Source organism: Heterodontus francisci, chromosome 1 (assembly GCF_036365525.1).
Source record: "Heterodontus francisci isolate sHetFra1 chromosome 1, sHetFra1.hap1, whole genome shotgun sequence".
NCBI lineage: Eukaryota > Metazoa > Chordata > Chondrichthyes > Heterodontiformes > Heterodontidae > Heterodontus > Heterodontus francisci.
This window is the reverse complement of record NC_090371.1, coordinates 270,213,810-270,285,898: the sequence shown is the minus strand read 5'-3', so window position 1 is coordinate 270,285,898 and position 72,089 is coordinate 270,213,810.

Here is a 72,089-nt window from a genome sequence, read left to right as displayed (position 1 = left end):
TCCCTGAAAAACTAAGATCAACATTTACACGAGATTTGTGAAAAATTAAAAACTTTTTGGCCAAATGTCATGGGTCAACTTTTACACGAGACAGACTTCTACTCCAGTATATATGGTACAACAGTTCAAAAGTAATTCATTGGCTGTAAAGGGCTTTAGGATCTCCCAAGGTCTTGAAAGGTGCTATATAAATGCAAGTTCTTTCTTTCTTTGAAACCTGTGGAATAACCATATTATTTCGGTCCTTGAGTTAGACAAAAATAATCTGACTTTGTGTATATAAAAGATAAAGATCCTGTAGGAACTTTCAGAAGGCAGTTGGACATGTCTTCTGATATACAAGTTACAGATGGTGTAAGCATGCAGCTCTTGGTTCTCCCCAACTCCTTTCCCTCACCACAACTCTACCCTTGTGCCTTTCTCTTTCCAGATGCCACCTGGTCAAGCACAGGTGTAGGAGTATGAGGTGCAAAAGGAGCAGGACTCTGGTGACGAAGAAACACTGTCACTCGATCTCACACTTGCAACTATCAGCTCAGATACTGGCACTGCGTGAACTTTAGAGGGCGGTATGGAGGCAGGATCTGCAGGTGGTGAGTCATCAGGCAGAAGTGGCCAGGGCAGGGGGAAAGGGTGCTGTAAGATTCTACTCTAATCTAAAGAGATAGCAGGCAGTAAAGAAAACCAGGAATCCTATTGGTTTATTATGTACAAATAAAATGCTTTCAAGTTGTCACCAAAGCGATCCTTGTTCCACGATGGAAAGTGATGGGATTTGCAACAGTCAGCACCACTTAAGTGTTAGCATTCATCAGGTTAGAATATTTTCAGCAAGCACTGCACTGTCAAAGAAAATTCCATTGGCATGTCTCACCAAGAGCACGGTCTAAATCACACACTCAGCAGATCTGTGATGCTGGTGATGTAATTTTTAAATAGCTTATTATTCAGAGAGCTAATTCCTTATTTAAATAATCTATAACAATTTTGTTAAAATATATTAAAAATAGTTTGCTTTCAACCTTCAATTTTCCTTTGATTATAATCATTTTCAGGGCCGTTTTCCCAATCCAATTGCTGTCAGTGTAATGCTTACTCTCTCGACCATTGTTCAATCTCGCTCTATAATCCGAGGCCAGACCGTTTATGCAATAATTAAGACCTTCCAGGTTTCGTGTATAGGCAGGAGTTCACAGTGGGATAGGGGAGGGGGGAGCGGGGGTTGACAGGGAAACACGGCAAAAGGTAACCCCTAAAGGGCTGCTGCAAGGATTTAAAGGAAGCACAGAATCAGACGGGTGTAAAATAGACTTCAAACCATTCCTCACCAAGTCGCTTAGGGTAAATTTGGGGATATGAAGTCGAAAGCTCAGCTGAGGGTCAAGATTGCAAAAAGTCTGGTTGATCCTGATACAATGGCCGGAGAAGGGAATGAAGTCAATGATAATGAGCGAGTTGTCTTATTAGGAAAGGTTGGACAGACTGGACTTGATTTCACTGGAGTTTAGAAGAGTGAGGGGAGACTTGAATGAAGTATATAAGGTCCTGCACGGTCTTGACAAGGTGGATGTAGAAAGGATGTTTCCTCTTGTGGGTGAGTCCAGAACTACAGGGCACTGTTTTAAAATTAGGGTCACTCTTTTAAGACAGAGATGAGGAGAAATTTTTTCTCTCAGAGGGTTGTGTGACTTTGGAACTCTCTGCCTCAGAAGGTGGTGGAGGCGGGGTGATTGAATATTTTAAAGGTGGTGGTAGATAGATTCTTGTTAGGCAAGAATCATGGGTTATTGGGGGTAGATGGGAGTGTGGAATTCGAGACAGAAACAGATCAGCCATGATCTTATTGAATGGCAGAGCAGGCTAGAGGGGTCGAATGGCCTACTTCTGCTCCTAATTCGCATGTTTGCAACTTTGTGCTTATGGCCGAAAATGATACCTTCTGTCCTTTCAATGTTGATCTGCAGAAAGTTATGACTCAGCCAAAACTGGATGTCAGACAAGTAGTTTGACAGCACAGATGGCAATCAAGGACCAAGAGAGTTGGTGGAGGGGTAGAGCTGGGTGACATCATTGTACACATGGAAACTGATCCTATGACTAGATGATGCTGAACTGGAGGCACATGGGAAATACAGCACTGTGGAAACACTAGTCAACCATGTAATGCTTTTTTTCCCTTTGTTCTTGGGATGTGAGCATCGCTGGCAAGGCCAGTATTTACTGCCCATCCCTAATTTCCCTTGAGAAGGTGGTGGTGAGCTGCCTTCTTGAACCACTGCAGTCCATGTGATATAGGTACTCCCACAGTTCTGTTAGGGAGGGACTTCCAAGTTTTTGACCCAGCGGCAGTGAAGGAACAGTGATATAGTTCCAAATCAGGATGGTGTGTGACTTGGAGGGGAATTTCAAGGTGATGGTGTTCCCATGTATCTACTGCCCTTGTACTTCTAGGTGGTAGAGGTCGTGGGTTTGGAAGGTGCTGTCAAAGGCACCTTGGGGAGTTGCTGCAGTGCATCTTGTAGATGGTACAAACTGCAGCAACGGTGCACCAGTGGTGGAGGGAGTGAATGTTGAAGGTGGTGGATGGGGTGCAGATCAAGCGGGTTGCTTTGTCCTGGATGGTGTCAAGCTTCCTGAGTATTGTCGAAGCTGTACTCCTTCAGGCAAGTGGAGAGTATTCCATTACACTCCTGACTTGTACCCTGTAGATGATGGACAGGCTTTGGGGAGTCAGGAGATGAGAGTTACCCCCCACAGAATTCCCAGCCTCTGACCTGCTCTTGTAGCCATGGTATTTATATGGCTAGTCCAGTTAAGTTTCTGGTCAATGGTAACCCCTAGAATGTTGATGGTGGGGGATTCAATGATGGTAATGCTGTTGAATGTTAAGGGGAGATGTTTAGATACTCTCTTGTTGGAGATGGTTATTGCCTGGCACTTTTGTGACTCCTGTTGTGAGTCAATAGGAAAGCAAATTAAAGTGCTGGTCCCACCGACCAACAGCTCAGTCATTGTGCAGTGCATTGTCTGATGCTACAGATGGTCCCTGCAGTAGCCTGGATGGAAGTGCAGAGTTAATGATTGAAGGCTTTGGTTAACTTGACTGCCACTGGCTGACACTATATTGCAGGTTGGCTGCAGATGTACTTGTTACTTGTAACACAGCCTTATACCTGGCACTTTAATCACCTAAGAACCTGCAAAGCCAGTTCCCTAGATCCTTGAGTGTGACCAGGCTTGCAGATATGGTCAGTGGCATAATACCAGTTGTGGGCAGTCAGGTTCTGGTGCCCACTGATCTCCCTGGCATGACTTTATTCATCTTTTTACTTCACTATAAAATACTGTACTTGAAGCACTTCAAAACCTTCAATAAGTTGACTTTAACTTGCCAACTCTCACAGTACTGAGTCTCTTGCACATCAACCCCTTGTCATTCTTTGATCTCACGTCAATATTTGTACCAGAAGGTTTTCTTTTTTATGTTTCCTTTATTTTCTCCTGACATTTTGCAAATGCTTTTATCATGGGTGAAAGTATCTGAGCTGGTACATGGGAGTGAGAAAGCACATGAAATAGGGACTGACATTCAGGGGGTTAGGCAGAGGAACATAGAGCAGGATTGTGCTCCAGGGACCCATGCGTGACCTAGCCCTCATCACCCTGTTCCTCACCATCAGCATCATTGTCACAATCAACGAGGAAGAACTTTACGCCAGGCTGCTCCTCTGCATCATCTATTTAACTTCTGCCACCCTGGCTGTGGTTGATTTGCAGGAAGAAAGGGGAAGAAAAGAATGAATCAATAAAGAAAGAAAGAAAGAATGAAAGAACTTGCATTTCTATAGCGCCTTTTGCATCAGAATATCCCAAAACACTTCACTGTGAATTAAGTACTTTGGAAGGATATAGGAAGGAGGCTGGAAACTACACGTGGAGCAGTCAGACCTGATAGCACAGGGGGAGGTGAAAACTGCCAAATCTGATTAGACATAATCCTGGAGGTTCAATCACATGATATTCAGTCACACGACATCCAGTGTGTGTCTGCATAAACATATTTCCCAGTCAATGCATTTTATTGGATTACCTTATAGGTGATAGTGCTGGTGATAGGCCTGTGATGCTGTTAGATTGCCAGGTCCAGAGCACTTATGCAAACAGACACAAAGACACTCACAAATAAATAGATCCTTAGGTTTTGAAATCACACAAGCTTGGCACACTAGACATAGGCCCATAATTGCCAACACATTATTAGGATAAATAAAACTGGTGAACAGATTGTAAATTCACTGAAATTCTTTTTTAATTTTTTTAAAATGGAAAAATATAAGTCAGCAGATCTCAGCAAGTTGGAGTCATACCTAGCGCACAGGAAGATGGTTGTGGTTGTTGGAGGTTAATCATCTCAGCTCCAGGACATCACTGCAGGAGTTCCTCAGGGTAGTGTCCTAGGCCCAACCATCTTCAGCTGCTTCATCAATGACCTTCCCTCCAAACATAAGGTCAGCAGTGAGGATGTTTGCTGATGATTGCACAATGTTCATCACCATTCACGATAAAGGCCTCTTGGGTATACAATTTAAACCCGAACTGGGCCCGACCTGACCATATCTAACCCGAACCCGACCCGGGCCCGAGTCCTTTGGTTGTTTCCCCGCGCCCGACCCAACCTGACTCGACTACCGGAAATTAATGACGCTTACTCTTACTCTTCCTTCGCTTTCCCTCCCTGACCAAAAGATAGCAGTGCCACTGTGTCCGACCTGGCCCGACCCCACCCGAGCCTGAATGCCAGACCCGAAGAGCGACCTGACCCAACCCGAACCTGACACATGTCGTCGGGTCCCGTCGGGTTCTGGTCGGGTAGCCATGTTCTAATTCGTGACTCCTCAGATACTGAAGCTGTCCGTGTAGAAATGCAGCAAGACCTGGACAATATCCAGGTTTGGGCTGATAAGTGGCAAGTAACATTCGTGCCAGGCCAGTGCCAGGCAATGACCATCTCCAACAAGAGAGAATCTAACCATCTCCCCTTGATATTCAACCGCATTACGATCACTGAATCCCCCACTATCAACATTCTGGGGGTTACCATTGACCAGAAACTGAACTGGAGTAGCCATATAAATACTGTGACTACAAGAGCAGGTCAGAGGCTAGGAATCCTGCGGTGAGTAACTCACCTCCTGACTCCCCAAAGCCTGTCCACCATCTACAAGGCACAAGTCAGGAGTGTGATGGAATACTCTCCACTTGCCTGGATGGGTGCAGCTCCAACAACACTCAAGAAGCTCGTCACCATCCAGGACAAAGCAGCCCGCTTGATTGTCACCCCATCTACAAGCATTCACTTCCTCCACCACCAATGCACAGTGGCAGCAGTGTGTATCATGTACAAGATGCACTGCAGCAATGCACGAAGGCTCCTTCGACAGCACCTTCCAATTCCATGGCCTCTACCAACTATAAGGACAAGGGCTGCAGATGCCTGGGAACACCACCACCTGCACGTTCCCCTCCAAGCCACACACCATCCTGACTTGGAACTATATCGCTGTTCCTTCACTGTCATTGGGTCAAAATGCTGAAACTCCCTTCCTTACAGTACCCTGGGTGTACCTACTCCACATGGACTGCAGCGGTTCAACAAGATAGCTCACCACCACCTTCTCAAGGGCAAAAAAGGATGGGAAATAAATGCTGGCCTTGCCAGCAATGCCCACATCCCTTGAATGAATAAAAAAAATTCACTTCACAGTTTTTTTTTAAACGCTTCCTATGTATAATTAATTGTATGTTGAGACTTCTCCTGCACAAATCCCTTTCCCATTGGTCTTTCCAAGGGACAGGCACAATCAAGAACATGAAAGTATTTTTCTCACTGGTCATGAGCAGCTATGCCCAGGAGATTGACTGTCCATTCCAGAGGTCTGCCAACCCGGTCTGCAGCACACCCTGGGAATGCAGCGGGAAGGCCCGAGAACATCCTGAGGCTCTTGCTGGGAATGCAATGGTAGGATAGAAACTTTGCCTGGAGTGGAGGTTGCAGCAGGAAGTTGGGCCTGGGGGCCTGGAGTTGGAAGTAGTCATGGGGGTGGAGGGGAGGAATCTGGGAACAGTCCAGAGGAGGAGGCCCAGGAACCATGGGGAGTGGTAAGGTAGGGGTTTGGGGCCTGGAAGCTGGCATGGAGGTCAAAGGATTGGAAACAATAAGGGTTTTACTAACCTTTGGGGGATGGGACACTGGAGCACTTGGAAGACATGAGGCCTGTGGGTAAAGGTATCCCAGGAAGTCTACATAGAGGGCAGGCAGGCTGGCTGGGAAGAAGAGAACTCAGGCTTCACAGAAACTCACATTCAATTGGTCCTCATCATCCACTTCAGTGGTTATGGTGGGCCAATGGGATGGCTCCAAGTGGGCAGAATGAATGTACAACTTGATTTTTTTCACGTGCATGGATGTCAACGTCGACTGATAGTTCTACAATTGCTGCATGTCTTGTGGTGTCTAAGATATGAGAGCAGGAATTTATGCTGAGCAGAAATAAAGCCTTCGCTACACGTCTGGGAAGAAGCTTTTCACATCTGCTCCTAATGCAGTTTTGTCAGCTTTGTTTCTGACAGTGAAATGTTTTAACTGACAAGTACAAATTATTGCAAATTTATCAAAATCAGTGCACTGATAGTATTGAACATTGTGAAAGAAGCACAAATGAAAACATTGAGTCAGCAAATATTTAATGAAATGAAGAATTACATCATTTCTTATGTCAGGTTTTTCTTCGTGATATTATGGACCATTCATCATCAACATCTCTTAAAATTCGGTATTTCTGTGATCTCCACTGACTTTCTGCTCAATTTCCACTGTTTTTGGTTTCTGCCAGGTAATTTGACATTTTCAGCTGTTTTCAGGGATTGTACTGATGTTTTAGTGCTTGTTGAGTTGTGTTGGAACCATCAGCTTCCATTTTATGTCTGCGATTTATTCTCATTTTCCAATCCTAATTTTAAAAGTTGCTCCTACAACACATTATTTGGAAAAAAATCAATGACTGGGGAATAATTTACAGACTCTAATAGTCTTTTCCCAGCCATTATTTTTCAAAATGCAGCATTTAACTTTTCTGCTGGCAGCAGTTAAAGTCAGGTTGGAAAATCTATTTGTGTTTCCAACCTTCATTTAAGTGCTGGAAACAGAGAAGAAAAATATTGTATCAGGAAAATAATGGCGAGGAAAGCGCGATTAGAGTTTGTAAATTGTTCCCAGGCATTGATTTTCTCAAACAATTCTTTTTAATCTTCATTGCAGCAGCTTTTAAATTCAAATCTATCAGAAAAGGCAAGGAGGAAGAGAGGACACTTAAAAAAGGCAGCAAGAGAAGCTCGATGTTGTATACTAAAATTCACTTGTTAATTCATGTTTTAAGCATGAAATAGTCACTTTGCTGCAATATTTGCATTGCAAAATTTCAATTTTTGTGATGCTAAAGAACGATTTTAAGTTGCCAGGAGTAGATTTACACCAGATTTCACAGTTAATCTCAGCCATCAACTTTACTTCTAGCAAAGTGCATGTGTGGAACTAACAGGAAATACCTGTACACTGCCTCAGGATTTACAAATCATATTAATACTTTAAATGGACACATGTCTCTAAGATATAATCACACATTGCAATCTAGTCTCACAACAGCTAACTCCTCTTTTAAGAATAGAACACCTTCGTTACCATATTATGTATTGGCAATTCCCCATGCTATTGCTCATTGGTACTACCCAAGAGGACTCAGAATGGGGTTATAGTACACAAATTAAACATTTAAAATATGAACTGGTGGTCCAGCTGCAGGGCTGGCATTTCACTGGGCACTGAGACCACGCATGCACCAAAGCCTGAAAGGTCACATCATACGTCAGGGTGGGGCAAGAGATGGGAAGTGCATCCTATTCCCTTCAAAACAGATGCTTGGCTGCCACACGGGTATTCGCGTGGTATTTGGCTGCTGTTTATAATGTTCTTTAGCATAGCACATTAGTGTAATAGTGCACTAGCACACCATTACACCAGCATCGTTAGCACACCATTATTCGAGCATGCCAGCATTCCAAAACACAAGCATTCCAACACACTAGCATTCCAACACACCAGCATTCCAGCACACCAGCATTCTAGCCCATCAACATTTTAACATGCCAACATTCTTTCACACCAACAATCTAGCACACCACCATTCCGGCACTCCAGCATTTTAGCTAACCAGCATCTTGAACACTAACATTCCAGCACACCAGCATTCTAAATACTAGCACACAAATATTCTGGAACACCAGCATTGAAGAATGCCAACATTCAACACATCGTTATTCCAATACACCAACATTCTAGCACACCAGCATGCTGGAACACCAGCATTGGAGAATGCCAACATTTTAGCACTACCAGCACTCCAGCATTCTGGCACAGCAACATTCTGGCTGCTCAACATTCTAGCTAGCCATTATTCCCAGACACCAGCATTCTAGAACACACTTATTCTAGCATTGTTCCATTATTCCGGCATTCTAGCAAACTAATATTCTAGCAAACCAACATTCTAGTAGACCAACATTGTAGAACGCCTCCATTCTAGCACACAAACGTTCAGCACATCAACTGTCTAGCACACCAGCATTCTAGCATTCACTTAATTCAGAACACACTTATTCCTGCACACCAGAATCTAGCACAGCAATGTTTTAGTACAGCAATATTCTAGTACACCAGCATTCAGCACACAAGCATGCCAGTACATTAACATACTAGCACACCTGCCCTTTAGCACATAGTCCACAGCATCATGGAGGCATTATGGCAAGTGTTGCCAACCCTCCAGGATTGACCTGGAGTCTCAAGGAATTGAAGATTTATCTCCCGGATGCTGTTGCAAGCAATCCATGACAATAGCAGGGGCATTAAACAGGATTGTTTTGTCTAATTTTCTTTTAACACTTTTGCTAATTAACTATAAAAAATATTGGAGATGGAATAAAAGCTCTTTGACCAGTAGCCATGTAATCGAGTAATTAAACAATCTATTCACTTATCAATTGACAGTGAAGCTGATGGGCAGCAAAGATTTACATGGTGGGCAACCGATGATGGGATCCTGGCAGTGGGGCTGTTGGAGGTGGGTGGTCGTGTGGTGAAACTTCCAGGAACATATGCAACCAAAGTTGGCAACCTCGATCATGACGTGAAATGACGTGTCTCTTTGGCCATATACCACCTGTTCAATAACTGAGTTGACATGAGGAGTCTTCGTGCCCACAAGGTCGCTATCTTCAACACCTTGTGCTGATGTACATTGAAGACAATCAGCATTCAATTCATCCTTGCCTTGGTTGAGCTTTTCCAGTAGGTCAGTGGGTAAATGCAGCTTAAGACATCATACCCATGTTAGAACAGAAGGTGCCAAGTTCCAAGTTTAGGGTGAAGAAGAAAGATTATTTGATGGGGGAATTCGTGAGAAGGGGGTCATAAGTTAAAAATTATCATGTTAGGAGACCTTTCTTTAAGCAGTGAGTTCCGATTACATGGAATGCTTTGCTATAGAGTGTAATTAAGGCAGAGGCAACTGTAGAATTGTCCTGTAAGGAAAGATTGAGTAAGCTAAAATGAAAGTACCAACAGTTGAGAAGAATGAAAAATGATCTCATTGAAACATTCTTAAGGGATTTGACAGGGTAGATATTCAGAAGATATTTCCCTTGGCTGGGGAGTGTACAACTAGGGATCACAATCTCAGAATAAGGGGTCAGTAAATTAGGACTGAGATGAGGAGAAATTTCTTCACTCAAACAGTTGTGAATCTTTGGAATTCTCTACCCCATAAAGCTGTGGATGCTCAGTTGTTGTTAATATTCGAGACAGAGGTCAATCGATTTGTGGGTACTAAGGGAATCAAGGAATATACGGATAGTGTCGGAAGGTGGAGTTGAGGTAGAAGATCAACCATGATCTTATTGAATGGTGGAGCAAGCTCGAAGGACCAAATGGCCTACTCTTGCTCCTGTTTCTTCTGTTCTTATGTATCTCAAGGGAACCCTGCTCCCCATTGAAACCCGGAACCCTGTTCAGCTGGTGCCATCTCAGTACAAGGGAAGTGAGGAAAATGTTACCTCTTACATGCATGCCACATACCAGCTTCTTAATCACCTGCTCAGCCCATGTATCAGTAATTTACAAGGAAACTAATTTATTTTCAATGACATTGGAGAATATAAGTATCAACTACTTCAGTCATTTGGAAGGAAGAACTATTAAATAGGTTGGAGACTGGGAGTATAACCAATCAGATGTTACAGGCTCTCATTATTTGCTGCACCAAACTGGAGAGAGCAGAATTTAAAATGAGTTGTTGGTTTCTGAGAGTTTCAGTTAAAGGCTTGCTTATTTAGGGTTTACCGCTAAAATAAGATTATAATTGACAAATAAGCTGCTAAAGTGTATGTTCTAGAAACTTTTATTTTCCTCCAAAGTGATTTTCTGGGACATGTCTGGCTGTTGGCTTATTTGAAGGTTTAATTTCTTCAGTACTGGTTGTGAATGCATTGACCGACTTTATTTGACAATTCCTGTCTGATACTTGTGGAATTACCGAGGTTTGGAAACAAAATAGGGAATGGGGTTGAAGTGGTTTAAGCCAAAAAATTATACCAAGATTCACATGCAGGATTACAGTAAGCACAAAAATACCAATGTGTCAAAAATCAAGATACTGGGGGATAGAGGAGTCTATGCCCCACAGAATAAGCTTCAAGCCTTCAGCACTCAGATCCTTAAGTAATTTCTGAATCATCATTGCTGGTAACTGTGTGTACCGCAATAAAAGTAATATAATTCTGGGTATACTTGCAGCATAGATTAAGTCGAACCTGTATCCCACTACACTCTCAGCATAACTCCCTGTCTTCATGTGTCATTGGTATAGGCTAGGAATTTCCTAAACATTTCACCCGCTCTGCTGCCATAACTTACCCAGACAATCCCAATTACATTTATAAACAGGGTTTCCATCACACTTAGAGCAAAATTACGGCAGTGAAGAAAGAACAGCTCCGAGGAAATCCAGAACTGTTTCGAAGCTGCCTTCCAGCTTTTTCTATAAAAACTAAAAGCAAAATACTGCAGATGCTGGAAATCTGAAATATAAACAAGAAATGCTGGAAATACTCAGCAGGTCTGGCAGCATCTGTGGAGAGAGAAGTAGAGTTAACGTTTCTGGTCAGTAACCTTTCATCAGAACTTTTGCTAGTTTTCTGGGTTGGCACATATGCTGTTGCAAACCTAGCACTTGTCACCTGCTTGTTATATGTGTGCCCTGCAGGCTTGCTGATGTGACTGATTTCTACAGGAAAAGCCATGCCTGATCTACTTGTGGTTTGAAGGCCATCATTGGGTGGAATAGTACAACTCTGCCACTGCTGCTCTCGTGAAATCAACTGGTAACAACAGGTTTCCTCTGACATGCCCAGGTATATTGACAGGATTTGTACGCACAGGTCATGGGCTAGTCATAGAGTATGGTCAAAATGTCTCAAGCTTCGTTCTTAGGCCTGCAATAGTTGGCACCACACAAACTCCTCTTTCTCACCTCAGTTGTGCAGTGTGTTGGGCTTCTCTAGAAGAATCCCCATCTATGTCTCTGTGTATTGCATCGCTTCAAAAACAGCAGCAACTGACATTAAACTTGAGGAGTGTAAATTTAGTGTGAAAACCCAAATTTACTCTGAAGTGAAGCAAAGTGATATTTCCTCCTCTAGAGAATCTCACTGCATGTTATTTTGGAGTCAGGTTGAAGTCTGAAATTGAATTCAGCCTGCATTTGCACTATAACTGCATCAGTACAATAGTAGTGTAAATATTCTCCTGATTTTTTTTAAGTTAAAGCAGGGTGTATATTTTCAGAGCATTATGTGCATTGTTTATTGTTTTATCTGAAACATTTCTTTGCAGTGTTTATTCACCATTTGATAGTCCTTTGATAGCAGTTGATTAATAAAGTTTACTTTGTTTTCCTTTTTAAACTGCCATGTGTTCCAAATGTTACTTTCCTTGAGAAAAAAACAATCAGCTTCAGAGCATAATTAGCTACAGAGATGCAAATTCCGTTTCAGATCAAATTATACAACAACTTGCATTTATATAGTGCCTTTAACATAGTAAGACATGCCAAGGTACTTCACAAGAGCATTATCAATCAAAATTTGACATCGAGCCTCAAGAGGAGACATCAGGACAGATAACCAAAAGCTTGGTCAAAGAGTTAAGTTTTAAGGAACATCTTAAAGTCAGAGAGGTGGAGAGGTGGTGAGACCAAGGGAGGGAATTCCAGAGCTTAGGGCCGATGCAACTGAAAGCATGGCCACCAGTGGCAGAGCGATTAAAATCAGGGCTGTGCAAGAGGCTAGAATTGGAAAAGCACAGAGATCTTGAAGACTTGTAGAGGTGGAAGAGGTTATAGAGATAGGGAGGAACGAGGCCATGGAGGGATCTGAAAACAGGCATGAGAACTATCATATATATATTCAGTCTGTATTACCCAAATTTGTATTTTGTGCCTTCTTATTACATAGAACAAGAATCCTCTGAGCAAATTTGCGTTGCAAAATGACATTTGAGGTTGACCCCCATAATACAGAGAGGGCCAGTGTCATGCTAAGCCTCCAGGGTCTGTATATCACTAAAGTAGTTAATGCATTGCCTCCTCTAGGGATATGCTACATATTGTCATAAAATAAAAGGCAGAGGAATTAGTTAATGCATGTGAAATGTGTCGTTATGATACCGCATGCTCAAAACTGCATCATGATTTACAGCGTGCAATTTATTTTAAATGCTTCCATTTAATAGAGAGATGACTGCACCTTCAATACGTTGATTTAAACGGATTCTGCATTTGACAGTTTGACACTTTAACACTCGGGTGTAAAAGAGGAAGTGCAGACATCCCAAAGAGCCTTCATCTAACTTTATCCTTTTTATAGATCATTTACTTTACTATAATTCTCCTCACATGGCACGAATAGATGTCCCGTACAGCAAAGAATCAATTGTAAAAAGTGAAATTAGTCATTCTAAATCATTTGGTTGTGGTCGAAAGGAGCTCTTCTAAAAATCATTAAACAATCATGTATTCTTATTGATTTATTCAAAATACATTGAAGGAAAGCAGATTAAAAACAAGGCAAAAGGAAGCTAATGCAAATTAAATGGATGAAAGATGGTCTGGGAGCTCCCTGGGTAGGTTTTGCACTAATGAGAGGAAAATTATATGTACACCATTAAGAGAATAAAAGGGTCTATCACAGGTCTTTCATTTGACATATTTATGTATTTAAACTACATATTTGTGCAGTAAATTAAGATTATTAATAAAACATATCATTTATGTTGCTGTGATATACCTGTACAAACATTACTGTGTACTTTATTACTAGATAATCTCATCTGATCACACAGGGAAAAAAACAGCTTCCAAATGCAGATAACACAACCACATTCTTTCGTCAGTGCAAGAAAGTGGTGGGTCAGCCAGGCTTGGTTGGAGGATCTGCTCACCTCATCCAAACTGGGCAAAATTGTCCACTCTAATGTAAACATCTCAACTACTACAGGATGTTTATGTTTAAATAAAAGTAATTAATGGTCCCAAACTGCATACACCATGATGTTATTTAGTTAAAAATCTGGGGATATGAATGGATAATTAAGGTGAGCCATTAAACCTTTCTGCCTGTGGTACCAACACACTCGGAACAAAAATCCAATTGTTACTCCCACCATTGCCTAGAACTTTTAGCCACCTAATCTGGGCTTGATGTAGTCAATTTGGCAATTACCATGGACAAGATTTGACAGGCGCATGTCTCCAGCATTAGTATAAAAGATTAAATCTGTATTTTTCCAGGGGCAAGGGTGGGGAATGTTATTGCAAATGTTCTGTATTTTACATAATTGCACCATAAGACCAGCTGTTGAGGCAATTACAGCTTTAGTGTCAGTCAGAACAAAATCAAATGTAAGAAAACTGATCTATGCGATTGTCAATGAACTGTGGGCTCCCTTGATGACCCACTGGTTAGTACTGTCTTTGGTGCGATACTGAGCCACATGTCACCGGACTGAAATTAGGAAACACTACTAAACACAAAGGGCTGAATTTTATGATCCTTCCGGCATCAGGGATTGTGGTGGGGTGTCCAGAAAATTCTTCCAGGAGAGGCCCACCACGACATCCGCGCCAAGAAGGCCCCGCCGCATTTTACTGGTGACGGGAGGCCTCAGTGCAGACCCCCCAACCCCGGCCGCACGGCGGCGGAGCCTTCATTTAAATATTAAAATGAATTAAAATAAATGCAAAATAACTCACCTTGACCCATTGGTTGTCCCATGCCGATATTCCGGCCGCCAGCGGAACTCCCATGCCTTTGGAACTCCGTTCGGATTTTCGAGGCGGGACACTGGTGGGGAGGGAGGAGGAGTGAAAATTTCGGTGGGGGGGTGGGAATGGGGAAAACTGCTCTGATTGGGTGTGGGGATGGTGAGAAGGGGGTGAGGATCAAAGGTGCGGAAGTTGGGGGGGGGTGAAAGTTCGTAATTTTACAAATTGGAGGCTGAGTTATTTTATTAATTGATGGGGTGGGGGGGGGAGGGGTGTTGGAAAGGGGATGGAAAGTATCTCTGAAATTTTACTTGTCATTTCTGGGCGTCGGCACCTTTAAAAATTTGATTGTAACTGAAGGGCTTGAAGCCCTTTAAAAATGGCGCCAGCGCCTGCGTGATAGCGCTGGACGCCGTTGCCAGTGACGGAGCAGCCTGCCCCCCCCCCCACGTCATCAGGGGCGGCCACTCCGCCCCCTCCATTTAAATGAGACCCCCCCGCGAAATATCGCGGAGGCTCAGCAACGGCGCATCCGCGCCCGAAGACCGTCGAGCTCAGAGAGTGCCGCTGCAATTTACGACACGCTGATAAATTTCAGCCCAAAGGGTGGTAGAAGCTTCAAATGCTCTTCCGCAAATAGCAACTGATGCGAGATCAATTGTTAATTTAAAAAATGAGATTGATAGGTTTTGTTAACCAAAGGTATTAAGGGATTTGGGACAAAGGCGGGTATATGGAGTTAGGTCGCAGATCAGCCATGATCACATTGAATGGTGGAACAGGCTCGAGGGGTTAAATGCCTACTCCTGCTCCTATGCTTCTATGCCCTAGGAAGGATCCAGTTTCAACCCCTGGAATATGTTGAGTTAGTTGATTTTTTTTCCCAAAAATATACTTTATTCATAAAAATCAGTACAAAATGCATTACAAAACAGTTCAAAAGAGCACCAAGTTAACATTCCATAAAGTGAAAAGGAAATCAGTTTTCTTCGATACAGGAGTGAGTTGCCTCACAACCATTCCATTCTACATGCCATGTACATTTTACAGCAAACCCATATTTGGTGTATACAGCCCGAGGGGTTTCCCATGGGTCCAGCCCCTCAGTTCACTTTGGTGGGAGGACCTTAATTAGTTGATCTGATCTGGCATGGAATTGGGCCAGACAGAACAGGATGTGCCCAGGTTTCAATCCTTGCTCTATCTTGATCCCTGCCATGGTGTTATTATTCTTAGATTAGCAAGTGGAAACATCAGACATGGCTTCTCTTTTAATTACTTCCTTGATGGAAAATCCTCAACTTATACAGATTTAAGTGAGGACAGAATGAAATTCAACAACACTATCTCCCATGGTTCAATTGCCTATTGATACTCACTGGATATATTCATAAATAGTGGCCATTTGGGTGAGGCCACCAGCACCATGGAGCTCCCCTCAGTTTCAGTCAACGCTTGGGAGGGGAGAAAATGGGGAAGTGGCAGAAGGAATAACCCACTGCATAATCCCAGAGGCCTCTGACTAATATTACAATCAGGTCCTGATGACATTATCGAACCCGCTTTGCATGTTTAAAGAAAGAAACCCACTTCCTTCCTGTATGTATCCCACTCTCGACTTGCTCAAAAGATCTGGTTAAGATCAAGACACAATGGAGGGCAGCAGGTTCTGAGTGGGGAAATAATTGGCCTCATTTCAACTAACTCCCTGTCCACTTTCTGTCAGTCAGGAGGAGTTAAAATTGGGGCCATTGTGTTAATACATGTATCTTTGTGGTTTGCCAAATCCCTCTTATTGTGATACTTGGCTTCTGTGTCAACACCATTCTGTGAGCCAACTGGCCTAGGTACCAGAGTAAACTAACCTCCCGAAAGGGGTCGGGGAATAAATGGAAATGAAAAAAAAATTCAACAAACTACCGTGACACTGATAAATTGTGTTTGTCGCAGTCAAGATAAGTTGAGTTTAATAAATCTTACAAAAAATTCACTCTTGCATTCAATCCAGAACACCAAAATGACACAAAATGATTTCAGAGGAACGCCCAAGTGCCAAGTTGTCCACTTAGGATATTGTTTAATTATTAAGTAGTTTCAAGAGGGACAAAAGTGAGATAATATTAAATCAAAGCTTTAGAGCCTAGTTCTGACTAAGAGTCACTCCTCAACATTAAACTATATTTTACTTTTAATTAGTTGATTTTGCATTTCAAGCAACTTAAGTTTTCAAAGTGTGAGGCTGGGAAATAGACTGTTGCTGATGCTTAATATGTTTAGATGGTATACCTCTCGGCATTATTTTAAGGGAGGTATTAATCCTTTTAATTTAAACAGGGCAAATTAAACCTCTATTAAAATAATTGATGGAGGATTAACACAAAAAACACATTAAGCATCTATCTGTTATTACCGGCAGAGCCTATTTTGTTCCTTTGACCTGGTCTAAAAAAGTTTCTTTTCTTCCTGGAAATAAAAATCATCACACGCTGGAATCATTAGGAAGACCCAGAGTTTTTTTTTTATATTCATTCATGGGATGTGTGCGTCACTGGCCAGGCCAGCACTTATTGCCCATCCCTAAGAGGGTATTTAGGAGTCATAGAGTCGTACAGCACAGAAACAGGCCCTCCAGCCCATTGCTGTAGGTCCGGAGTCACATGTAGGCCAGACAAGGTAAGGACAGCAGATTTCCTTCCCTAAAGGATATTAGTGAACCAGATGGATGTTTACAACAATCGACAAGGTTTCATGGCCATCATTAGACTAGCTTTTAATTCCAGATTTATTAATTGAATTCAAATTCCACCTTCTGCTGTGGTGGGATTTGAACCCATACCCCCTAGAGCAATACCCTGGGTCTCTGGATTATTAGTCCAGTGACAATAACACTACGCCATCGCCTCCCCTAAGTTTCACCCTCCCCAAAGATAAATCAAACTCCTGTACACTAACAGCCTGCAATCTGGGCTTTGCAACCTTTTCCACTGGTGGCAGTACTGGGAGAATTGAAGGTGAAGTATAATGAGAATGTCTCAAAGCTGCAGAAATGAAAACTCACATGGGTTTCAAGTATGAGAAGTCTGTCAACCTTACCCCAATTTCTTAAGTTGCATGTCTCACCTTACTGATGGACTGCAGGTTAATGGAAACAAATTGCAAATTCAGCATTTTGCTGCTGGCGTTTGTGGCTTTTTTCAGTAAATCCCGTTTTTATAACTACAGATTTTCATCAAGAGTTTTGAAAATCACAAATACACTGAAATACCTAAAAGTTACAACACAAAAACAAGTCATTTAGACCAATCATTCTGAGTTGGCCTTTACCCTCCACACAAGCAAATCACATTCACCCACCCTGTTTCAATATCCCTTTAACCATTTTTCCTTCAGTCACCTATCCAATCTAATCATAACATAATTCTGCCTCAACTATTAACCCTGAAAGTCAATTCCACAGCCTCATTGTGTGTAGAGGTTTCTCCTGCCCTCTGTTCTAAATCTCTTACATTTAATCTTATATCTATGGACACTTATTCCAGACCCCTCAATTTCTGGGAACACTCTGCTTCTATCTACTCTGTCCCATCCTTTCATAAGTTTAAACACTGCTATCATAACCCCATTATCTGTGTAGTCCAAACAAATACAGACCCAATTTTTTGAGTCTTTCTTTGTTTTTGTATTTCCTCACACCAGGCAGCATCCTAGTGAATCTGTGCTGTGCCTGCTCTAAATCCTCAATATCTTTCCTATAGTGTGGAACCTAATACTGCACAGTACTGGAGCTGAGGTCTTATTGATTTTTATAGAGGCTCATCATTACCTCTTGGCTTTTATATTCTGTATATCTCTTGTGATAAAACCTAGAATTCCATTAACTTTTGTTTTTGCATCTTTATCAAACTGAGGTGCTGCACTTAATGTCCTGTGAGTCGGTACCCCAAATTGCTCAGCAATTCGGCAGCACCAAACCACTTGCATTCAGAGTGTAATTACTGTTTTCTTTTAAAAACCAGAATGCATCACCTCGCACTTACTGGCATTGAATTCAATCTGCCGCTTTGTAGCCCATTCTCCCATTTTATCAATATTCCTCTCCAGCTTCCTTTAATCTTCTGAAGAATTAATTGTACCACTTATTTTGGTGTCATCTGAAATTTCAGCACCACTTCCTTTAGGTCTTTACCCAAATCAGTGATATACACAGTGAACTAAAGTGGCATAAAAACTGAAACCTGTGGGAAACCACTACCCACTTCCAACTACTCTGAGAAGCTGCCCTTAACTCCTACTCTCTGTTTTCTGCCTTCCAGCTAATTTTTAATTCAGTTTGCTAACATCCCCCTATTCCAATCCTCTTAGTCTTCTCTAGTAATTTCCCATGTGATACTTTGTCAAAGCTTTCCAAAGACCATCTACAAATGGATCTGGGAAAGTTATTTGCGGAGAACACACAAGAGCCAGGAGACATATTAACAACTAAAGACCTGGTGAGATATTGGTGAGCTATTAAGGGGTAATTACACTTAAGCGATATTAATTTATGACATACACTGCAAGTTAGTGCAGCAAGTATAAATTCAGAAAGCAGAAATAGACAGATTTTTAATTCAACAAAGTGGAGAGACACAGCTTTGGAAACAAAACCAGATGAGAGTGAAATGGTTTTTGACCCTGTACCTGAAATTACAGCGCTGTCTGAAACAGCCTTTCTTATCCCAACTTTATTTTGGAAGGAAGAATGAGGAAAAATAGTATCAATTTAAATGGTACAATTTTAAACAGGATGCAGGAACAGAGAGACATGGAGGGTCACATATGCAAATCTTTGAATGTGGCCAGACACGTTGATGAGGCTGTTTAAAAAGCATAGCAGTAGAAAGTCATCTTCAGGTGGTGGCGCAAAGCCTGAATATCAGATACTGCATAAAACAGGTGGTTGATCCATTACCACTTTTACACCACCTCCCGATACCCCATAGAGCATAAGAGCAAGGAAACTTTGCTAAACCTTTATAAATCATTTGCTTGGCCTCAGCTGGTGTATTGTGTCCAATTCTGGGTACGACACTAACTATAGGAAGGATGTCAATTGCTTAGAGGGGGTGCAGAAGAGATTTACTAAAATGGTACCAGGGATCAGAGTCTTCAGTTAGGAGGAGAGAATAGAGAAGCTGGATTATTCTCTTTATACCAGAGAAGGTTAAGGGGAAATTTAATAAAGGTGTTCAAAATTTTGAAGGGTTTTGATAAAGTCGATAAGGAGAAACTAACAGAGGGGTCGATAAAGAGAGAACACAGATTTAAGATAACTGGCAAAAAACATGGAGGAGAGATAAAGAGAAATATTTTTACATAGCGAATTGTTATGATCTGGAATGCACTGCCTGAAATGGTGGTGGAAGCAGATTCAGTGGTAAAGGGAATTATATGCTCGAAAAGAAAAAAATTGCAGGGAAATGGAGAAAGAGCAGGGGTGTGGGACTAATTGGAAAGCTCTTTCAAAGAACAGGCACCTACTGTGCTAAGATTCGAGGTCTGGATTTTACCTATCCTCTGGAGACAGGCTGGGAGGTGGGAGAGGCTGGTAAAATGGTGGTGGAAGGTATCAGGAGGGGAGCCCGACATCTTCCGACCACCACTGGATATTACCAGTGGTGGGAACCTCAGCGGTATGGCTGCTGAGCAGGTGACCAATTATGCTAATTAAGTGCCCAATAAAAGGCCACTTCCCGCCCTGCCAGCATTTTACCGGCATCAGGAAGCGGCGCCACCACCGCGTGATGAGATTGCCAGGTAAACCCCGGCAACTGCCCAGAGGAATCCTGGCGGGGGACCCTCCTTTACGGCTGCTCCATGACCCATGGATGGGATCCCTGATGGCACTGGCTGCCCTGCAGCTACTGGGCACCCCCTCACCATGGAGGTGCCCTTTCCTTCATTCTGCAGCCTCAGCAATGGGCAACATAAATCCATAAAACTTTTTTTTCTGAATTATTTTATCCCAGGACATTGTCATTGATTGCAATTTGCAATATAGAAATTATATTGGGCTGAATTTTACTAGCCCTCCGGCACGGGGATTGTGGTGGGAGGGTCCAGAAAATTCTCCTGGGAGAGGCCGCCATGACCCCCGACACCGCAAAGGCCCCACCGCATTTTACCAGCGGCGGCAAGGCCTCAGCGCGGCCCCCCCATCGCTCACGGCAAAGCCTTCATCTCCGTATTGAAATCAATGTAAATAAATTTAAATGAACTTACCTGGTCCCGATGGCTGTCCCACGCCAATATTCCGGCCACCAGCCAGGAGTTCCGCACCTTCAGATGTCCGTACAGTCATCCGAGGCGTGACACCGGTGGGGAGGGGGGAGGAGTGAAATTCTCAGGGTTGTTGGGGGGGAGCGGGGAAAACATTTTCTACTGGCTGAGGGGATGGTGGGATGGGGTTGAAGGGCACAGGTAATGAGGTTTGGTGGGGAAAGTTCGGGTTGGGAATTCAGTTTATTTTGGGTAGGATAGGCCCAAAACCAAACAATGGGGGGTGTGGGAGAGGTGATTCCAGCTTTTTACTTAGCTTTTTACACAAATGTGCAATGAATGTCTCTTTAAAAATTTAAATGTAATTGGTGGGCTTGAAGCCCTTTTAAAATGGCGCCGGCACCTGCGAGTTGGTGGCGGACGTCTTTGCCTGGGACGGAGCGGCCATCCCTTCAATGTCATCGGGGATGGCTGCTCCACCCACCTCCATTTAAATGAGCCTCTGCGTGAAATATTGCAGGGGCTCAGCGACAGTGCATCCGCGTCGGAAGGCTGCCGAGATCAGAGCTCATCGCCGCGATTAGCAGCACGTTCATAAATTTCAGCCCATTGTTGCTATATTCACTTAGGAGAAAGTACATACATACATACATAAAGGCTCCTCAAAATGGCTTGATAATATCACACTGTCCCACATATATGAGTATATGAAGTTGTATTTCTTTCACAAAAAGTTGTTACGAGACATACATTTGGAAAAGTGCCGCATACCATTGGAACTTGCAACAATTTATTCGGTGCCATGATCCTTTTCTTTTTTAAGAACTTAGATATTAAAATGATAGTGAATTCTGTTTTTATAGAAAATTCTTCCCTTCGCCCTGAATATTAGGCAACATTTCCATGGGCACCAATCCTTCAGTAATATCAAGAACAGATTGAACATTCCATTCTTCATTTGAGTCCAAGCAGTGAGTGTCAGTTTGCTATATTACCACATACCAGACAAAGCCAATCTTCCCTGACCTGATGCCTGTACACTCACTTGCCACCAAGGGTCAGTCGACAGTAATGAAGAGCAGGGCAGTAGATATTGTTTTCCACTCCTTTGCTCAGAACAGTAAAACCAATGTAGCATCGACAACCAAGCTGGTATTGATGTGAATAGTGTCATAATATACCTCTGTAACACCCTCTAGGTGCCTCTCCAGAATAAGTGCTGGCTCCTCCTTGGGAAAAAATGATGAGGCAAAAAGTTTATTTAACCTGTGTAGGATTAGTTGTCATGCCATTGCTTGATCCTACTTTCAGCACCCCCACCCCATCCCTCATTGGTTTTTCTCTTAATATAACTAAAACTTTTGAATATTATTCTTCACTTCACTTGCCAAATTCAATCTGAAATTTTTCTTTGCCATTTTGATGCCTTTTTTATACTCCTGACATGCTTTTTGATATTGAATCTGTCTTTATTCTGGGTCATTTTCCTTCAGGCTAAATGTTTTTTTCACTTCATGAGTTGCTTAATAGTTTTGTTTACCGAAGCAAGAGTGCCTTTAAACTGGATAACTCTGCATCGAAGAATTTGGTCCATTGCTTTCTGAATCCCCTCTTTGAAGGATCTCCATGGTTCCTCAATTTCCCTAGCCATATTTAAACCTTCCAATTGGTCCTCTAAAGATTTGGCACTTTAGGTTACTTCTCCAATTATTATAATGTCAAATATGACCACATTATGATTACTAGCACTTAAAGCCTTTGTGTTGGAGATTTGATTGTCCCCATTACTTATAATCAAATCAAGAAGGTTTTCTTCCCTCATTGGCCCTTTCACAAATGGTGTCAACATTGAGTTCAACGATTTCAGATCTTAACCACCATTCCCATTTTTCAGACAGTTGGTGCTGGTACTGATTCTGCTGTTGCCATTGACAGCTTCTGTGGACCCATCTTTTGTTTTTTTGCTTGTTCCATTACCACCTATTTTTGCCTTGCATCCCTTTTATCCTTTAATCACTCTTACCTTCCACTCAATCACAGACCTTTGCTTTTTTTCTTTCCTCACCTTAATAACACAACTTGCCAGCTAATCTATTGCTTTTTTACCCTCCTGCCCTCACAGGCATTAAGGAATGGTTGTTGTAGTAGGATAGGCTCAGTGCATGGCGCATCCTTGACTGTAACAGCCAACTCTTGAGTCTACCCATCTTCTCTTTCCAGAGCAGAGAAACTGTTGAACAGCAGGTGATTGCTACTGCCCTACTTCTTGTCTAGCCCCCTTTCTAACAGAGACCCACTGTCCTCCTTTAGATATTGGGGTCTCCTCTCCTACACCAACCCCCAGTGTGCTCTTCTCCAATAACTCTACTCCCATCTATAAAAAAACTCCTCTTCCACTAATATTTTGATGTGTGACCAGTTGCTCACTGATGCCAACCACTTGAGTGCACCGATCAGCTTGGAATTGCTGCAGATGAAACTGGGTCAGGAACATCTCCCAACTTTGACAAAAACCCACAAAGTAGTCCATCCTTGTGCAACTTCAAAGTTAAGGGGTTGTTTAAATTAAAAAGTCCTCAAAGAGAAAAAAACTTCAAAGACAAACCCTCTTCAATTCAAATTCCTTGAATTTCCCCTCTTTCTTTTTTAAAAATATTTTACTTCTGCCCCTTGATTAGTTTACTTAAAACCTTTTTCCCCCTCTGCACTTAACTTGCACTGTCACCAAATTCCCATTTTAGAAGTCTTCACTCTGTTAGCAGCTCTGTTGTGTCTCTCAGCTGAAAGGGCTGAAAATTTACTGTTAGCTTGTAAGCGCAAGGCTTAGTTAGACTACAAATTCCCCAAATGCAGACCAGACTTCATTATTGAACATTCGAGTTCGGTGACTTTGCTGTGCTGAGGTATATTATTTTAACATTACTCAAGCAATGTGTCTCTATGTATGCTCCTCTTTGTGAGACAAATTTGTTGTATAAAGAAAGACAATAATATAATCCATACATAATGGTGGTAGAAATAAGGGATTTTTAAAAACTTTGTCGTCTTTAGGTAAACTGGAATGTACTTTGATTTGTCCTTTGTTGCAAATTCAGCTGAAAACAGAGAACCAGACATTCAATATAATAACTCAGCAACAATAAACCTATACAAATTCAGCCTAATAAAATGATCATGGCAATGCCAGCAAATGAGGTATTACATGTGTCATATCTGAAGGCTCATTCCAGACCTCAATTGCTCAATTTATTTAAATGCCTTGGGTCATTCACCTGCCAGAATCCCATTGTTCCTCATTTTAATGGAAGTTTCTAGACAGGTGGTTAAAGCAGCCCACCAAAGGTCCTAACTGACCTTTGCTAATCAGGGTCGCAATAATGTCATTAGGTCTTGGTGACTTTAACTTGAGCCAGAGTGAGGAAGCCACTGCAGCAGTCCCATCAGGTGAAGGGCAGTGTGAAGATAATTGGGAACCTGAGGAAGTCCTATGGGTAAACATTTTTTTTTCCACTTTTCTTTTTGGGAGCTGAAGGACCCCACAGGAATGTTGGCTATCCCCTGCCCTGAACTACCCCATTTCTACTGTGAGAACCCCCGAACGCCTTCCACCCAATTACCCAAATACTGGAGGCTAGCCAAGGGCTGCCTGATTTTCTGGTGGTTAGCAGCTGCTCTCCACTTGCTTCACACTAGGTGGAGCAGCGGCATATTACCGAGGCCCAAGAGTTAAAATTGTCCTGGCCTCATACAGCCGTGAGCAGCAAGCTAACTGCAATCAACGGTTTCATCCCAATTCATGCCAGAAACGTGCTGACAACTAAACCCCCTCCCCCACAAGTTCTTGTCCCCACTAATTCCACAGTGTTCTGATGTCAAGCAATACTGAATGTCTTACCTGGTCAAGGAGGAGCAGCGATGAAATATTCCTGGGCTCAGTGAGGTACTAACCTGAGGTTAACTGATGCCCTTAAAGGCTTTGTGTCGGCAGACAGCATTTCAGTAAGACTCTCCCTGACCCTTAACGAGTCCTTAACTAGAGGTTGAGAGAATGCCAATGGTGAAAGATCTCAGCTCCAACTTCACAAGCTTTCCACTTACTGTTGTTGAAAGGTTTGGACATGAACCAGCTAGGGTTAACCTGGTCGTGAATAACGCCAACAGTTTATGCCTTTTCAAAAGAAAGAAAGAATTTGCATTTATATAGCAACTTTTACAATCTGAGGACTTCAAAAAGTACTTCTGTAATGTGCTTTAGGAAGTGTAGTCACTGTTGTAATGTTGGAAATATGGCAGCCAATTTGTACACAGCACGGTCCCACAATTAATGAGATAAGTTACCAGATGACTTGTTTTAGTAAGATTGATTGAGGGATAAATATTGGCTGGGGTGAACTCACCTGCTCTTCTTCAAATAGTGCCATGAGATCTTTTATGTCTACCTGAGCGGACAGACGGGATCTTCAGTTAACATCTCATCCAAAAGTTAGCTATTCTAACAGTGCAGCACTCCGTCAGTACTGCACTGGATCGTCAACCTGGATTATGAATTCAAATCCCTGGAATGTATCTTTTCAAAGCCACATGATCTGCTATTTTGGTAAAATATTGTTAAACATTTAACATTTATTAAGAGGTAATTTTAACATTAATTGGAAGTATGTTATATGCAGTATATTATGAAGAATTAATGTTCACTTGGGGCCCACTGAACAATGTCTGTGGCATTAAATTAAGGGGGCCATTTTCTGGCACAAGCTGTCAGTGAATGAGAAACCTCAAGGTGCTAATCAATGTGATTTCAAATCTTCTTTTGTTTTATTAATACTCCTGTGAAGCATCTTGGGACATTTTACAATGTTGCAGAGGCTATATAAATGCAGTTTGTTGTTGTTGCATCCAAATATCATGGGCATTGCACCCAGAATGTCGGCCATATAGTGCTAGTGGGTGACGATCCCCACTCACCCACACTCTGAAATCAACCCCTGATGCGTCAGAAAGTGAATGTAAATAAGTAAAAAGAAAGACATCTATATAGCACCTTTCACGACCACAGGATATCCCAAAGCACTTTACAACCAACAAAGTACTTCTGAAGCAAAAACAAGAAATGCTGGATTCACTCAGCAGGTCTGGCAGCATCTGTGGAAAGAGAAGCAGAGTTAACGTTTCGGGTCAGTGACCCTTCTTCGGAACTCCTGAAGTGTAGTTGGATTATAGGAAACACAATGTGTGCACAGCAAGCTCCCACAAATAGCAATGTGACATTGACAAGTTCATCTATTTAAATAATATTGGTTGAAGGATTAATATTGGCAGGAAGGATATGTTGCATAATGGTCAAAGCAAACATACGATTAATTATGGAAATTATTTAATATCTGCAGCCACAGAACCAAACCTGCACAGCTGTAATTGTTGTAATTATTTCTAGTGAGGGTGTAGGATAAATTTTGAAAAGTCTAAAAATCCTGCTGGCTTTCTCCTCCACCCCCTTGTGATTTTGGCGATACACTCATGCTGATGCATATGATAAAGGATTTATACAGAAACAGACTGAAGATGTAGCAGAGGCCTGCACTGTTTGCCAGGGTCTTACTGGGATGTTCCATTTCATTCAGTAGTAATGCCCTTTTGTTGACAGAAGTAAATTGATGACAGTCAAGAGGGAAGCATTTGCCGGAAAAATTCTGTTGACCCTACTCAGATTGAAGTTACCACTAAGCAGGATACCAACAGTTGTGGACATGATAGATTATTGTAATGACCAGCCGAATGGCCTTTCATCATGTTTAAATGGCAATAAATTTTACCAGGAAGAGGGCAATTTAACTACTTAAGGGGAGAGAGCATCTTTTCTGTTTGAAGTGTAAATAAAGTACAGCTCATTAAGAACACACATATTACATTGCTGGCTCATTGATGGAGCTGTGATTGTTAATATTTAATTTGATTTTTCCTGACCTGGTTTGAGATTCTCTGTGCATGGAAAACTCCTTAAGGAGCAAACACGGTCCCTGACAGCAGATGAAAATGAAGCTGACAGCTTCAACTTCTGGGTGATGGACACTGATCTGAATATATAGTAAACAGTCTATAATGGTATGTAGATGAAGTAGCCTATGCCAACAAGTGACTACTTTTCCCTTTATCATGAATAAATATTAGGTGTTCTCACTCTAAAACTTCTCATTTGTTCTTCATTGTTTTAAGATGCACAATGCTTCCCTTGTGCCAGATTCCTACAAGCACTTTCTTTTCATTTCACAATCTCATATGATTTCCCCTCTGTGGAACAAGGTGTAATTATTCACCTTGTCTTCAAAGGAAGCAAACAGAGAGGAAAATACTAATTAACCTCTGGCCAGATCAGTCTGCCATGCCCAAACTAGAAATCAGGTTTAGGGGAGTCAAAAAAGAAGTTCTCTTTCCTTCTTCCCCTTTATTGGAATCCATGTGATGTTATCACAGTGTGACAGTCAATGGTGAATCGCTGCTGGCCGACCCTTCCCACTTACACAGAATGTCCAGGGCACCAAACCAGGACTGAACAGTATTCTGAATCTGGACTATTGGATTTTCCAAACTCAACCCTCCACTGACCATAAGTGGCAGAGTATCAAGACCCAGCAGCCTGAAACTCTCTTCCTAAACCCCTTAGCTTTTGAACCGCGCTCCCCCAAACTTACCTCTTTGACCATAATGTCACTCACCTTCCCTAAATCTTCTCCTAATTCCTACTCAGTAACTTCATTTCCTCCTCTTACCTTGTGATGTGCCTTGGGATGTTTTGCAGTATAAATGTGAATCATTGCGTTTATTTCGTAGTTCTGTTGCAAATATATTTAGTTTTAAGCAGAACAAAAATATAATAAACAATTCAGGGAGCTTCAGGCTACCAGTGATGCAGTGTTGATGGAAACAAATGGCCCTTTATGAGCCCTATACTCCAATACCTTACAGTTCAAATCTTAGGTATGCAGCATAGCTGTTCCAACTGCATTTACCAGACTGTATATTGCCAAAAACTGCTCAAAATAATACCCCAACAGTGTCAAATATTGCCCTTTGTTGGACCATTTGGATTTTAATACTTTCTTGTCATTTAATACGATGCAAAAAAAAAACTTTGAATTTTACATTAAAAGACACGATTGTAGCCAGACTTTTCCCTTTTACATAGTTAATCACCGCAGCATATTTAATCACGCATGCTGAAAACTGTCCAAGCCACATGCAGCACCAGGGGACAACTTTATTTAAGAGACAGGAATTAAGAAGAGATGCATTAATTGAGAGATAAACAGTGGGCAATCTGTATACTTGGTAAAGCGAAAGCACGTTCATACAGAGCAGTCCGTATTGATTAACATTTCAGTTTGCTATATAAACCTGATGCTTAAAGATAATGTAACCAGTTAAATCTATTGTCCCTTGTTTGCCGTCTTTTTTATGCCTATGTTTCTCTCCGATTGCCTATTGTCTTTGCAGTGATCCATGCAGTGCCTTCATTATCAATTCAACATTAAGAAATTTGGTGCCATTGAACTCAGAGGCATTTCCATCACGCCATGGCACTGTGACAGAAGATTAATTCAAGTCAGCTGCTGAAAATAATTATTGCATTATGGGAGCAGTAATCATTATTTAGAACATGATTAAATATGTCTGCATCTATTGACTCTGCCCATGATTTATGTATTTGTTTAGTCAATAGTCTAATGTAAATTATGTAATTAATTATAGATGTTGGTGTCAGGTCATTGGTGAAAACAATTTGATGAGAACAAGGACTCTGTTTCATGACAGATGTGAGACCGAGTTTAGGGAATTCCAGGGAAAAATTTCTCATGTGTGAATGCAGCTCAGCTCTCAATCTGCATGCACCATCACTTGTTCAACATTCGTTTAAAAAAAATTGAAATAACTTGTTAAGCAAGGAAGGGGAGCACATCAGCGCAAAAGGACACTTGGGATCTGCAACGGCGCCGGGCTAAAGAGCCAGCTGCTCTGTAACAAAAGACAGAGTGCCTCTATCATTTACTGCTTCATAAAATTCACCCGACTTAATGGTTTTTGAAATGAAAAAGACTGGTGTAGAATTCACAGCAAGCCGATCCATAATAACAGCTTTCTCCATAAAGATTGGGCTTGATGGTGTGAAATTTGAAGAGGGCACAGGTAGCGCTGATTTCAACCAAAGTTAAAATATGCAACGGCAATTCTCCATCAACACTTCTGCTTTTCCCTGCTGTTTTTTTTTTAAATTGATAATTCGGTCAGCCATGTTGCACTGGAGAGGCAAAGGTCACCCCAGCCCTGTCAGGGCTCGCTGAAGACATTTCCATTTTAATGTCAGTGCTATAATCTATCAAAGATTTGATGTACAAGATACAATGAGTTTAAGTGGTCTTCATATATCACTAGTGTCTTGCCTTCACCCAGGTAATAGTTTGAATTACTCTCCCTACTTCACAATCTGTCACCTCAGTGAAGAAACATTGGCACACGTGTCCTGACGGCAGGTTTCTCAACACCAAGTTTATTGACACAGCCCCTGTGCATTTGAAGGAGAGGGATGGCTAGAGGAGGTGACGGCAGTATTAGCCTGTGTCATCACGATTTCAAACTGACCTCCCGACACCAGATATGAAGCAGCCTACTCCATCAATCAGAGCCAGTAACAGGCAGAACAGGTAGTATCTGCTCGGCTAAATAAATACCATGATTAAAACAGTCTATCAGGTAAGCAGTGTATCAGGTAAAATACAACACCTATGATGTTGCAATGCAATACAGCCACATCAGATGCTACAATGTAATGGACATCAATCCATTAGAGCTGACACAGATTCACTAAATCTATGTCAATATCTTCAACCAAGAACTTTAGTGCATTGTTAGAAATTGTTCATGGTACCCGCCTTTACTACTGCGTGAAAAAAGCTGCAATTTGTGGCCTTGCAAAAACAGTCGCTCACCATCAATACGACCGTCAATCCATGGTCGTCGAGAGATTGTTGTATTTGCACATAAATACTAATTAATCTCACCACAGACATTTGGGGCTTTTATTTCATGTCATGATTTATAGTCCTGACATGGAACTGAACTTTCGAATCCCAGAAAGGGAACAATTGACTCTCATTTCCACAGATAGTAAAGTGTTCCAAGGGGTGGATAACATTTTAACTTTTTTTTTCTTACTTTTCCTTGGGGATCTCTTTTACCTGTTGAAATACAATCTTTCTTTCTCTTTATTTCTCTTTCTGTATCTAATTTGATTCCAATTCACCCCATTTCCTTCTCCATCATTCCCTTTGTTTCTTTCTCTACCCATGAAAATAATTGTGCAAAGCCAGGTAAAATTGCTCACAACGCACATTACTCAAACATCTACAGCTCACATACCACGGGGGAGATTTTAAAGATGCCCAGAGCATGGAAAGGGAGCCATTGCCTGTCAAACGTTGTGAGGAATGACTTTTGAGCCAATTCTTGCTGACAGTATGGCAAATGCTATGGTCTGAAGGACTGCCTGAGTCAGACAATAGGGCTTCTTAATAACCAGATCAAGGTCCTATGATGTGCATAGGGCATGCACATTCTGAATAGTTGTAACTGGCAATCCAGCTGATGAGGAGTCCAAATCTCAGTTTGTATGGCACCAGCACTATTGGGCAGTCAGACATCTTACTCCAGCAAGCACTACTGGGTGCTCAGTCAGTGTACTCCACTGGCACTAACGGGTGCTCAGTCAGTGTACTCCACTGGCACTACTGGGTGCTCAGTCAGTGTACTCCACTGGCACTAACGGGTGCTCAGTCAGTGTACTCCACTGGCACTACTGGGTGCTCAGTCAGTGTACTCCACTGGCACTAACGGGTGCTCAGTCAGTGTACTCCACTGGCACTACTGGGTGCTCAGTCAGTGTACTCCACTGGCACTACTGGGTGCTCAGTCAGTGTATTCCACTGGCACTAATGGGTGCTCAGTTAGTGTATTCCACTGGCACTACTGGGTGCTCAGTCAGTGTATTCCACTGGCACTAATGGGTGCTCAGTTAGTGTATTCCACTGGCACTAACGGGTGCTCAGTCAGTGTACTCCACTGGCACTACTGGGAGCTCAGTCAGTGTATTCCACTGGCACTAATGGGTGCTCAGTCAGTGTATTCCACTGGCACTAATGGGTGCTCAGTCAGTGTACTCCACTGGCACTACTGGATGCTCAGTCAGTGTACTCCACTGGCACTAATGGGTGCTCAGTCAGTGTACTCCACTGGCACTACTGGATGCTCAGTCAGTGTACTCCACTGGCACTAATGGGTGCTCAGTCAGTGTACTCCACTGGCACTAATGGGTGCTCAGTCAGTGTATTCCACTGGCACTAATGGGTGCTCAGTCAGTGTACTCCACTGGCATTATTGGGTGCTCAGTCAGTGTACTCCACTGGCACTATTGGGTGCTCAGTAAGTGTAGTCCAGTGGCACTAATGGGTGCTCAGTCAGTGTACTCCACTGGCACTAATGGGTGCTCAGTCAGTATATTCCACTGGCATTATTGGGTGCTCAGTCAGTGTACTCCAGTGGCACTAATGGGTGCTCAGTCAGTGTACTGCAGTGGCTCTACTATTTTGTTCTCAAGTCTCTGGATTGGGACTTGAACCTATAACATTCTAGCTCAGAGGTCAGAGAGCTACCAACTGAACTACAGACATCACCTGATACTACTGATAATTCTGATATTAGTATAATTTTACAATCTGCTGACATTTCAAATAACTTTGATATCATTAGCATTCTACAGAGCATCTTCAGATATTATGATGATTCTGTTTATTTTTTATTTATTTTTTATTTAGAGATACAGCACTGAAACAGGCCCTTCGGCCCACCGAGTCTGTGCCGACCAACAACCACCCACTTATACTAACCCTAAACTGACACTGTTATCAGTGTTATTCCAGCCAGACACTGGGTACGTGACTGGTCATTGTCATATTAGTAGTATTCTACCCAAATTCTGCTTATATTACTGACGATTTTAATATTAATATTCTAGCCAGAGCCTGCAGGTACTAATGGTGATTCTGATATTGATCCCCATACAATAAAATGTAATACAGCCCTCTGCTGTAGCTCCATTCTGCAGCAAGACCTGTTGCTCAACTGAAAATGGTGTTAGCTTCCTCTATTGATTTATCCCCTGGGATGTTGGGACAGCTACAATAGCAGTTTAAAGTCACTTCAAGTGATTTAAATGTTTAAGCTGTGTTTTTGGAATCAGAATATTCTGAGGATGTTGATCAAATTTTTCCCAGTGAATGAGATGGAAAGGCTGTTATTACAGACCCACACAAGACCCTTTACACAAATACAGGGATAGGTAAATGAGCATTTACTGTTCTCACTTTTATGAGATAGATCACTGTTAAAATGATAGCAGTTAAACGGCTTGTTTCACACAATCACCCCGAATGTCCCTGTTGTGCATTTGAACACTCACTCACAGAAAGTGACCACCTGTGTGGACTTTCTTCTCAATACTCAATTCAACAAACTACCTGTACAACAGGTAAGAACTTGACTCCTATCTAAACCTGCTGCAAGCGTATTTCCTGTTACCCAATTCACAGATTGAAAAATATATTCAAAGTCATGGGGGAGAATTTTTGTCTATCTGCTGTTCAGGTCACAGTGAAAGTCAAAAGACATTCAGAAATTCGAAAACCTTCCGTCCAAAAATGGGATGAGGGCATAGCCCACCTGATCACCTTTTATCTGAATAGTAACCTTATTTCTGGTAGGGGAGAAGGTGGGGGCAAAGTTGGGGGTTTGGTGGAGTGAGTGAAGCGATGTGCAAACTTAATGCTCTGCAGATTGCAGGCCAAGCTTGTCTGATGTTATTTCACACACTGATGCAGCCCAAGTAAAGAATCTATCCTGCATCATATTATATAGTTTACATAGAATGTACAGCACAGAAACATATTCAGCGCAACTGGTCTGTGTCAGTGTTTATACTCCACACGAGACTTCTCCCACACTTCTTCATCCCACCCTATCAGCATATCCTTCCATTCCTTTCTCTCTCATGTACTTCTCTAGCATTCCCTTAAGTGGATATATGCTCAACTACTCCTTATGTTTGGGAGTTCCACATTCTAACCACTCTCTGGGTAAAGAAGTTTCTCATGAATTCCTTATTGGATTTTTCAGGGACTATCTTATTTATTTTTATTTATTTAGAGATACAGCACTGAAACAGGCCCTTCAGCCCACTGAGTCTGTGCCGACCATCAACCACCCATTTATACTAATCCTACATTAATCCCATATTCCTACCACATCCCCTCAATTCCCCTACCACCTACCTATACTAGGGGCAATTTACAATGGCCAATTTACCTATCAACCTGCAAGTCTTTGGCTGTGGGAGGAAACCGGAGCACCCGGCGGAAATCCACGCGGTCACAGGGAGAACTTGCAAACTCCACACAGGCAGTACCCAGAATCGGACCAGGGTCGCTGGAGCTGTGAGGCTGCGGTGCTAACCACTGCACCACTATGCCGCTTATATTTATGATTCACAGGATGTTTTGGACTCACGCACAAGTGAAACCATCTTCTCTATGAATACACTAGCAGACCCCTTCGTAACTTTAAAGACCTCTATTCGGTCAGCCCTCCATCTTCTCTTTTTCTAGAGGGAGTGCTGCATTTCGGAGGTGCTATCTTTCAATCAAGACATTAAACCAAGTCCTTGTCTGCTTTCTCAGGTGGATGTGAAATATTCTATGACCACTATTTAAAGAAGAGTAGGAGAGCTCTCCTTGGTGTCCTGGCCAAGATTTGTCTCTTACTTGACACCAAAAACAGACTATCATTATCATATTGTTATTTGTGGGACCTTACTGTCCACAATTTGGCTGTTTCCTATATTGCAGCAGCAATTATAAAATTACTTCATAGATTGTAAAGCACTTTGGGATGTCCTGAGGTCGTGAAAGGTGCTATATAAATACAAGTTTTTTTTTCTTTAATGGGTTTCTGCCCCTATCAGATACCTTAATGGCCAAAAATCAGAGAACTTTGAAAACAAGCATTAAGAGACCAATTAATGTCACTTCCTTCTCACACCAATTTTGAAGCATTGAACATTCTACTCATTTAAAATTACAGCTCTAAATGTTTAAAGTTCCAGTGAGCACAGCAAGTGAGAGTCAAGCGGCTAAGTGCCAACAGACCTTTTAACAATGGCATGTGGGGAGGGGACGAGAAATCACTGCTCACACATGGCAATTTGGTAACAATTATGCTTGAAATAGTGGAAAGCTGGATGATGTGGAAGAGCAGAAGGATTTGGGCACTCAATTTCACAAGACATTAAAAGCAACAAACCAAGTGGATAAAGCCATAAAAAGCTAATGAAATACTGTGCTTTATGACGAGAGGTATAGAATTTAAACATCCAGAGGAAATGATGAATATATATACAATCATAGGAAGGTGGTACATGAGCATGCTGACAGGTATGTGGAATACAAATATTTGTTAGCATAAATGCGATTAAGACATGATTTGATAGAAGTGTTTAAAATTATAAAAGGATGGGACAAAGTAGACAGAAAGTGACTGTGTGCAGTTAGTGAGGGGGTTCGAATGAAGAGACATAGAATGCAAGACATTGAATTGGATTTAAAATGATATGGAATGCATTGCTTGAAAGGGTGGCAGAAGCAGATTCAACAGTAACTTTCAATAAGGAAAACAGATACATAATTGAAAGGGAGAAAATTAGAGAGCTATGGGGAAAAAGCAGGAGAGTGGGACTAATTGGTTGTTATGAACACTGGATTTTGTAATATGATAATGTTTTAAAAATTATGATTTTTAAAAGTTTAAGATGGAGTCTGGAAGGTCAGCTGACCTCACATCCACTCTGCTAAAAGACAAGACCAAAGTCTTGGTTACCAAGACAACAGAGAGCACAGATCAAAAACGTTTTTTGGAGAAAAACAGACCGCAGATGTACCACAAGAACACAAGAACTAAGATCAGGAGTAGACGATATGGCCCGAGGCTGCTCTGCCATTCAACATGGCTGTTCTTAGGATTCAACTCCACTTTCCAACTCACCATACCCCTTGATTCTCTGAGAGACCAAAGATCTGTCTATCCCAGCCTTAAATGTATTCAATGATGGAGCATCCACAACCCTCTGGAGTAGAGAATTCCAAAGATTCACAACCCTTTGAGTGAAGCAATTTCTCCTCATCTCAGTCCTAAATGATCGGCCCCTTATCCTCAGACTGTGCCTCCGTGTTGTAGATTCCCCAACCAGTAGAAATAATCTTTCAGTGTCTACTCTATCCAGCTCCTTTAGAATCTTATATGTTTCAATGATATCACTGCTCATTCTTATAAACTCCAGAGAATGCAGGCACAGTTTACTTAGCGTCTCATCATAGGGACCAATCTATTGAACCTTCGCTGCACTGCCTCCAATGGAAGTCTATCCTTTCTTAAATGTGGAGACCAAATCTGCACACAGTACTCCAGATGTGGTCTCACTAAAACCCTGTACAATTGTAGCAATACTTCCTTATTCCTGTACTCATATCCCCTTGCAATAAAGGCCAACATGCTATTTGCCTTCCTAATTGATTGCTGTACCTGCCAACTTGAAAATGCTCCATTTATGCCCACTTGTTGCTTCCTGTCTGTTAACCAATCATCTATCCATGCTAATATATTACCCCCAACTCCATCAGCCTTTATCTTGCCACTTAACCTTTTGTGTGGCACCTTATCAAATGCCTTTTGGAAAACCAGGTATACTACTTCTACTGGTTCTCCTTTATCTACCCTACTAGTTACATCCTCAAAAAACTCTAATAAATTTGTCAAACAGGATTTCCATTTGGTAAAACCATGTTGACTTGTTCTAATCATACTGTGCTTTTCTAAGGGCATTGTTAAGACTTCCTTAATAATAGATTCCAGCATTTTCCCAATGACTGATGTTAGACTAACTGGCTGGTAGTTCCCTGTTTTCTCTCTCCCTCCTTTCTTGAAAAGTGGCATATCATTTGCTAACTTCCAATCTGAAGAACAATGGGTTTCACCCTCCCAGATTTTCGGGTCATAAACAAGGAATCAAGGATTCTGAAGATGCAAATGTACCAAGCAGCTGTTAACAGTTGGGAACAATGGAAGGCCCAAGTGACTCTGTGAAACCAAACTTCTGGACTTTGCATATTGGAACAGGACAATAAGCTATTGACTTTCGAGTCCAGATAAATTTAACATATTTTCTGAAGGCAGAGAGGCTGTGAGAAAGGAACCCAGCAGTTGCAGCTTCAGAGCAGGCAGTAGGGAAGACAACCACTGGTGGCAGCCTGGAGAGGGAGAGAGGGAACACCTGCTCCCAGAAGCCTGAGACATCGAAAGGCTGCAAAGACTGGAAACTGTTTTGAAAGTTGAAGTTGCATAAAGCAAGTTAACTTAACATCTGTCTTAAGGAAAATGTTAGAAGCTATTATTAAAGATGTTATAGCAGGGCACTTAGAAAAATTCAAGGTAATCAGGCACAGTCAACATGGTTTTGTGAAAGGGAAATCATGTTTAACCAATTTATTGGAGTTCTTTGAAGAAATATCATGTGCTGTGGATAAAGGGGAACTGGTGGATGTACTGCACTTAGATTTCCAGAAGGCATTTGATTAGGTGGCACATCAAAGTTTATTGTGGAAAATAAAAGCTGATATTGTAGCGGGTAACATATTAGCATGGATAGAAGGTTGGCAACAGGAAGCTGAGAGTAGCCATAAATGGAACACTGTTTAAAAATAAGGGGTCGCCCATTTAAGACAGAGATGATGAGAAATCTTTTCTCTCAGAGGGTCGTGAGTCTTTGGAACTCTCTTCCTCAAAAGGCAGTGGAAGCAGAGTCTGTGAATATTTCTATGGCAGAGGTAGAAAGATTCTTGATAGGCAAGGGAGGTAAAAGGTTATTGGGGATAGGCGAGAATGTGCAGTTGAGGTTACAATCAGATCAGCCATGATCTTGTTGAATGGCGGAACAGGCTCAAGGGGCCGAGTGGCCTACTCATGCTCCTAATTCGTATGTTTGTATGCTCATATGCTCATTTTCTGGTTGGCAAGATGTAACGAGTGGTGTGCCGCAGGGATCAGTTCTGGGGCCTCAACTTTTTACAACTTATATAAATGACGGATGAAGGGACTGAAGGTATGGTTGATAAATCTGCTGATGACACAAAGATAGATAGGAAAGTAAGTTGTGAAGAGGACATAATGAGGCTACATAGGTTAAATGAGTGGGCAAAGATCTGGCAAATGGAGTGTAATGTGGGAACATTTGAAATTGTCAATTTCAGTAGGAAGAATAAAAAAGAAGCATATTATCTAAATGGTGAGAGATTGCAGAGTTCTGAGATGCAGAGGGATCTTGGTGTCCTATTGCATGAATCACAAAAGGTTAATATGCAGCTTTAGCAAGTAATTAGGAAAGCTGAAAGAATGTTATTGTTTATTGCAAGGGGAATTGAAGACAAAAGTAGGGAGGTTATGCTTCACCTATACAGGGTATTGGTGAGACCACATTTGGAGCACTGTGCGCAGTATTGGTTTCCTTATTTAAGGAAGGATGTAAATGCATTGGAAACAGTTCAGAGAAGATTTGCTAGACTAATACCTGGAATCAGAGAGTTGTCTTATGAGGAAAGATTGGACAGGCTAAGCTTGTATCCGCTGGAGTTTAGAAGAGTAAGAGGCAACTTGATTGAAACATATAAGATCCTGAGGGGTCTTGACAGGGTGGATGTGGAAAGGATGTTTCCCCTTGTGGGACAATCTACAAGTACGGGTCAATGTTTAAAAATAAGGGGTCACCCAACTAAGACAGAGATGAGAAGAAATTTTTTTCTCCCAGAGGGTCGTGAGTCTTTGGAATTCTCTTTCTCAAAAGGCAGTGGAGGCAGAACCTTTGAATATTTTAAAGGCAGAGGTAGATCGATTCTTGATAAGCAAGGGGGTGAAAGGTTATCGGGGATAGGCGGGAATGTGCAGTTGAGGTTACAATCAGATCAGCCATGATCTTGTTGAATGGTGGAGCAGGCTCGAGGGGCCAAGTGACCTACTCCTGCTCCTAATTTGTATGTTCGTATAAGGTTAATTTGCAATATGATTTAGTCACTGGTCCGGTAACAATGGGAATCATCACAGCTTTGCATATTAAAGGCATGGATTTGTTGCTAGGGAAGGTTTTGGCTGAGGATAAGATATTGGCATCTCCAGTAGTCTCGGAAAAGCCAGTTGAGCTTTCTGAAACAGAAGTTTTGCTGGAGGAATTTCTTGGAATATTCCCAGATTGTGTTGTGAGAAGATCCTAGGCTCATAGGATAAAACACGATGAGAATGATTCAGTTGTTGTGGAGGACAATTTGATGTTTGGTTGGCTGTGACTTTTCTCAATGGTTTGGTTGGGGATTGTTGGCCAGGGGCTGTAAGAAATACAGAATCAGTTACAAACTGCTGGGATTGTTTGACCTGTAGTAACCTGGAGCTCGGACATTGGCCTGTGCTGGTAAAAAACCAGTTTGAACTAATTACTTTATGGGACAAGACAAAGAACAGGACACAGGAAAAGGGCCTTATTTGGACACGGTGTGATACTGGGGTCTTTGGGCCTGGGCCAATTAAGAAAAGCTGTGAACGAGGTGAGCAAGCTTAAGCCAACCGGAAAGACACAGCTCAGATTTGGAGAGATAAGCAACAGGATAAGAATAGTGCTTTTTGGGCATAGAGCCAGCGAAAACTCCAGAGATCAACCATCGTGGAAGTGGAAGAGCCTGCGTGAGCGACGCGGCGACGACGTAGAAGAGAGAGAGAGAACGGAACGCCTGGTCAGCGTTAACTCTCCCTTTTTCGGGTAATATCCTTTGTATTCTGTGACTAGGTCAGGGAAAAGTCAGTGGAACCTAGTAGGTGTGCTTATGAATTCTAGCTAGTTTTGTTATTAACTGTATAACTCAGTGGGAGTTGTATGTTTTTGTCTAACTAAGTGTATAAGCCTTATTCTTACATTGTACAACAAGGTGAATAAAGTAAATTGACAGTTAAAGAAAGGACTGAGTTCCTCCTCTTTGTACTAAACCATTAACTGTAGCCAATGGATTAAGCTGGAGGGTGGCTCCCTTGAAATCCGATATCCCAAACACTCAGTCTGAGCCTGAATTAAGAGAACTTCAGTCCCACATGACGGCTAGGATCAACTGGGTATAGGGAATAAGGGGTACAAGGGGGAGTTGACTCCACTCCACAGTTAACATAATGTTGGTGGAAAGGCTCCAAGGCTAGCAATGGGTGAATTGTTTAGCAAATTGTCTTTGCTTGAGGCCAAACAGGCAGACCATTACTTAAGAGGTTTGTCTCAAATTGCGTGTTCTGAGTCCAAAGCTGAAAAGGTGCCCTGAGTGCTATTATATTAAGAATGAGATTCTAATGAGAAAGTGGAGACCTCCCCAGAGGCTCTCTGGTGAGGATTGGGCTATAGTGCATCAAGTTCCTATTCCCCCGGGGTACCGCAGTGAGATTTTGAGAATTTCCCATGAGATCCCAGTGGCAGGTCCTGTGGGTATTTGAAAGACTCAGACCAGGATAAGACAGCAATTTTATTGGCCAGGCTTGCAAAAGGATTTGGTTGAATTTTACAGAACTTGCCATACATGTCAGGCATGCCTTCGATTAACCCAGCCACATTGATACTGATACCTGCTTTTGACAAACTGTTTAGTAGAGTTCTTGTGGAGTGTGTTGGACCCTTACCCACAACTAAGTCAGGTCACAGGTTTCTCTGAAACATCATGGATTTGTCCACTAGGTTTCCATAGGCAATACCTTTGAAAAAGATCACAGAAAAGTTGTGATTGAGAGGTTTAATACAGTTTTTCACAAGATATAGATTGCCAAAAAAATTCAGTCAGACCAGGGGTCAAATTGCATGCCAGGGGTATTTCAAGAGGTCATGAGTAATTTGGGAGTGAAACAGTGCAAATCTTCCGTTTATCACCCGCAGTCACAAGGTGCTTTGGAAAGGCAGCCTTGAGATAGAGAGAGAGAACACCTGCTCACAGAAGCCTGAGACAGCGATAGGTTGTGAAGACTGGAACCTATTTTGAAAGTTGAAATTCATGGAGAAGTAAAAGACCAGCAGGATCACCAGGATTCGCTTTATTCACAGGCGTCCAGGTAGGAAGTGCTCGGAGAAGTGAGCGAAAAGGGCATTGATTTTGAAAAGATCTGGGAGATCCAACCCATTGCAACTGGAAGGAGTTTGGGACTTTTAACCACAAAGATTTCAGCATCAAAGAGGACTATGTAACATACAAGTGAGGTTTGCAAGTATTTTAATAAGGAAAGAAAATACCTTATTTTTGTAAATTGGGGTATTAGCTACTTACAAAGTACTATTTAGTTAACGGGATTTCTTTTAGTTTAGCTGTTATAATGAAAGTCTTAAAACGTGAAATCTTGTTGTGTAATTCTTTAAATTGGTCTGGGGATTCATATCTCGCATTTTTTATGTTAACAATTGCACTGAGTTTGTACCATTGGTATCTCTTTTTCAGAGAGCTGGCTCAGGCACAATGGGCTGAATGGCTTCTTTCTGTGCCGTATGATTCCATAATTCAATTTAGGACAGAAAGCAGGAGAAACCGTCTTGCAAAGGAAGTAGTGAGACTGTGGAATTTAGTCGCAGAGTCAGTGATTGAAGCAAAGACCGTGGGGAGGATTTTTAGCCCTGCATGGGGATGGGTACAGAGGTGGGTGAAAATTCGTGCTGCCAGCCAGCATGCTGGTTCCTCGACTCCATCCCATCCCTGGACCATTTTCCCGGAGGTGGGATGGGGTTGTAAATCGGGCTACCCGCCCACAAGTGGCAGGTAGCCAACTCAACTGGTTAAGGGCCTATGAAGGCCTATTGTCAGAGGCTGATGGGAGGCATCGTGAACAGTATAGCTGCCTGGAGGTGGCCTCCCAGTGACAGACTGGGGGCCAGTGTTCGAGGAAGGCTGGCAGACCCTCCATGCCTCCCTTCAGCTACAGCCGCAGGCCGACCTATGGAGGGATTCTCCACATCCTCCACCCCCCCACCCCCCCCATCAGCCAAGGTGGCCCATCCGTTGAGGCCATTTTTTTATTTTAGATTTTAAAAAGTTGGAGAGAGGGAGCCTCCCTCTGGGGCACCCTCTCCCTCAATAACCTGCCGTGACATCCTATTGTTGCCTCAGTGCTGGAGGGCCTCCTTAATTGGACAGCGAGCTCGCCCTCTGGCCACTAATTGGCCAATTTGGGGAAAATCTGAGTGACTGTTCCCCACAAAGTGCGAGCCTTTGACCCCCATTTGAGCCTGTCGGCAGGGTCCTGAATCATGCAGGGAGAATCCTCTCCCATTTCAACATTTAAGAATAGGTTAGATAGGTAGCGGAAGGAGAAGGGGATAAAGGGATATGGGAACAGAGCAGGCAAATGGTTTGAGGACTACTGGTCATGTGGAGGATAAACACCAACATAGAATAGTTTGTCAAAATGGCCTGTTTCCATGTTGTAATTTCTGTGTAAAGACATTAAAGATATTCAAAATGCAGTTGGGTGTGAGACTGGGAGAGTTATGATATTAGAGGAATGAACATTGATGGGCTCAATGTTCTTTTCTTGTCCTTGACTGTTATATACACAACTATAAATATATATATGTAAGTACATACACATATACACACACACAACAGCAACAACAACTTGCTTTGATATAGTGCTTTTAACGCAGTAAAATATCCCAAGGCACTGCACAGAAATAGTATTGCACATAGTGTGACAATAGCCAATAAGGAGATCTTAGGAGAGGTGATGAAAAACTTGGTCAAAGGGGAAGTTTTTAATGAGTGTCTTAAAGGAGGATTAGGGAGGGAATTCCAGAGTTTAGGACCTAGGCAGCCGAAGGCAAGATGAATATCGATAATGAGCAAGAGGCCAGAATTGGAGGAGTGCAGAGATTTGAGAGGATCGTCTGGAGATATGGAAGGCCAAGGGCATGGAGGGATTTGAAAACAAGGATATATGTATATATGCATATAGACAACTTGGATTTTCATGCAGCACAGATGGTAAATCCAAATAGATAGCAAGTTTCAAATTTACCAGCGTATTTAGCATGACAGAGAAAGGAATTAGCTAAAGGAACAACAGCTCAAGATTAAGGCAGAAGATGTCTGGGCAGAATTGTCCTTCACCAGCAGTGAGGTTGCTGTGGAACCAGAGACATTTCTGAGTCGCAAACAGCCATGACTGCAGAAACCTACTGATGAATGCACTCAGTGCTCACAGAACGCCCCTTTCCTGGAGATAGCCTTTGCACCATGTATCATGAGTTACTGCAGTTAATTTCTGAGACCAAAGTAGAGGCTGGTTCTCCTCAACTGTACTTTAATGTTTTATTTTAATTTTAATATCATAGTGGGAAGACTTAAACTTTAAGACCTGTTAAATTAAGTCTGTCAAATTTCATCCACCCTTTTGCATTTTGGACATTTATTATACTTGTGTAGCATCAATATTGATATTGTGACTGGATGTGAGACCCTGGGCTACACTCACTCAAACGCTAAATTTAGAGTTTTAATTTTGCTCCCATGTGCGTCTGCATTAAGATTCTGCTCAATGAAGATCTGACAAGCTGCCTGAGGTTTGAACGCTGTGGAGTGGTGTTTACCCCTAAGTGGAATTCGAGTGGCAGGTGGAACACGTCAGCCGTCTGAAAGTCCCGTTATGGGGCCCGGTCCACTTTGATGGATTGGAGCCAGTGGGGTGCAGCCAGAGATTGGCTGCTATGCTTCCTACATTATAACAGTGACTTCAAAAGTACTTAATTGGCTGTAAAGTGCTTTGGAACATAGGAGCATAAGAACAGGAATAGGCCATTTAGCACCCCAAGCCTGTGCCGCCATTCAACGCAATTATGGCTGATGTGTGACCTATCTCCATATATCTGCCTTTACCCCATATCCCTTAGTTACTTCTGTGAACAAAAGTCTTATCAATTTCAATTTTACAATTAACAGCTGATTTGGCATCAATTGCTGTTTGTGGAAGGGAGTTCCAAACTTCTACCACCCTTTGCATGAAGACCTGTTTTCTCATTTCTCTCCTGAAAGGTCTGGCTCTAGTTTTTAGACTATACCCCCTAGTCCTAGGCTCCCCAATCAGCGGAAATATTTTCACCCAATCTATCCAACTGTTCCCCTTAACATGGCGGCACAGTGGCGCAGTGGTTAGCACCGCAGCCTCACAGCTCCAGCAACCCGGGTTCAATTCTGGGTACTGCCTGTGTAGAGTTTGCAAGTTCTCCCTGTGTCTGCGTGGGTTTTCTCCGGGTGCTCCGGTTTCCTCCCACATGCCAAAGACTTGCAGGTTGATAGGTAAATTGGCCATTATGAATTGCCCCTAGTATAGGTAGGTGGTAGGGAAATATAGGGACAGGTGGGGATGTGGTAGGAATATGGAATTCGTGTAGGATTAGTGTAAATGGGTGGTTGATGGTTGGCACAGACTCGGTGGGCCGAAGGGCCTGTTTCAGTGCTGTATCTCTAAATAATAAAAAATAATTAACATCTTGAAAACTTTGATCAATTCACCCTTTAATCTTTTAAATTCCAGGGAATACAACCAAAGTTTGTGTAATCTCGCCTCATAATTTAACCCTTGGAGTCCAGGTATCATTCTAAAAAATCTATGCTGCAGTCCTTCCAAAGTCAATATATCCTTCCTAAGGTGTGGTGCACAGCAATGCTCACCTTGCTCTCGGTGTGGTCTAACCAGGGCTTTCCAGTCCTGAAGTAATGAAAGGCTCTATAAGTCTTTCTCAATAACACCTTGGGTATTCTTTTAAGTTAATAGGTGCTATATAAATACAAGCTGCTGGTGTTGATGGGAGGAAAAGTCTTTCTTTTTAGATTATTTGTAGAGAGATGGCAAAATACAGCCCAGCTTGCACTCATACCATAGCTCACAGAATGCCCAGAATAGTGGCACAAGAATGGCCTTTGCAATGCAGTCAGAAAATTAATAACTGTGGAGCCCACCCGGAAAATAGTGGCAAGTCACGTCGATGAGCGTGAGTCATGTTAACAGACACTGTATCTGTGCCTGATTGGAGAGAAAACTAGACCCAAAATCATTATAAATAACCAATGACAAATTACTATCAAAATATTTCAAAACAATTTGAAATGCTGGAGACCTGAAATAAACACAATAACTGCTGAAGATGCACAGTAGTTCAATCGGGGTCTGTAAAGGGATGAAACAGTCCAACCAAGACCAAGGTAAGAGTTTGTTCAAATGAAGCAATGTTTAGCGTATTGGGATATTTGAAGCCAGCAATGTATTGCAGTATTTTACTGGGGGTGGAGGTGGCAGTGGAGTAGAGGGATATAATGTTAAAAGTTTCTATGTAATGGGGAAAAAAACTGATTACATTTAAAATGCCCTTGCATCATTCAGACATACCATGTGCTTTTACTCGAGAAATTCAATCACAATGTCCTATGCAAAACTAAGGGCCATTACTATAAGACAGTCACAAATGAATTCAATAAGGAATTCAGGAGAAGCTTTTTTACCCAGAGAGTGGAGATAATGTGGAACTTGCTACCTCAAGGAGTAGTTGAGGCAAATAGCATACGTATATTTAAGAGGAAGCTCGATAGGTACTTGAGGGGGAAAGGAATTAGAAGGATATGTTGATTGGGTGAGATGAAGTAAGGTGGGAGGAGGCTCATGTGGAACATAAACATAACTGGCATAGACCTGTTGGGCTCAATGGCCTGTTCCTGTGCTGTAAATTCTATGTAGTATGTACTTCAGAAGAGTCAGACCCAAACAATGACCTGTCATTTCTCATTACAGATGCTGACAGACTTGACCGTGGCTTTCTAGCATTAACTGTTGTTGTAACAAAATGCATGAATTAATTAATTCTGAAGTTTCAATATCTCCTCTTTAAAAATATTACAAGGGAAAATAAAAGCTTTAAGAGTTTTTCAACAGAATAGCAAATCTGCCACCATTACTACCTAGCTTTTATTGAGGCTTATTTCAACACAAAGAGAGACCAAAGTGGATACAGACCAGGTAGTGTTGCAGATTTTTTTCATGGATAATATCTGTCAATTGTCTGAGATCATTTCACCTGTCATCAAACCTGGGGAAATGTGAGATCCCTGCCACGAAAAGTTTGTATTTCAGAAACAAAATGATCTACTTAACAGTCAGGGCGATGGGAGGTTCCAGCTAATGCATTTGCCAATGTGTGCCACAGATTATTAATGCGTTTCAGTTGCTGTTAATTTCACTTTAGAGGAATGATTTATGGGGAGGTAAGGGCGAGAGATGCAATCTAATTGAGATCAGAATCACTGCATCAAGGATGAATAACGAATAAGCAAATATCTTACGTGCCCCAAACACAAAAGACGTTAATTTTGACAACTCTGCTGTTGGGTAAGAGAAAGCTTTAAGGGGAAAAGTTATTCCAAGCAAATTCGCTTGGTGAGATGAATTATTGGCGAAATTATACAGGGATAGTGCAGTTAGCATTAGCTATGCCATCCAGCCCTTTGTCCTATCTTACCAGTGCATTGTGATCTGGGAGGAAAGCTGCTAATAGCTTGGGTTTTACAGTAAAATGTGTGACAATTAATGGATGCCAGGTTAATGAGAACATCCATTTAAAGGTAATATTTACGCAGAGGACAATTAATTCCCCACGCATTCTAATGGAAACACTGATGGGTTAAAGAACTGATTTAGATTGAAGTTCTTAATGTGTAGAAGGTATCGGAATCAATCTATTATTACGTTATAAAATATAAATAAAAACAATGGTCAGAATTTCATTCCCTTGCAGTTAATCACATGATCCCTTTGTGATAAATGTTGATTAGGCTTTTTTGTGGTGAACAGAAATTGTTTAGCAAGCAGGGTTGATAGGAATTTGCATAACCTTATGTCACTGCCCTAGAACTGTACTGGTATCTGTAGCTCCACTTGGGCAGCTTTCACCCTCAACATCAACCAGGCATCTCACTAGCACTTTCTGCCCCTAATCCCCATCCAAACCCCTCACCCAACAACCCCCACCCCACCAATCGTTCAGGAAAATTCTCACTGGTTTCTGTGCCAACTCCATTATAACCGTCGCAAAGTTTCCTTTACGAGTGCTACTCCTGGAAAAGTGGTACATGGTTTCCATTAGAACCCAGCGTTGATGGTTCAGGTGGACATGAATGATTCAACCAAGAACAGGGAGTTACATAGGAACAGGATTAGGTCGTTCAGCCCCCTTGCGCCTGTTGAGCCCTTCAATTGGGTCATGGCTGATGTTCTCCCGGTGTCCTGGCCAACAATTCAGCAATTTTAGCAATCAGCACCACCAAAACAGAAGCACATGAACTGGCCATTTATCTCATTGCTGTTTGTGGGACATTGTTGAAGAAGAATGACTGCCACATAACAACAATCACTGCATTGTGCAGCAATCAGCACATTAAAGCATTTTGATGTGGCGAGTGCTGTAGAAAGGCAAATAATATTTATTATTATTTGAAACTTCAGTGGTCCCAACAGAATGGAAAGGATGGAGCAATGGATCAGCTCAGTTTAAATTGCAATCCCATTCTCAAAAGGTTAAGACCATAAACAGAAAGCAAGAATTTTCTCCACACCCCTGAACACTTTCATATTTCAATTTCCTGTCCCCTTAACAATTTACCCCCTTTATAGATGATCCCTAGGAACACATGGGCAATTCATTCACACAGCAACATGAACTGTTTTTAAACAACTCCAAGATGTGGAACATACACCTGCCAATCTTTCCAACCGAAATTTACAACAGAAATTTCTTATGACAAGCTTAAAAAAAAAATTCTGAACAAAGTAAAGCATTTCTGATAATCCTGGCTTAGATTTAACGCCCTCTGCCTGGTGGAAAAAGGACAGTAGCATAGTTTAAATAGCAGTGGTAGACTTCTTCTTTCATATGCTGGTATCAAAAATAATCAAATAGCAATATCTAGTACAGATAGGTAGTCAGTCATAATGGCTAGAATTTTACGCCACCCAGATGAGTGGGATGGTGGCGGGGAGGGTGGCGTAAAATGGTACGGGAGGCACGGGGAGACATTCCCAAGCTGCTCCCGCCTCTGCCGCCACTATACGCAGGGCAGCGGCGAAGAACAGCCCGCCTGCCCCAGGCCAATCAAAGCCCTTAAGTGGCCATTAAATGGCCACTTAAGGGCCATCGCCCACCTCCACTAGATTTTACACGTGGCAAGTGGGCATCCTGGAGCCAGGAGAAGCCGCCTAACGAAAGCAGGTGGCTTCCGAGCGTCCCAGGGTGGTCCTCATGTTCGGGCACCCTGTGCCCGATGGAGGGCCGCCCCCACTACCCCAACCACCCCCAAGACCCAACACACCCCTCCTTCCCCCCAATCGGCCACCCGTGCCTTGCTGGGGCCTGACCAATTACTCCTGGCAAGGCAACCAAAACATAGCTTCCCTCCCGGTTCCCATCCCCAAACCTTTCCACCTTTCTCCTCCTTAAAGATTCTCCTTAAAACTGACTCGTTTGACTAAAATTTTAGTCATCCCTCCTAACATTTCCTCCCTTGGCTGAGTGCCAATTCTTTTTTCTGATTACTCTCCTGTAAAGTCTTGGGAAATGTTCTTATTTTAAAGATGCTATATAAATGCAAGTTGTTGCTGTTAAGGATATCTGAACAATTTTTTTGTATTCTGCTTGGTACATTTTATGTCCTGTATACCTATGCTCCATCAGTCTATTTAAAATCTGGTATTTGTACATCAGTGTAAATTTGCCACAGATACTCTCACAATATGACAATGGAACCATACAATTTTACAGCACAGAGGAGTCTATTTGTCGCACCATGTCCATATTGGCTTTTATGCTAGTATAAACCAAAACCAATCCCACAGGCCCACCGTCTCCCCTCCCCATGGTCTCATATCTTACTCTGATTAGTTGTGTGCTCCCAGTGTTAGCATTCTAATAAGACACAAACATAAAGAAAAAACTGAATTAGTTGCATTTACTATATTTAGAAAATAACACATAGGGAGTAATTTTGACTTTGTGCAATGGTGTAAAACAGATGATGGCAAATTAACTGCCCATTTTACCTTTCTCCCACTTTTATTTGGTGCTTTATTTAGCCATTATTCCATTTACTTCCAACTAAAATAATGGATAGACGAATTTCAGATGAGCACAGTATGCACCCTTCCATCAGTAACCCATTGGGTAATTTCACACCCATTGTATTTAATTCTATTCGTGGAAGTAATTAAGTTGAAAATGTCTGTTAAGTGGATATTTCACCCAGATCTTCAGCTTTAATAGCAATAATTCACATTCTGTATGATTAGGTTAAAGTAAGCAGTCAATGTGAAATAGTTTCAAATATTCAGTAAATTGTAAGAATTTGCAAGCATACTCAGTTTAAACAATAGTTTTGCTGGTACAGGTGCCATTCAAATTTCTGCCATTCAAAGCACCCCAGAAATTCATAACATTTCAGTGTGAATTCTACCCAAATGACTGTTGCATTTACATAATTAGTGGAATTTTTGTTTTTCAAGCAATAACTTGACATGAACTGCCCGAATTTCTTCACTTCATGCCACTAGGTAAGTAGCTTTATTGTAATATCAGTTAGCTTCACTCTTGCCTCTAAGTCATAAGGTCATGGGTTCAAATCCCATTTCAGAGGCAAGCACAAAATCAAGGCTTAGGGTCCATGTGCAGTACTGAGGGAGTGCTGCACTGCTGGAGATGCTCGTTCAGATGAGACATTAAACTAAGGCCCTGTCTGCCCTCTCAAGTGGATATAAAAGATCCCATGGCACTATTTTGAAGAAGAGCCGTAGAATTATCCTAAGTGTCCTGGCCAATATTTATCCCTCAATCAACATCACAAGAAAAAACAAATGATTTGGTCATTATCATATTGCAGTTTGTGGGAGCTTGCTGTGCACAAATTGCCTGACATGTTTCCCAATTATAGCAGTGACTACACTTCAAAAAGTACTTTAGTGACTGTAAAGCACTTTGGGATGTCCTGAGGTTGTGAAAGGGAAAGATATTAATCCAAGTCTTTCTTCCTTCTTTGGGTGCACATATGCAGAGATTGCCTCTTGCTTAGTATTGTAAGTAATGCTTGCGACTGTATGGAATCGTGCCAATAATACTTTTAACTGTTCTTTTCATATAGATATGCTCAAGCATAGAACAATCTGAACTTTGCTACCAAATAGGTTTGACTGAGCAACCTTTGATGGCCCATCACTTGTGTCATTTAGAGGTTATATATTGAGGATGGAGAAATGAAGACTTAAGTGTGTTTGTCTGACAGTTCTGTGGCTTTATTTACAGGGAAAGTTCATGTGTGCCTATGACCTGAGAAAGTTCATGTACATAATCAAAAATCATCATGCCCATGCTAATGGGTAAGGAAGAAACTAATTTGACAAGCGGCAACTTGTATCTTCTTGTCAGGGAATTTGCTTGCAAGAAAAGAATATAAAGTGTGAAGTTCCTGATGTAACAATGTTCAGAGTTCTCTCAGTAAATAAAGTTTTTGATACTTAAATGCTTCATTACTTGTGCATCATTCCTAATCTTGCGAAATAAGAACAGTTTTATGTGACATTTTCTCAATGCTGTGCTGTAACTATTTTCATTACCAGGATCATTGTTTTTATGTAACTTGATTAAAATTACTTATGTAGAACTTCCTGTGAGGTGGGAAGTATGGTGAGATTGGGAATTAAGTGGAAGAGAGAAGGAGGAGCTCAGTAAACTAGTGAATTGATGTATCATTCCTGCCAGATGTAAGAGTTTTTGAACCATGAGTGTGGCAAGTGTTAATAAGTCACATTGCTTGAGCTTAAAATCGAGGAGGAACATTCATGCTCCCCGTGGCCCCCAAACGTTCTGAAAATGTTTAGATGGAAGGCAGACCAGGAGCGGGAACTGGGCAGTAAGTACTGTGCCAGAAATTCCGGGGTGCTATCATCTTGCTCCCACCAAGCAAAGGCCCTCAAAATCAGAACAGCTAAGTCAACATTCAACGTTAAATTAGACTGGAAAGGTGGATGAAGGAAAAGGAGCTGAAGAGATACAGGAGAAAAATGGGCAAATGTGATTAGGACTATTTGCTTGAATGGAGGATAAACATCAACAGAGACTGAATAGGCCAAATGACCTATTTCAATGCATGTATTACTTCGAAGGATTTTGTGCCTTTAAAACAAAAATTATAATTGTCTTCATACTCTACCTCACACAAAGTAAAATTATTTCCCCTAAGAAAACTAGCATTGAAGATTTAAATGGATTTTACAGAGACCAATAAAAATTAACCTGGGATGCTTCACCCATTTGTTTTTACTGTGTTACAAAAAGACCTCAGCTATTGTGGTCAGGCACTACTTTAAATGCTTTCTGATGAAAGGTCACTGATCTGAAAAGTTAACTCTGCTTCTCTCGCCACAGATATTGCAAGATCTGCTGAGTATTTCCAGCATTTCTTGTTTTTATTTCAGATTTCCAGCATCTGCAGTATTTTGCTTTTACTACTTAAATGCAATTTTATTCACAGCCTCCTTCTAGATTTAGCCACATTCCTACCAAACTACAGACTTCCCAACTTTCCTTCCTGGCCCTTCATTAGCTGGCATTGTTAATAGATCCCTTTCCAAAGATACTATCCCTCTTCCTTTCAAAATTACTGTAATCAACCGCTGCTGAGAAAACCTACCCTCGACCCCTCTATTCAAACTACACCCTATCGCGCCAACCTCCCTTTCCTCTCCAAATTCCTTGAACGTATTACAGGGAAAGCAGGGAAGTTATGCTGAACATTTATAAAGCTCTGGTTAGGCCCCAACTAGATTTAACAGAATGGTTCCAGGGATGAGGGATTTTAGCTACAAGGTTAGGTTGGAAAAACTGGGTTTGTTCTCCTTAGAACAAAGGAGATTGAGAGGAGATTTAATAGAAGTGTACAAGATTATGACAGGCGTAGATAAGTTAGACAAGGAAAAACTGTTCCCATTAACTAATGGTACAAGGACTAGGGGGCACAGATTGAAAGTTTTGGGCAAAAGATACAGAGGAATGTGAGGAAGAGCTTTTTTATTCAGTATGGTAATGACCTGGAACTCGCTCCCCACAAAGGTGGTGGGAGCAGAGACTATTAATGATTTTAAGAGGAAGCTGGATGGCCACATGAGAGAAATAGACTTGCAGGGCTACAGGGATGGAGTGGGGGAGTGGGACTGACTGAATCGCTCCGTGGAGAGCCGGCATGTACCCAATGGGCCAAATGGCCTCCTTCTGAGCCGTAAATGACTTTATAACTCCCAAATCCATGCCAAAGTTTTCCCACATCTCCAAAATTAAATCTCTCCAATCAACATACCATCCTGCTCCAATATCTTTCTTCCATTGTCCAACCCATTAGGATTGTCCTCACTTGGTTCCACACTTACCTCTCCAAACATAGCCATAGAATATTCAGCAATGCCTTCTCTTCCCACCCTTTCCCCATTGGTTCTTGCCTCTTCCGGATATGTATATTGTACCGTTGGCAACATCATCCACAAACATAGGCCAAAATTTTACATCCATTCCCCCCTGGGAGTGGTGGAGTGGGCTGGAGGTGGGAGAGTGCATAAAATAGAGTGGGAGGCAGGGGGTGCCATTCCCGTCGCCTAACCGGCCCGCTGCCATTTTAGGAGCAGCAAGGGAGGTGGAAAACGGCCCACCCACTCCAGGCCAATTGAGGTTCAAGTGGCCAACTAATTGCCGCTTAAGGGCATCCTCCCGCCACCCTGGTATATTACCAGTGGCAGATGGGCACTTCACCAGCTACGGAGCCCGCCCTGGTGGCCTCCTTGCGGGCTCAGGCGCGGGCCCTCCTGATCGGGCATCCTTGCCCCGCACCTCCTCCTGCCCTCTTGATCAATCCCCACCCCCCTCACTGGGGCTTAATTGGCCTTGGCGAGGCCCGAAAACCCAATCATCTTTTTCGGAGCCCGTTGCTCCTCTCGTTGGGTGCAGCACAGCAATGTTCCACAAACAGCCATCAGATAATGACCATATAATTTGGTTTAGTGATGATGGTTGAAGAATAAATATTGGCCAGGATACTGGGAAGAACTCCCATCTTCTTCTTCAAAATAATGCCGTGGGATCTTTTACATTCACCTGAGGGAGCAGATGGGGCCTTGGTTTAGAGTCTCATCTGAAAGACGGATGACATGTTTAACTTTACACTTCTATGGAGTCGCTTGAGATATCTTTCTATGTTAAAGACACCACATAAATGTAAAGTGTTGTTGGTCATTGCATTGTTGATGCTAAGATGTTGCATAAGTGTAATTTTTCATGTATGTGAAATATAGATTTGCAAAAGTAATTTCTTTTCAAATCAAACTTCATTCATTGTCAGTGATATAGGATACTGAGAATACTAAATCAGTCAAGCCTTGCAGCATCTAGTTATCAATTTACAGAGTTAAGTCAGATTACTGACTGGATTCATTTGTTTTTGAAGCAAGTCACATATAAGTGACATTGGTCTTATTTATTACATTGAATACTTTAACAATTGGCATTGAATGTTTCTTCATACAGAGGTGATCAATGTTAAAGATGATATTTGTTTAGTGCGTTCACTATGATGTGATGCATTTGAGCGCAAGCACATTATGTGCATTATTCATTGACTACATTTGTCAGGACATGCATGTGTATCAGGAGCTAATGATCCATATTAAATTTATGATGCTATAAAGGAGAAAAATACTTTCCCGCCACAACCGTGAAGGAAGTGACCAATTTTGATAGAAGGGCAAAGAATAAAACCTAATCAGATGAAGCATTGCGCTGTGCGAGAAATTTAAACATTGTGAATAAAACCCAGCATGTGTTAACTTTATTAAGGCAGGTTCTGACAGCCACAGAACAGGCATACTGCAAGTGTCTAGAAAGTCAAGACCTTCAGTATAACAAATTGATTAAATGACTGCGTAATAGTCTCTTTAAACAAATCTTGCATAACAAGTTAATAGATCTGATCCATTACCATACTGCAACAATCAGGTGATAATCTTAACCATTCATCAACTTGGTTAAAATATTATTGTACCTGCTGTCAGGTTTATATTTTCTTTTGCAATAGATTTCTCTTTATTTTACTGCTGACATTCCAAATAAAATACAGACTACCCATTCAGGGAGGTTGTGCTAATCTGGATAAGTCACTCTGAATATCCAGGGTCTATCATTTCACATGCACACACTTTGAATGCCACATTTCCTGAAATTTCTCTCATTTGTTTTAGGAGATGGTTCATGTTAGAAGCAGCATGTGTGGGGCTACACCATGGTTCATTTAACTTTTTGTTAGAAATAAAAATTGTAACTGCAGATGAATATTTACAAAATGAAACTAACAGCTTCTCTGGTGGCCCTCACGATGCCTCAGTGGGCAAATGCATCTCAACAACAACTTACACTTATACAGCACCTTTAACATAATAAAACATCCCAAGGCACTTCATAGCAGCATTAACAGACAAAATTTGACACCGAACCACGTAAAGATATATCAGGTCAGGTGACCAAAAACTCAGTCATAAAGAGATAGAAATTAAGAAGCGACTTAAGGGAGGAGAGAGAGGTAGAAAGGCGGAATGGTTGAGAGAGGGAATTCCAGAGCTTAGGGCCTTGGCAGCTGAAGGTATGTCGGCCAATGTTGAAGTGAAGGCAATAGAGACCAGAATTGGAGGTGCACAGAGATCCCAAACGGTTGTAAGACTGGAGGATGTTACAGATATCTTGCAGTGTGGTATTGAATCATACAGACCAGGAAGGTCCCATCTCCAATCAGTGTTCTATCTGGGTTTAAAGATAAATACAGATGAAGGAAGTCATTCAGCCTATCTTAGCTCAACTATTCAGAAAGACCACACTTGGGGATGGGGGAGAGAGGAGGTGAGAGGAAGGGCAGGTGCTTCAGTTGGCGACATTACCATTGAACTGGAAGAGAAAGATCAAACAGAATTCCCAACGTTGTCACTATGAAGTGATCCGTGCTAGAAAATTCACATCAGGTCAGGACAGGATGAAGCTCAGATGTGATGCTGCACAAGGTTAAGTTTTCCTGCCAACACTTGGGGAAGATTTTCCCTTTCTGTGCTTGGACATAAATGGTCACCTGCACAGAGAACATAGGGGAAAAGCAGCAGAGGGTATTCCAGGTGCCTAGCACAGCCTGCCTGATATTACATCCAACTTAATAGATGCAAGATTGAGCAGGCTCCATTACAGGAATGCAAACCTCCTCCACCTCCCCGGCTCTCCTCTACGCTCTCCACCTAGGCGATTATTTACCTCAAGCCCCTCTCTGGCGCATGGCTGTTTGGATGAGGTTATCAGTCAGCTGGCACAGGGAGGAAGAAGGTGGAGGGGAAAATAAAACCAGAGCAAACATTGGAACAGTTAGAACAGACATTCTTAACCATTTATATTCTCACTCAGCACCACTCTTCTACTGGCAGCCAGGAGATGAAAGCATATCTAAGTCACAAATATATCCATCAAACCTGTTCCACAAAAACTTGTCTGTTCTCCTCTACCAAAACCCAGGTGAGAACCGCACCAATTCAAATATTAGACTAGTTTGAGAGTCAAATCTTTACCCTCTGACAGGGAGTCAAATATTTCACTAGGTACCAAGCTGCTCTCTAAAACATCTACTCAAACAGTTAACAATATAATCTCCCAACACGATATACAGGGACTCTTTCCCACTGTGTTGTTTCTGCATCCCTCATTGCTTCTGCTTAAATCGCCTAGATGCAAAAACTAAAAGATTTGCTTGGCTTAGTTTAAATTATACATAAAACAATCCTTCCAGAACTTTAATTATGTACACTGTGAACGTTATTTAACTGCAAGGAAATTTATTATCTCAGATATCTGCAGGGAACCCTGGTGTCTGCTTCCCCCATGCAAAAGCATTCTCTGTAATTACTTTCCGTGCACATCAATCATTTATTGCACTTGTAGCAGTTTATAAGGTAGATTCCTTCCGCATGACTGGTGATGCCAGAGCTGTGGAGGAGACAGGGGTGGGGTGCTGGGGGAGGAGATGGATATTTGGAGAGAGATCTGTCTCACTGGCTCTCCAGCACACCTTTTCTGTGTGTCAAACCTCTGGCCAGCCCTTTAGAGTGGTCAACAGTCCTATCACATAAAACAGACAGCAACAAAATTTAAATATAAATAGCATAGTGTCAAAGGCATCAAAATGAACACAGGTGTGACCTCCCAGTTTCCTTGTTGGGTAGACAGAGGGCACTCATTCACCCATATAAAACAAGCACGGGGGTCTGGTAGATTCTGGCTGGGAAGAAGTCAATGGTGTTAATTTTAACCATTGACTTCAATGGAAAGTAAAATCGGGTGGTTGATCGGATCCTGTCAGTTTCCCAACAGCTTGGTTGAAATCATCCCTCTAAAATTAAAATAAAATTTGTCCTCAGACGAGACCAAGGCCCGAGATGATAAAATCTTGGAGCCAAAATGGCGGAAAAGGAAGCCTCTATTAGGTATTCTCCCTCTATCAGGAGATTTCATGGTCACTACCGTAGGCAGTTCCGAGTGTCGGCAGTAAGATGCGTGGGGGAGACAAATGGGATTAGTCAGTGGGCCCCACTAGCTCTTCCAGTCCATACTTTACCGCCATTTCTGACATTCCCCTTCCCAAGTCAGGGCATGATACACTGCCCGCTTTATGTAATTAGTACCATTGACTTCTTCCCAGCCAGAATCTACCAGACCCCCGTGCTTTTTTATATGGGTGAATGAGTGCCCACTGTCTACCCATGGCATGTAATACTGCTGTTTCATGTAACACAGCTGTTTCATGTAACACAGCCCACTCCATGTAACACTGCCTGTTGTGTGCTACACCGCCATTCCATGTAAAAGTGCCGTTCTGTGTAACACAGATAAATGCATCATACAATTATATCTGTAATCAATGAGAAACAAATGTCAACCCACACTGCCGAGAAAAATGTGACAAGTGACACAGATGCAGTAATAACATACAATTGCAGAATAAAGAAATTTCATCGACTTGCACACAGTGCCTTTAACACAAAGAAACCTTCCAAGGGACTTCCAATGGTAGAATGGAATAAAACAATTGCTAAAACCAACAAATGATTTTAGCATGGGTGGCTAATGGCTTGGTGAAAGAGGTGGGTTTTAAGGAGGATTTTAAAAATAGGAGAGGGACATGGAGAAGTGAAGGGACTTCCAGAACAAGGGGCTTGGGCAGCTGAAGATACAGACGTCAGCATTGGGATGAAAAGAGGGGCATTGCAAAAGAGACCAGAGTCAGAGAAATGGAATGTTTGTCAGGGTTTGTAGGGCTGGATGAGGTTATGGAGATCAAGAAAGTTGGGGCCATGTAGGAATGGGAGCCAATGTGAGTCAGCGAGAGCAGGGGTAATGGGTCAACGGGACTCAATATGGTATAAGATAGGAACAGCTGAGTTTTAGATGAGCTGAAGTTTACAGGGACTGGAAGATAAGAGGCTGGCCAGGAGCGCATGGGAATAATTAAGCCTGAAGGTGACAAAGGCATGGCTGAGAGTTTCAGCAGCAGATGTGCTGAGGCAGGGATGGCAGCAGGAGATGTTATGGAGGTGGAAGTATGCAATGTTTGTGCTGCAGAGGATATGTGGTCGAAAGCTCACTTTGGGTTTTGATGTTGGAAATAGTCTGATTCAGCCTAACACAGTGGCTGGTGAGGGGGAGAGAATCATTGGTGAGAGAATGAAGTTTGTGGCAAGGGCTGAAATCAATGGCTTCAGTCTTCCCAATGTTTAACTGAAGGAAATTACCATTCTTCCAAGACTGGATGTCAGGCAAGCAATGTGACAGCGCAGAGCTAGTAGAAGTTTCAACTGAAGCGGTGGTGAGGTAGATCTGGATGGCATCAGAGTACCTGTGGAAGCTGACCCCATATCTACAGAAGATGTCTCCAATGGATAGCATGTAGATGAGGAAAGGGGGTTCAAGTACAGATGCTTGGGATTCTTCAAAGGTTTGGGGCGGTGGCAGGAAGATAAACAATTGCTGGAAATGCTCTGCCGACAATCAAATGGGTAAGAGTAGAAACAAGAAGCGGCAGTCCCACTGAGCTGGATGACAAAGGAGAGGATTTTGGATGAGGATGGTGTGATTGACCATGTCAAAGGCTGCAGAGAGGTCAAGGTGGGCTAATTCACCACAATCACAGTCACAGAATATACCATTCATTACTTTGATTAGGGCTGTTTAGTGCCATGGCAGGAGTAGGAACCCAACTGAAGAGATTCAAATGGAGAGTTGCAGGACAGATGGGCATGAATTTGGGAGGCAATAACACATTCAAAGACTTTGGAGAGGAAAAAGAGGTTGTATATATGAGGCAGTAGTTTGCAAGAACAGATGGGTCATGGGTAGGAATTTTGAAGAGGGTGTTGACAGTAGTTTTAAAAGGGATTAGGACAATACCTGAGGCGAGAGAACCGTTTACAATGCCAGCTAGCATGGGAGTCAGGAAGAGAAGCTGGATGGTCAGCTTAGCCAGAATGTCTCCAAGGGAACAGGAGGTGGATGTCATGGACAAAGTGAGCTCAGAGAGGGCATGATGGGAGATAGGAGAGAAACTAGCGAAAGACACAGGTATGGGTCTGGGCAGGGAGGAGCCTGGGGGAAGTTTTGGTGGGGAAGCAAAAGAGAAAGTTGAATAGACGTTCTCAATCTTTGAACAAGAAGCCATGAGAACAGTGTCCGGGGCAATGATGCATTTAAGGAAATTATAGAAGAGTATAGAAATGGGGACTGAGGTTGGGGTTTTTGAAGAGGGAGACAACAGCAGTTTAAAAGTAGATGGAACAACGCTTAAGAAGGCCCTGAACTGGGTCACAAGGGGTTTCAGGGAGCAGGTGGCAAATCCCTGAGAAAATGAATTTGATCAGGGCTTAGGGAGTCAGAAAAGAAAGGAGAGTGTACTATGCCGGTGAGGAAGGACGGGGGGCGGAAGGAGAGGGAGGAGCAATAGGGCAGTAGGAGTTTGAGACAACTGGCTGGATGGTCTTAATTTGGAGACAAAGAAATCCCACAAACTCTTCCCATTTGGTGTCGGAGGAGGAATGGGGAAGTGTATGGAGATTAGTGAAGGCAGTTTGTGTTCAAGAGGAGCCTTCGGTATTTGCTGTATTTATTTTAGCTTGTTAACATTGACAGTTTTCTTTGACCAACATCTATGTGTATTTGTGTTTGATAATTGTTCATCATATTATTCAACACGACCAGCCTTTGAAATTCTCCAGTTCTATTTAAACTATAAATTATAATTGTATCCGAATGCTCTTCACATTGTTGTAAACTAAGGAATCACAGCAGCTAATTTGCACACAGCAAGGTCCTACATACGGCAATGATCAATAATCCGATAAAGTGATGGTGGTTGAGGGATAGGTGCATGGCCAAGACTTAGGGGGAGCTCCCCTACTCTTCTTCAAATAGTGCTATGGGACCTTTTACATCCACTTGAGAGGTCAGACAGGGCGGCATCTCCAACAGTGAAACACTCCCTTGGTACTATATAATCAGCCTAGATTATGGACTCAAATCTCTAGATTGAGGCTTAAATATACAACCTTCTGACTCAGAGGCAAAAGCTGTCACTGAGGCAAGGCTCACACACAAGCAAAATGTAGCAGATTAATGCTGCTTACTAACTGAATTTCAAGCTTTTTTTGTGAGACATAAGATGAATGTGTGGCTGGAGAAATGGTGCAGAAGGGAGGGCTTTAGATTCCTGGGACATAGGGACCGGATCCAGGGTAGATGAGACCTGTAGAGGCCGGATGGGATCCACCTCAACAGAACCAGGACCAATGTCCTTGCAGGTCGATTTGGAGAGGGTTTAAACTAACTTAGCAGGAGTATGGGCACCAAAGGCAATATTAGACAGTAAAACACAGATGTACAGTAGAAACAAGTAAGGTATGAGGTGGAATCAGAGTAACAAGAAATGTAATAAGGTCTCAATCAGATTTAATGTGGATTTATATGAATGCGCAGAGTGTGGTAAATAAGGCTAGTGAGCTGCTGGTGCAGATTGCCATGTGGAAATATGATATAGTGGCGATAACAGAAATCTGGCTCAAAAAAGGGCAGCACTGGGTACTAAATATTCTCGGATACAAGGTGTTCAGGAAAGATAGGGAAGGAAGGACAGGAGGAGGGGTAGCAGTAATGGCTGGAAAGAGAGGATATCCTAGAGGGATCAAGAACAGAATCCATTTGGTTGGAGCTAAGAAACAAAAGAGGTGCCATTACATTGTTGGGTGTATTTTACAGGCCACCAACTAGTGGAAAAGATATAGAGGAACAGATATGGAAATTACAGAAAGGTGCAAGAATTATAAAGTAAGTATACTGGGGGACTTTAATTATCCTAATATAGACTGGGACAGTAATAGTGTTAAGGGCAGAGAGGGGCAAGAGTTTCTAGAGTGTGATCAGGAGAATTTTCTACATCAGTATATTTCCAGTCCAATGAGGAAGGAGGCATTGCTGGATTTGGTTCTGGGGAATGAGGTGGATGAAATGCATCAAATGGCAGTAGGGGAGCACTTAGAGAACAGTGACCATAGTTTCATAAGGTTTAGGCTGGCTATGGAAAAGGTCAAGGAGAAATCCAGAATAAAAATAATTAACTGGGGGAGGGCCAACTTCAATGGAGTGGGAATGGATCAGGCCAAAATAAATTGGAATAAAAGATTGGCAGGCAAAACTGTAATTAAACAGTCGACTGCCTTTAAATAGGAGGTAGTTCAGGTACAGTCAAGGTACATTCCCATGAGGGGGAAAGGTAGGAAAAACAGATCCAGAGCTCCCTGGATGACTAAGGAGATGGAGAGTAAGATGAAACAGAAAAAGGGTGCATATGACAGATGCCAGTCTGAATATAGAAGGTTAAGAAGGGAAGCGAAAAAGCAAATAAGAGAAGCAAAGCGACAGTTTGAGATAAGACTAGCAGCTAACATAGAGGGAACCTAAAAGTCTTCTATCGGCATATAAATAGCAAACGGGTGGTAAAAAGAGGAGTGGAGCTGATTAGAGACCAAAGGTGATTTACACATGGTCTGCAAACATGGTTGAGGTACTAAATGAGTACTTTGCATCTGTCTTTATTAAGGAAGAAGATGCTTCCCAAGTGATGGTGAAAGAGGAGTGAGTTGAGACACTGGATGGGCTAAAGATTGATAAAGAGGAGGTACTATATAGGCTATCTGAACTTAAAGTTGATAAGTCACCAGGACCAGATGAGATGCAACCAAGGATACTCAGAGAAGCAATGGGAGAAATTGGGGAGGCACTGGCCATAATTTTCCAGTCTTCCTTAGATACAGGAACGGCATCAATGGACTGAAGAACTGGAATGTTACACCCTTGTTCAAAAAAGGGTGTAAGGATAAGCCCAGCAACTACACGCCAGTCAATTTAACCTCGCTGGTCGGAAAGCTTGTAGAAACGATAATTCAGGACAAAATTAACAGTCATTTGGACAAATGTGGATTAATTAAGAAAAGCCAGCATACATTTGTTAAGGTAAAATTGTATTTAACTAACTTGCTTGAGTTTTTTGATGAGGTAATGTGGAGGGTTGATGAGGGTAATGCAGTTTATCTTGTGGACTTCCAAAAGGCATTTGATAATGTGCCACATAACAGGCTTGTCAAAAAAGTTAAAGCCCATGGAATAAAAGGGACAGTGGCAGAATGGATACAAAATTAGTTAATAGTTAATGAGAGTGTAGTGGTGAATGGTTGTTTTTCGGACTGGAGGAAGGTGGTGTTCCCCAGGGGTTGGTACTAGGACTTCTGCTTTTCTTGATATATATTGATGACCTAGACTTGGGCATACAGGGCACAATTTCAAAATTTGTGGATGACACAAAACTTGGAAGTATTGTGAACTATGAGGAGGAGAGCGTTAAAACTTCAGGAGGACATAGGCTGGTGGAATGGGCAGACAAGTGGCAGATGAAATTTAATGCACAGAAATGTGAAGTGATTCATTTTGGTAGGAAGAATGAAGAGAAGAAATATAAATTAAAGGTACAGTTCTAAAAGGGGTCCAGGAGCAGAGAAACCTGGGGGTATATGTGCACAAATCATTGAAGGTTGCAGGGCAGGTTGAGAAAGCAGTGAATAAAGCACATGGGATCCTGGGATTTATAAATAGGGGCATAGAATACAAGAAGAAGGAAGTTATGTTAAACCTGTATAAAACACTGGTTTGGCCTCAACTATAGTATTGTGTCCAGTCCTAGGCATCAAACTTTAGGAAGAATGTTAAGGCATTAGACAGGTGCAGAAAAGATTCATGAGAATGGTTCCAGAGGTGAGGAACTTCAGTTATGTGGATAGATTGGAGAAGAGAAGATTTGATAGAGATTTTCAAAATCATGAAGGGTCTGGACAGAGTAGATAGCAAGAAACTGTTCCCAAAGGCTGAAGGATCCAGAACCAGAGAACACCGATATAAGGTGATCGGCAACATGAGGAAAAACATTTTTACAGTGAGTGGTTAGGATGTGGAATGCACTGCCTGAGAATGTGGTGTAGGCAGATTCAATCGAGGTCTTCAAAAGAGAATTGGACAATTAACTGAAGAGAAAATAATTGCAGGGCTATGGCTGGGGAGTGGGACGAGTGAGTTGTTCTTGGAGAGAGCTGGCACAGACACAACCGGCCAAACCCATGCTGTAACCACTCTATGATTCTATCAAAAAAATTTACTCTGTTCTGTTACAGGTGAAGATCTCTATGGTACTGAGTGGGATTTGTTAGCAATGGCCACATTTCAATAAATCAACTCCTATCTTCCGCTGCTAGAGTGATGGCTATAGACCGCACAGTGACTCAACTCTCTCAAAGTCCAGCTTGTGTTGCTCAAAAGATATAAATGTGGAAAATGGGGATTATAACAATAAAATATTTTAATTATAAAATCAAATTTTCCACTACATGGAATATATTTTACAGGCTTAAGGGAATCTACATTAAAATCTCTCACTGCATCTTAATTAATGTGTGTGAGGCCTTCCCACCATTCATCGTCTCATTACTGTGATGCTTTATGTGTAAAGAAAATGTAATTATTTTATTAACAGTCAAGTAACCACAATTAACCGATGTTAAATCCTGTGGTCTGGCCCATTGAAATGCAGATTATTGTTCACAGTTGTGCGCTATCAAACATTATTCCTCTAATAGAACAACACTCCCCAGTTATTATCATTAAGCTCTCAATTTCAAGTTAAATCAAACTGCTGCATCTTCTGCAAGCATCAGGTACATGGCTCCTGGGCACAGAACACAGACTTTGCCCAGGATCACTGCTCTTAAAAATGAAACCTTGTAAGATAATACTTCTATTACACGTCATAACAAAGGAGCATTAGCTGAATACAAAAACTTAAATTAACTTAAAAGAAGCATTTTAAAATTTAAAAATTATAAAATCTCTAGCAACAGTTTACTACATACAAGAGTGAGACTCAACAGTTTAAGTTGTTTCCTTCCGGGCTAGAGAGATTGATTGGCATTGTATTGACAATTATCATAGTTTTAAAGGTGTACTTATGTTACTAACTATTAGCCCTATTTTTCTGCAATGATTTTAATGAACAATTTATGTTCAAATCCAGCAGGTTCTTAAGACAACAGGGAGGCTGAGTCAGATGCCTTTGTGTGAGGCAAACAGTGGAGTTGCAAAAATCGACCAGCAAGTTCTGAAGATTCGCAACTCAAGCTGCATCTCTTCATTCTCTGAACTTTGAGCATTAATAGCAGTGTCTGTTTTTAATATGTCATTATTTTTCCAGGAAGATTTGGATTGTGAAGTAAGTGACAACTTCCAGTGAGGGAGAATGATAGTCTTTGTTTCCTGGTTCAAGAAATAGCCCTGTTAATAGACACTGGTTTCAGGAAACAGCTATATTAAGAGATGATTTCAGGAATTAGCACACAGCAAAAAAAAAATCAAATGTTTGTTCTCAATATGAAAGTGGCATTAAATAACGTTATATAGTTAATGCCACCTGGAAATCGCACAAGTGCCCTGAAATTACAATGGAATATTGGCATATTAATGATTAAAGTGTTTATCTGCAGTCCTCTCCACTATTGTATCAGGAAGCTTTAACCCATCTATTCTAAATCATAGAGTCATAGAAAGTTTACGTCACAGAAAGAGGCCACTTGGCCCATCATGTCTGTGCCATCTGAAAAACAATCCACCCATTCTAATCCCACCTTCCAGCATTTGGTCTGTAACCTTGCAGATTGCAGCACTTGAGCTGCATATCCAGACTTCTTTTGAATGAGTTGAGGGTTTCTGCCTCAACTACCCTTTCAGGCAGTGAGTTCCAGACCCCCACCACCCTCTGGGTGAAAAATATTTTCCTCATCTCCCCTCTAATCTTTCTACCAATCACTTTAAATCTATGCCCCCTAGTCACTGACCTCTCTGCTAAGGTAAATAGGCCCTTCACCCCCACTCTATCCAGGCCCCTCAAAATTTTGTACATTTCATTCAGATGTCCCCTCAGCCTTCTCTGTTCCAAGGAGAACAACCCCAGCCTATCCAATCTTTCCTCATAGCTGCATTTCTGCAGTCCCGGCAAAATCCTCATAAATCTCCTCTGTACCCTCTCTAGTGCAATTACATCCTTTCTGTAATAAGGTGACCAGAACTGCACACAGTACTCAGGTTGTGGCCTAACCAATGATTTATACAGTTCCAGCATAACCTCCCTGCTCTTATATTCTATATCTCGGCTAATGAAGGAAAGGATTCCATATGCCTTCTTAACCACCATATTGACCTGTCCTGCTACCTTCAGGGATCTGTGGACATTTACTCCAAGGTCCCTCACTTCCTCTACACCTTTCAGTATTTTCCCATTAATCGTGTATTCCTTTGCCTTGTTTGACCTCCCCAAATGCATCACCTCACACTTCTCCAGGTTGAATTCCATTTGCCACTTTTCTGCCCATCTGACCAGACCATCAGACCATCAATATCATCCTGCAGCCTACAGCTATCCTCCGCGCTATCTACCACACGGCCAATCTTTGGGTTGTCTGCAAATTTCTTGGTCATGCCCCCCACATTTACGTCCAAATCATTAATATATACCACAAAAAGCAGGGGACCCAGTACTGAGCCCTGCGGAACGCCACTGGAAACAGCCCTCCAGTCGCAAAAATACCTGTCAACAATTCCCCTTTGTTTCCTGCAACTGAGCCAATTTTGTATCCACCTTGCTGCACTTCCCTGGATCCCATGGAATTTTATTTTTTTAACCAGTCTGCTATGTGGGACCTTGTCAAAAGCCTTGCTAAAATCCACGTAGCCTGATGCGGACCCACACCATTTACTGGCCACTCCCGCCTCCATTTCCACTGTCACGCAGCCAGTAAAATTCTGTCCTTGAGCACACAGAATCGAGGCTGATACTCAAGTGCAGTAGTGAGGGAGTGCTGCACTGCCGGAAATGCCATTTTTTTTTGTGTAAGTTTGCAAACCAAATCCCTATCTGCCTTCTCGGGCGGCCATAAAAGACTAAGTTCCCAATTATCTGGTGATTATCTCATTGCTGTTTTGGGGAGTTGATTTATGCAAATTGGTTGTTCCAGTTCCTGCAAGAGAATAGTGACTATGCTTCAAAAATACTTTGTTGACTGTAAAAAGCATTTTAAGACATCCTGAAGCTGAAAGATAAATGAAAATTTTTTTTGTATGAAGATAACGGGAATAATTTTCCACTCATACTTAAGGCCTTTTCAGGCAGTTTCATGATGGGAAACATCTTCACTTACTGCCCAGGTGGCAGTGCAGCAATTTTTAGAAAAGTGCCATCTTAACCTGCTTAAATTGCAGCAGTAAAATTAAGACACCCCCCGCCATCCATACAGTTGAAGCAATTCCACTAATGCAGCTACATTCATTCCTCACATCGAGTCTGTGCATTCACATCAATTTCAGTAGAATGAAAAGGTAACTAAAAGTCGGAAATGTTAAGGGTAACAGAAGCGTACATTAAGAACAGAAAGCACAAGTGGGAGGCAGATGGAAGAGTTGAAAACTGTGAGTGATATTCAGGTGTGAGCAAGTCAGAATGTGGGCAGAAAGATTAACTCATAAAACAGGAAATTCACATCTAAGAATAATTGCAACAGTTTGGAACACGTCAGGTAGGAAATTCTTTGATGTTATATACACTCTTGTTCAGAGCAGAGGGTACCGCATGGGCTCAAATATTTCTCTTAACGATGATTTTGTTTAAGCAAACCTCCTGCATGTGTCTAACATGAATGCAGATTAGCCCTCTTCCCCTATAGCGGGCATCACATTTCTATCACATCCTTGAGTCAAGATATTCACGTGAATGATGTTTGTGAGTGATGGCCTGGTCTAAATGCAGTTACATGTACTGGCAGCTCTATGTAATATAGCTTTGATTCACATGACACCCTCTACGTACAAATGCACTGGAAGAAAATCTATTACCCAACTGCTATTTTGTTAAGTGTTTGCTCCCTGTTGTGACCCTGCCACTTTAGCTGTTGATTTTTATTTTCTCAGTGCACAATGTCCATATGTTACTCTAATAGTTGCTATAATTCTTGGGCAATAGGGTTGATGTTTTATTGGGACAAATTAAAAAGAATGCACTTTAATAAAAAACCCAAGCAATACGCAAGTGGTTTGATGCTGAAGTATTTGCATAAAGATGAAATATTGTGACTTTTTTGACATGACTTTATAACATGATTGAATAGGTTATTATAGGGATGTACTTTAATGCGAGTTAACTAGTTATTTGAGTGCTGCTTGTGCTCATAAAATTATGAGTGCTGAAGTCTACTGATGAAGACCTTTCAGGCTGGTTTTACAAATGTTTCCTATTCTTATATTGTAAATGAATATTAATAATCCATAGTAATCTGAAGTCTGGTGACTGCCAAATATTCTTGGATGGTTTAATTTTTTTAAGCTTTGCTACTGTTTCATGTGTAACACTTTCTTCCAACTGTAGGTGTACAGACACTGTATTCTATAAAACAGCCAGATGGACCATTAATGAGGAATTAAAGTTAGAAGAAACAGAGTATTTATTTTTTCATTCTAACAGTACAATACAATATTTCCAATCTATTCAGTTATGGACTTACAACCAGCTCCACCATTGGCAGCCATGCCTTCAGCTGCCTCGGCCCTAAGCTCTGAAATTCCCTGCCTAAACCTCTCCACCTTTCTATCTTTCTCCACCCTCCTTTAAGACATCCCTTAAAACCTACCTCCTTGCCCAAACATTTGGTCACTTGTACTAGTGAGGTGTGAGTGACTGCCCTTGACATCAGGGCAGCATTTGACCGAATGTGGCATCAAGGAGCTCTAGCAAAACTGGAGTCAATGGGAATCGGGGGAAAGTTCTCCACGAAGAACAAAATACAGCGGATGCTGGAACTCTGAAATGAAAACAGAAAGTGCCAGAAATACTCAGCAGGTCTGGCAGAATCTGTGCAGACAGAAACAAGAGTTAATGTTTCAGGTCTGTAACCCTTCATCAGAGCTGGCAAAAAATTAGAAATGTAACAGTCATTGAGCAAATGAAAGGGACGAGGTGGGGAAAGAAGAACAAGAAGGAAGGTTTGTGATAGGACAGAGGGGGGAGAGATTAAATGACGGAGATGTCATGGAACAGAACGCAAATGGAGTGCTAAATAGTTGTAGTGAAAGACAAAGCACGAGTCCAGAGAGAGCGCTAATGGCAGAATAATGAACAGCTCTGTAAGAAAGCAAAAACATGAAACATAAGTTTAAGACTAGCACATGGTTTAAATTAAAAAAGAAACTATCTATAATAAATGAAATTAAATTACAATCAAAATAATAAATAAACAAAACATAATAATGAGGCTCATGGTCTGAATTTATTGAACTCAATGTTCAGTACGGAAGGCTGTAAAGTGCCTAATCGAAAGATGAGGTGCTGTTCCTCGAGCTTACGTTGATGTTCACTGGAACACTGCAGCAAGCTCGAGGACAGAAATGTGGGCATGAGAACAAGGTGGTGAACTAAAATGGCAAGCAACCGGAAGCTCGAGATCATGCTTGCAGACCGAGTGGAGGTGTTAAACGGTGGTGCTGTTGTTGTCTGACGCATCGACCTCTACCTTGCAGAGGTTCAGCACCAAGTCTCAGATACTTTTTCCTGCCTCCCCCGGACCATGACCCCACCACCGAACATCAAGCCACTCTCTCCAGAATTGTCAATGATGTTACGATTGGGTGAGAATACACTGTGTTTTTAAGCTCCCCCTTGGTGAATCCTTGTTCACCGTTTTCTAATTATAAGGCAAAGAAACCAGCACAAACAGGCTTTCTTAGCTTTAAAGAAGATAAGCTGAAAATATTCAACTTGAACTTAAACTCTAATTTGGTTAATGCCTACGAATACACAACATGCCCATGCTAGCATGCATATGCCATACACACATGCAAATAGAGACAGAAAAGAGCAAAAGAAAAATAAAGTGGAAAAATTTGAGGCAATATCTGAAGAGTTTTTGTTATGGTTCTTCGAGTTCCTCTTCTTGTAGCGTCCTTGATTGTAGGTAGATCTTGCCTTTCGTTGGGGCCCAGTATTCTTCTTGAACCTTGTTCACTGTAGGAGACTTTTCTCTCTTGGGGTTCATGTGTCTTCAGTGGATTCAGAGGCTTGTGAGAAAGAGATGGGAGCAGGCAGACAGGAGAGGTTGTGGTGAGCCAGCCAGGAGAGATCTTCTCAGTCCAGGAGCATTCGGCTTTCTGCCCAAAACTGTTTGTACAAATTCGAAACACTCAGATTGCCCAGCAGGTTAGTCATGTGACTAGCTGATTTGACCATGTCCGTTTGTGTATTCGGCCATCTTAGCAGTCAACCTAGAATGTGAGCTCCTCCACCTTCAACGTCTGATGATCAAAAGTCCATTGTGGGATTGAATGTTGGGGAATGGTCCTTTGTCCTCTCCAAGCACTGTCTGTTAATATGCAAATGTCTTTCCAGTCAAGGGTCCACTGTGGGTTGAATGTGTCAGGGAATGGCTGCTTTGTCCTTCCAAACACTATCTATTAATATGCAAATGTCTTTCCAGCCACAGCTGATCTGTTTAACAAGTCCTTTCTTCACTCCAGTAACAAGTTTAAAATCAATGTTCATGATAAAATTTATGTGCCTCATTTTTGGCAGGTGGGGGCCTAGCATGACATCTCCTCTGGCGATCTTCGCTCTACAGCTTCCCACCTCATAGTCCCGCAATCCTGAACAGCTCACTTCTATCATCTTCCCAAAATCCACAAGCAGGACTGTCCCAGTAGACCCATTGTTTCAGCCTGTTCCTGCCCCGATGAACTTATTTCCTCTTATCTTGATTCTATTTTTTCTTCCCTTGTCCAGCCTCTTCCCATCTACATCCATGACTCTTCTGACACCCTACGTCATTTCAACAGTTTCCCGTTTCCTGACCCTAACCGTCTCCTCTTTACTATGGACATTAAATCTCTCTACACTTCCATCTCCCACGCAGAATGTCTGAGGGTTCTCTGCTTCTTCCTTGAACAGAGGCCCAAGCAGTCCCCATCCACCACCACCCACGTCCACCTGGCCGAACTTGTTCTCACATTGAACAACTTCTCCTTCAACTCCACTCACTTCCTCCAAATAAAAGGTGTTGCTATGGATACCCATATGGGTCCTAGTTATGCCTGTCCTTTTGTGCGGTATGTCTAACATTCCTTGTTCCAGTCTTTTATTATATTCCAGTATTTATTATAAGCTCACTGACCCCCGCAGCTACCTCGACTACACTTCTTCACATCCTGCCTCCTGTAAGGATTCCATTCCATTCACCTATGTTACTCCATCTCTGATGCATCTGTTCTGATGATGCTACTTTCCACAACAGTGCCTCCCCCGATATGTTTTCCTTTTTCCTAAACCAAGGATTGCCCCGCACTGTGGTTGACAGGACTCTCAACCGTGTCTGGCACATATCCCGTACTTCTGCCCTCACCCCTTCCCCTCACTCCCAGAACTGACAGGGTTCCCCTTGCCCTCACTTTCCAGTCCACCAGCCTCCACATTCAAAGGATCATCCTCTGCTATTTCCGCCACCTCCAGCGCCAATTGCCACCACCAAACCACCATCTTCCCCTCCCCAGTCAGCATTCTGAAGGGACCGTTCCCTCTGCAACATCCTGGCTTACTCATCCATTACCCCCACCACCTCGTCTCCTTCCCACAGCACCTACCCATGAAACTGCAGGAGGTGTAATACCTGCTCTTTTACCTCCTCTCACCTCACCATCCAAGGCCTCAAACACTCCTTCCAGGTGAAGCAGCGATTTACTTGCACTTCGTTCAATTTAGTATACTGTATTGACTGCTCACAGTGCAGTCTCCTCTATAATGGGGAAACCAAACACAGATTGGGTGACTGCTTTGCAGAACATCTCCACTCAGTCCGCATGCATGATCCCGAGCTTCTGGTTATTTGCCATTTTAATTCATCATTTTGTTCTCATGCCCACATTTCTGTCCTGGGCCTGTTGCAGTGTTCCAGTGAACATCAAGCAAGCTCGAGGAACAGCACCTCATCTTCTGATTAGGCACTCTACAGCCTTCTGGACTCAATATTAAGTTCAATAATTTCAGACCATGAGCCTCATTATTATTTTTTGTTTATTTATTATTTTTTTAAATATATTTTTATATATTCTTTTTTCATTTTTAATTATTTTTTAACCATGTGCTAGTCTTAAACTTGTTTTTGATGTTTTTGTTTTCATACAGAGCTGTTCATTATTCTGCCATTAGCACTCTCTCTGGACTCGTGCTTTGTCTTTCACTACAACTATTTAGTACTCCATTTGCATTCTGTTCCATGATATTTCGGTCATTTAATCTCTCCCAACTCCATCCTTTCACAGACCTTCCTTCTTGTTCTTCTTCCCCCCTCTCCCCTTTCACTTGCTCAAAGTCTGTTACATTTCTAACTTTTGCCAGTTCTGAAGAACGATCACAGACCTGAAATGTTAACTCTGTTTCTCTCTACACAGATGCTGCCAGACCTGCTGAGTATTTCCGGCACTTTCTGTTCTCATTTTGGAAAACTCTCCACTGTTGGAGTCATACCTAACTCAAAAGCACAAAGGAAGATGGTTGTGGTTGGTGGAGGTCCCTCGTCTCAGCCCCGGGACTTCACTGCAGGAGTCCCTCAGGGTAGTGTCCTAGGCCCAACCATCTTCAGCTGCTTCATCAATGACCTTCCCTCCAACAGAAGGTCAGAAGTGGGGATGTTCGCTGAGGATTGCACAGTGTTCAGCACCATTTGCGACTCCTCAGATACTGAAGTAATCTGTGTGCACATGCAGCAAGACCATGGACAGCATTCAAGCATAGGCTGATAAGTGGCAAGTAACATTTGCGCCACACAAGTTCTAGGCAATGACCATCTCCAACAAGAGAAAATTTAAACATCTCCCCTTGACATTCAATGGCATTACCATTGCTGAATTCCCAACTATCAACATCCTGGGAGTTATCATTGACCAGAAACTGAACTGGAGAAGCTATATACATACTGTGGCTACAAGAGCAGGTCAGAGACTGGGAATTATGCAGCACGTAACGCACCTTCTGACTCCCCAAAGCCTGTCCACCATCTACAAGGCACAAGTCAGGAGTGTGATGCAATACTCTCCACTTGCCTGAATGAGTGCAGCTCCAACAACATTCAATAAGCTCAACGCCATCCAAAACAAAGCAGCCCACTTGATCAGCAGCCCATCCACCATCTTAAACATTCACTCCCTCCACCACTGGTGCACAGTGTGTACCATCGACAAGATGCACTGCAGCAAGTCGCCAGCACCTTCCAAATCCCCGACCTCTACCACCAGTAGGACAAGCGGAGTGGACACATGGGAACCGCTATGCATGTTCCCCTCCAAGCCACCATTTTGACTTGGAACTATATCATCGTTCCCACACTGTTGCTGGGTCAAAAACCTGGAACTCCCTTCCTAACAGCACTGTGAATATACCTACACCAGATGGACAGCAGTGGTTCAAGAAGGCAGCTCACCGTCACCTTCTCAAGGGCATTTAGGGCAACAAATGTCATAGCCTTGGCTACGATGCTAACAGTCCATGAAAGAATTTTTTTTTAAGTACTTCAGAAGTGTTGGGAGAACAACCATAGACTGGATAAATCACAGGAGAGGACTAGAGTCTAGCATGTTGTCTATTTGAGGAAAACCTCCTTTGGCATTACAGGAGAAGAATGGTACATCGATGGCATGAATTTCCAGTTTGGATTGGTTCAGTCACATCTTCCCCTCACAGATAATTGGCTGAAAAACACTTAAAAGGAGATACAACTATCAATGGCATCTCACAAAACCCAGCAGCACAATCTTGGGGGTAATTCCCCCTATGCATTATGTGTAACAAATTCATAAACAGCTTTACCATTTCATTATGCACATAATGCAAAAGAAAATGCCTCAAGTGCTTAAAGCTAGCCACTTATAGTTCGATTTTTTTTCTCTTAGTGCATTGTCTGTATATAGTCATAATTGAGTACTTAAGTTGTGTATTTGGATGATATTTTCTAATACCAAGCCAGACTATTTTCCACAGCTTAGCTGGAATGTTTTTTTCAGTTAAAACATGATAATGTACACACAGGTGCAAAAGATAAATATCCCAGCATAGCACAGCTCTGATTAATGTGACACGATTCCTGGGTAATACATTTCAGATTTGGCAACCTTCTTGAAGGTGGCATAATTTGGGCAAGGTCTACTGTTGGCATTGCTGCTTGAGGAACTGGCAACCTCTCAACTGGTACATTTTATCAAAAAGTAGGGCTACGGCTATACTTTTATGAATGAAGTGTTGGAGCAAAGATCTACTAATTTCTTCTGCCAGAACATACTTGCAGAGGATGCGAAGAGGAGACTCTCATCAAGGTAACTGCATTTCTTGACATTAGAGGGTGGCAAATTGGCATGAATGGGAAATCACTTTATTC